Here is a 72,089-nt window from a genome sequence, read left to right on the forward strand (position 1 = left end):
AATGGAGAATTATTGCAAAAGGTTACCAGAAGAAAAAGAAATAGAAACACCAGAAAAACTAAACACTGTATAGGAAGAGAATTAAAATAATAATATTCTATTTGGTTCTGCCTTGAGCAACAATTACCTAGGTTACAATATTGTAAACACTGGTGAACACTTACGCATGGTTTAAGGGGAGTTCATCTGAAAAACATCAAGAATTTTTAAAATAAACTTTTATTCAGAATAGTTTTAGATTTATAAAAAAAATATTGTGTGGTAGAGAGAATTCCCATATGTTCCACGTTAGTTTCCTCTGTTATTACTATCTCTATTAGTATAGTACATTTGTCACAATTAATGAACCAATTTTGATGCATCATTATTGACTAAAGTCCATACTTTTTTCAGATTTCCTTAGTTTTTTGCCTAATGTTCTCTTTCTGTTCCAGGATCCGTCCAGGATACCACCTTACATCTAGTTGTCCTGTCTCCTTAGGCTCCTCTTGATTGTGATCATTTCTCAGACTTCCCTTGGTTTTGATGATCTTGATATTTTTGAGGAGTCAGTTGTTTTGTAGACTGTCCTTCAGTTGGGATTTGTCTCATGAGGTTGTGGGTTTGGAGGAAGATCAGAGGTAAAAGCCATTTTTATCACATTATATCAAGGGTACTTGCTATCAACTTGACTTATGACTGTTGATGTTGACCTTGACCACCTGCTGAAGTAGTGTTTGTCAGGCTTCTCCACTGTGAGTTTACCCCTACCCCCTTTCCATACTGTACTCTCTGGAAGCAAGTTATAGCTAGCAGTATACACCTAAGGAGCGGGGAGTCACACACCGTCTCCTTGAGGGCGCAGGACCTACACAGATAACTTGGAACTCTGCACAAGGGATTTGTCTGTTCTCCCCGATTTATTTATTTATCCAATCATTTATTTATATCAGTGTAGAGTCATGGATATTCATTTTATATTTTAGGTTCTAATCCAATACTATGTTACTTATTTTGTTACTCAGATTGTTCCAGCTTTCACCAGGGGGAACTCTTTCAGTTGGCTCCTATGACACTTTGACATACTCCCATCATTGTAGGATTTTTTCTTTTCTTTTCTTTTCTTTTTAGCATCTCCTTACTTTCTGGCACTGCAAGATGCTCCAGGTTCATCTTGTATATTTCCTGTCCCAGTGCTAGAATCAGCCACTTCTTCAAGGAGCCCTGGTTCCTTTTTTTTTTTTAATTAATTTATTTTATTTATTTATTTTTGGCTGTGTCACGTCTTCCTTGCTGCACACGGGCTTTATCTAGTTGTGGAGAGTGGGGCCTACTCTTCGCTGCGGTGCATGGGCTTCTCATTGTGGTGGCTTCTCTTGTTGCAGAGCATGGACTCAAGGCACACGGGCTTCAGTAGTTGTGGCTCACGGGCTCTAGAGCGCAGGCTCAATAGTTGTGGCGCACAGGCTTAACTGCTCCGCGGCATGTGGGATCTTCCTGGACCAGGGCTCGAACCCGTGTCCCCTGCATTGGCAGGTGGATCCTTAACCACTGAGCCACCAGGGAAGCCCCCTGGTTCCTTTTAACAAAGAATGGTTATTAGAAATCCAGAGCCAAGAGCTAGACCCTAGGTGGGCTTGTTGCTACCAGGCAGCAGGGGTCGCTGCTTCTAGGCCCTCTCAGCTGACAGATCAAGGAAATATATATGTGTCTACTAATCAGTGTATGCACACACACATATAAGTATTTCTATTTGTAGCCATCTGTATCTCTATTTAGTAAACATGAGTTCATACTGATGTGCCCACCTCTAATCTATTACCACATGGGTCATTCTAGCCTTCTAGCCTTGCTTGTCTGTAACCTTCTCCAACAGTGAGAAACCTGGTTCCCACATCTGCCATCTGTTTACTGAATTGTTCAATCCCAATATACATGTATAGTGACTTCAGAATTGTTAACCTGTATAACCTTGAGAAACAAATTTATCAACTAGACTATGGTGTTTATATACCATTTATTTTGCCTTTAGTCTTAAAGACGAAAGTTACTTAGGTCAGCACCTTTTACACTCACTGCCTTCAGTGAGGTTGTTCCATGCATATATAATATAGTCAGAATATTTTGTCACATTCTTCGTCCCATCCTGGGATCTCCCAACCTCCCAAATGATTTTTTTAAATTTGCACATGTTGAGCTTCACTTTTTGCGCTGCACAGTTCTATGAGTTTTTACAAATGCATAGTGTCGTGTATCCATCATTGCAGTATCATACAGAATAGTTTAACCACCCTAAAAAATCCTCTGTGCTTCACTTTTTCAACCCTCCCACCTCCTGAGCCCCTGGCAACCACTGATCTGTTTACCATCTATATAGTTTTGCCTTTTTCAGAATGTAATGTAAATGGAATCATATGTAGCCTTCTCAGACTGGCTTCCTTCACTTAGCAAAATGCATTTAAGACTCCTCCTTGTCATTGCAAGGTTTGACAGCTCATTCCTTTTTATTGATGAATAATATTCCATTATATGGCTATACTAATGTTTATCTATTCTATGGCTTATCCAACCTATTGAAGCACGGATTAGTTGCTTTCCATTAAGAATTAAAAAAAATAAATTGCAAACTTAAAATGACTCAGCAAAACTACATGACTTCCAAAAAAGTTACTCTACCACTGCGATGCATTGGGAGAGGTAGAGTGGCTACAGTGTTAGTCGCTGTAAAACACAGTGTAGTGGTGAAGGACACAGCCTCTGCATCCAGACTGCCACCTCCCAAGATACGTGAGCTGAGCTAGATTACCTGCCATTCCTGGGCCTCCTGTCCTTGTTTGTGAACAGGAATAGTAACTGTACCCACAGTGGCTTAAACAGTGGTTCAATAGACGTTAGTTATTGTTGTAACTTATAATATTTTCACGTATCATGTAGCAAGCACCTTATATACATTCTTTTATGCCTTCCAACAAAATTTCAAAGGAGCATAATTATCCCCATTTTATAGATGGAGAACCTGAAATACAGAGACTGTACCTCAACTTGAACTGAAATCTATCATATTACAAAGGCTCTAATCTTCTAGCTTTACTGCAATGATTCTCAAGAGCATAAGGAATGTCTCCTTTTACTCAGCTCTGGACATACCGTCTTCACTATGAGTTGCCACACATTAGGAAGGGCCAACTAGAATGTGAGAAAGAGATGATGATCAGGGTGATGAAAGACCTGGAAATCCTTTCAAATGAGGCACAGCTGAAGGAACTAGAGATGGTTGGTGTGGAAAATGGAAAGTTGGGAAGGAAATACAGCAAAATGTTAACAATGTGTGTCTCTTAATGGTAGGATAACAGATGATTTTATTCATATTTTCTAAATTTTTAAAGATGGAATGTTTATTTTGTTTTTTTAATTTATTTTTTATAATTACTCTTATAATAAGAAAAAACACTTTAACAAATCACAGTTAAAAGAAAAATTTGAGTGATAGATGTTAATGAAACCTTATGGTAATCATTTTGTAATTTATACATATACCAAATCACTATGTTCTACACTTTAAACTTATACAATAATATGTCAATTATATTTCAACAAAGCTGGAAAAAATAACACCTATATATACACATCCAGCACAATATTTAACCCCTTTTTGAAAAGGGAATTATTCACATTTTATTTTGAAATCTAGGACATATTTTGAAATGTGTATTTGAAAATATGACCTTTTTTTCCCTTGTGAATTCTATGAATATAGGTTACATTGAGCAGAAAGAAAAACTTGATAGTTTTTTCTGTAAAAGACAGGTTAAATGTTTTGCTTATGACCTCAGAAGACAGAGTTTGGTACCAATGTGTGACAATTATCTTGAAGCACATTTGGGCTCAATATGAATGGAATTGGTTGACATGTGAGGTGGCCAGCTTCCCTTTACCAGAAAGGGATTAATCACAGGCTGGGGCTGGGCTAGACCAGATGACCTCTGAGATCTCTTTTGACTCTTACTCTATAACTTGGGCTACTACTTATGACCACAACATGTTTCTGATGGTTTTAGCTCATGATGTACAAACTGATGCTGTTAATAGAAATGCATTTAGTTTATTAATATTCAGGCACCCAAGAAACACTTAGCAATTTGTTTTACATATAAGAAGAAATGTGCTTGTATTTCCTTAGAATCTAATTTAGAATGTCTATTCATTCAAACTAGACTTCTTTCTTCTTGTATTAGTTTCCTAGGGCTGCTGTAATAAATTGACACAAACCATTAAGCTAAAAACAACAGAAATGTATTCTCTCACAGTTTTGGAGGCCAGAAGTCCAAAATCATAAGCAGAGCTGTGCCCCTTTGAAGGCCCTAGGGAAGTATCTTTCCTTGACCACAGGCATTCCTTGGCTTGTGGCTGCATAACTTTCATCTCTGCCTCTGTCCTCACATGGCCTTCTTCTCTTCCCTGTGTCTCACCTCTGTGTGTCTCATATAAAGACTGTTATCATTGGGTTTAGGGCCCACTTGGATAAGCCAGGGTCATCTTTTTTTAAAAAAATTAATTAATTAATTTTATTTTTGGCTATGTTGGGTCTTAGTTGCAGGCATGTGTGATCTTTGTTGTGGCATGCGGGATCCTTCGCTGCGGCGGGTGGGCGGGCTCTTTGCCGTGGCACACTGGCTTCTCTCTATTTGTGGCGTATGGGTTTTCTCTCTAGTGTGGCGTGCTGGCTCCAGAGTGCGCAGGCTCTGTAGTTGTGGTGTGCAGGTTCCAGAGCGCATGGGCTCTGTAGTTTGTGGCATGTGGGCTCTCTAGTTGAGGCACGTGGGCTCCATAGTTGTGGCAGGTGGGCTTAGTTGCCCCACGGCACGTGGGATCTTAGTTCCCTGACCAGGGATCACACCCGCATCCCCTGCATTGGAAGGCAGATTCTTCACCACTGGACCACCAGGGAAGTCCCAGCCAGGGTCATCTTATCTTGAGATCCTTAACTTACTTAATTTTCCAGGTACCCTTTCTCCAAATAAGGTCACATTCACAGGTTCTGGGATGTGGACATATTTATTTATTTATTTATTTTTAACATCTTTATTGGAGTATAATTGCTTTACAATGGTGTGTTAGTTTCTGCTTTATACCAAAGTGAATCAGCTATACATATACATATATCCCCATATCCCCTCCCTCTTGAGTCTCCCTCCCACCCTCCCTATCCCACCCCTCTAGGTGGTCACAAAGCACCGAGCTGGATCTCCCTGTGCTATGCAGCTGTTTCCTACTAGCTATCTATTTTACATTTGGTAGAGTATACATGTCCATGCCACTCTCTCACTTCATTGGGTTGTGGACATATCTTTATGGAGGTCCACCATTTAATTCACTATGCGTTTGAATCAAGAAGTTGATGAGATATTTTAACCATTCTCTTTCTGACATTGATTCCTTACTCTAATTCTTCTTTTCTCCATCCCTGCCTATCTTCCTGCCCATCTCCAACACTTAGCCCAGCCAACTTTTACCTTCTTAGGAGTTTCTGATTTCACCTCTTCCAGGAAGCCTTCCCTGACCAGTGTTTTTTGTTTTTTTTTGTTTTTTTTTTTTGCGGTACGTGGGCCTCTCACTGTTGTGGCCTCTCCCGTTGCGGAGCAACAGGCTCCGGACGCGCAGGCTCAGCGGCCATGGCTCTCGGGCCCAGCCGCTCCGTGGCATGTGGGATCTTCCCAGACCGGGGCATGAACCCGCGTCCCCTGCATCGGCAGGCGGACTCTCAACCACTGTGCCACCAGGGAAGCCCCGACCAGTGTTGTTTTGTTGGCCTTCTACAGGCCCAGCATTTAGTGGGATCCCTGGCACATAAACAGAGCTTAATAAATATCTGTTAAAAGAATAAATGAATCTATCAAAGGAGGCCAATGATGATTCCTACCTTTCTTTGGCATTACTGAGAAGTGGTAAGTTTTCAATGATGCCTGGAGAATTTCAGGCAGGAGATAAGACTTAATTTTTTTAAAATTTTTTATAGATTTATTGATTTATTATTTTTGACTACGTTGGGTCTTCATTGTTGCGCATGGGCTTCCTCTAGTTGCGGTGAGTGAGGCTTACTCTTCGTTGCTGTGTGCGGGCTTCTCATTGCGGTGGCTTCTCTTGTTGCAGAGCACGGGCTCTAGGTGCAGGGGCTTCAGTAGTTGCAGCACGTGGGCTCAGTAGTTGTGGTGCACGGGCTCTAGAGCGCAGGCTCAGTAGTTGTAGTGCACGGGCTTAGTTGCTCCGCAGCAGGTGGGATCTTCCCGGACCAGGGATCGACCCCGTGTCCCCTGTATTGTCAGGCAGATTCTTAACCACTGAACCACCAGGGAAGTCCAGAGACTTTATTTTTAGAAGGTTTGTTAATTCCAGAAAACCTTTGCATTGAAACCGCACCATGAATATTTAAAAAGAATGAGATGTTTAACCTAAACTGTTTTTTATTCTCAAGGCACAAGAATGTAGGGAGTTAAAGACAAATTGCCACACTTTCCACAGGGCTAATGACTTTAATTAACGTTGAACGATTTTGGACAGTGGGAGTCTTTTGTTGTGTTGTGTTTTGGAATGAGGAGGATAAGGTTCTTCTGATGAAAGCTTCCCAGTGTAACTAGGACAGGAGGATGAAGAAGATAAGGGGCTTTGTTCGGCTTGTAAAACTTCTCTTGATGTAGAACAGCCCCAGCTGGATTGACCAGAGAGAACTCGGCTTATTAAAAGTAGTTAAAATGGCACATTTTGAGGCTTTGTAATTGAGTTAAAATTTGAAGTTGCTAACACAACATTGTAAATCAACTATAGTCTGATATAAAATAAAAATTAAATAAAAATTTTTTTAAAGAAACATATATATATATATATATAAATTGAAGTTGCTGCCCTAAAGCCCAGCAACTTAATGGGAACCCACCCCTTCCCCTCAGTAGCCTTTTGAGAGGTGATTTACGGTACAGAAACCATAAATGTGATCCTTGACATCAGAGCTTGCTCCTGAATTGTGTTATTTTTACCTGGGATTAGGGACTCTGAGGCCTGTGCTTTGAGATACAGTCTCAAGGCTTTCTGCTTTTTGAAGAAGGAGTTAATGCCGTGGGCCTGTTTTCCTTATCTCACTGCCTGACCACTGGGAGAGAAATGCCTGAGCCTGACTCTCCACCTCCAGCCCTGTGGGTTTGACCTGGAATGTGAGTCTTCAAGCTTACTTTGGGGACTGGCTGGGGGAAGGAGCTTCAGAACAGAGGAAGCTGGAATGAACCATTATTTCTCGAGTTACAAGGTACCAGGGTACCCACCACTGTGCTGCTGAATATTCCATTTTTGGTTGAGGATGTTATAAATATTTGGAGTTGCTTTTGAGACTCTTCAAGGAGAATATGGACAGAAATCATTGACAGTAAGGCTTTACCAGTTAGAAGCAAAATTGTAGACAACTGCAGTTTGTTTTCAGTGTCTGATGATTTCACCATGTCCGTCAACAACAACAAATCCAATAATTGTTATTGGTGCCCACTCCATTTCAGACAGTATTCTAACACTGGGGCTACGTCTGTGAGCAAAAGGGCCAAGAGACCCTGTCCTCATGGAGCTTACATTCTCGTGGAAGAGAAAACTGGCAAAACACACATCAAGTGAATTATATAGAGTGTTAGAAGATGACAAGTGCTGTGGGAACAAAGTAGAGCAGGGTAAAGGCGATGGAAGGTGGCGTGAGACTGCAATAGTAAACAGGGTGGCCAGGCTGGGGGTCCTGGAGAAAGTGACGTTTGTGCAGGAAGTGAGAGGTTAGCCATGTGACTAGCTGGCGGATAACGGATGAAGGCAGGGAGAATGGCCAGTGTGAGGGCCCTAAGACAGGAGTGTCCTGGTGTGCTTGTGGACCACAATGGCTAGAGCAGAATGAACAAAGGGAAGTGAAGACAAAAGCCAGAGGTGTAAGGCCAAGTCAGATGACGTTGGGCCTCAGAGCTAACAGTGTTTGGTTTTCACTCTGAGTGGGATGGCGAGCTGCTGCAGAGTTTTTTGGGTTTTTTTTTGGCGCGGCACGTGGGATCTTAGTTCCCGGACCAGGGATCAAACCCGCGCCCCCTGCAGTGGAAGCGTGGAGTCTTAACCACTGGACCGCCAGGGAAGTCCCAGCTGCAGAGCTTTGAGCAGAGGAAAAACATGACCTAACGAGTTTTAAAGAGGATCACTCTGACCGCCATGCTGAGAATGGTCTGCAGACATCGGGGGAGAAGCCAGGAGAACGGTGACAAGGCAATTTCAGAAAACACAGGTGAGAGATGATGGAGATGTGGACCTGCAATTAGAAGTGGAAAGGTGAGGAGTGGACAAGTTCTGGGCACGTTCTGGAGGCAGAACCACCTTGATTTCCTGATGGATTGGCTGCGGCGTATGAGAGACAAGGAACAGAGTTGAGGATGACCCCAAGTTTTTTGCCTGAACAACAGAAATGAAGAACTTGCCATCAACTGAGTCGAGGGAGGCTGCAGGTGGATTGGGTGGGATGGTGAGGGGTGTAGAACAGGAGCTCTGCTTTGCTTATGTCTTTTAGACACCCAGGTAGAGGTATCTAGGGGGAGCTGCAATACAAGTCTGAGTTCAGAGGACAGGTCTGGGCAGGAAATAAAAATCTGGGAGTCGGTTTACAGGTAGCATTTAAAGCCACTGGACTGCATGAGGTGATCAGAAGTGAGTGCCGGTAGAGATGAGGGCCTAGCAGTGGCCCGAAAACACTCTTGTGTGTAGAGGGCAGGAGGAAGCAGCCGGAGTGATGGAGAAGAGAGACCAGTGAGGAAGCAGAAGAATGAAGAGAGTCTGGCATCTTAGAAATCAAGGGAAGAAAGCGTGATCGAGGAGAAGGGGTGATGGACTGTGTCCAGGGCTGCTGAGAGATCAAACACAGTGAGCACTGACCATTACATTAGGCAGCACGGAGGTCTCCGGTGACCTTTACAAGCTGAGTTTCGGTGGGAAAGTAAGGGTGAAAAGTTAACTGAAATTGACACAAGGAAGGAATGGACTTGGTAACAAAATAGCCCGAACTCTTTGCTGCACACAGGAGCAAAGAAGGAAAGCAGTTGCTGGTGTCAAGAGAAGATTTTTTTTTTTTTTTTTTTTTTTTTTTTGCGGTACGCGGGCCTCTCACTGCTGTGGCCTCTCCCGTTGCGGAGCACAGGCTCCGGACGCGCAGGCTCAGCGGCCGTGGCTCATGGGCCCAGCTGCTCCGCGGCATGTGGGATCCTCCCGGACCGGGGAACGAACCCGTGTCCCCTGCATCGGCAGGCGGACTCTCAACCACTGCACCACCAGGGAAGCCCTCTTTGACTTTTTAATCATGCATTATATAGAAAAGTATATACATTGATAAAAATAAAAAATAATTTTAAAAAGACATGCAGTGTATGCAGCCACCTCTGTTGACTCAGGAGCAGCCTGATTAGTTTCTTGTTCTCACTCAAACGTCCACCAAAGGTTGTAGCTGCTTTTTGCTCAAATCTCTGAACTGTGTGTTTGACGGTGCTTGTGTTTTAGACAAGAGGCGCCCAACCCATTTTCTGTACATGAAGGCAACTCTTTCAGTAAAAAGAGAGGCAGGACAACCAGAGGCTAAGAGCACAGATGTTGGAGCCAGACCCTGGGTTCAGATCCCAGCTGTGCCACTGACCAGCTGTGTGGCCTGGGGCGAGCCTCTCCACTTCTCCGCCTCCAGCTTCATTATCTGTAGCATGGAGATAATTACAGTACTCACCTCTGGGAGGTTCCTTTGTTTTTTTAATTTATTTTATTTTATTTTTGTCGACGTTGGGTCTTTGTTGCTGTGCGCGGGCTTTCTCTGACTATGGCGAGTGGGGGCTACTCATCGTTGCGGTGTACGGCTTCTCATTGCGGTGGCTTTTCTTGTTGCGGAGCATGGGCTCTAGGCGCGGGGGCTTCAGTAGTTGTGGCACACAGGCTCAGCAGTTGTGGCTCACGGGCTCTAGGGCGCAGGCTCTGAAGCTGTGGCGCAGGGGTTTAGTTGTTCTGCAGCATGTGGGATCTTCCCAGACCAGGGCTTGAACACGTGTCCCCTGCATTGGCAGGCCGATTCTTAACCACTGCACCACCAGGGAAGCCCCATCTCTGGGAGTTTTATGAAAATTAAAGGAGTTCCTTTTTTAAACATACTTAGAACAGCACCTTGCAGGTTGCATACATAAATATTCATAAGAAGGTGGTACTTACCCTTTTTGATTCTATAGATTGAGAAAATCTTTTGCACTCAATGTTACCATGAATTCAGTTATCATAACAATACAAATATATAAAGTATTCATATTTAATTACAGTTGACCCTTGAACAACACAGATTTGAACTGCGGGGGCCCACTTATACGTGGAATTTTTTCAACAAATATAGAAACTGCATTTTCATTTTACAGATCTTTAAGTTAACTAAGTGTGGGGAAAAGCTTGTGTTTGATTACAGATCACAGTATATAGAATCAAAGAACTAGGGTTAGGGTTTGAGTCCTGATTCTGTCCAATCCTGTTTCAGCTCTCTGCCTTGGGTGAGTCATTTAACAATTTCTTTGTTTTTGAGGCAAAGGCGGCAGTACTCTGATTGGCACCCTTAACTCTCACATTCTCAAGGCTCAGCTGTATAATATATTATAAAATAACTCATATTTTGTTTATCACGCTTAGGTCTGCACAGTTTGCAAAAGACCGTATCAGTAGGAAGTGCCATTACTTATCAGTCTATAGAGACCGTTCAGTGTGCATGTGAATTTGCACAAATCTGAGGAGGTATGGAGTTCACAACACACATATACTGTCCACATATTGACCCTCATTATCTGTAAAGTAGGACTTATAATTGGTCATTTTTAACTAATTAGAACCCTCCCAGAACTTTTATGTGGAAGCTACACTAATATGACCTCCCTCCCCCCACCGGAATCGTGACCCAAGGTAAACCTGTAAGAGTTCAGTAAACAAAACCCACACAGGCTGCAGGAGTTTAGCCCATTGGAAACTTAACATAAGAAATTATTGACTAGAGCTACTGGGAGGCATGCTTAGAATGCAATTGTAATTAAGAAAGCTTAAATCTAATTTAGTCCATTGCCTGAGAATTGACTGTATTAAAAGAAGGGGTTAGCCCAGAGCAGAAGTGGAGGGTGGTTGGAAAATAAAAGGTGTCCATGAGTCTCTTGCACTGTCTAGGGAAGGAGGCATGCTGACCTATGAACACAGATATGCCAGTCTCTTTTTTTTTTTTTTTTTTTTTTTTTCTTTTTGCGGTATGCGGGCCTCTCACTGTTGTGGCCTCTCCCGTTGCGGAGCACAGGCTCCGGATGCGCAGGCCCAGCGGCCATGGCTCACGGGCCCAGCCGCTCCGCGGCATATGGGATCCTCCCAGACCGGGGCACGAACCCGTATCCCCTGCATCGGCAGGCGGACTCTCAACCACTGCGCCACCAGGGAGGCCCATGCCAGTCTCTTTAACGCACATATCCCTACGCTATGGAGGTGCAAATCCATATGATTGCATCAATTAAGTTTTTGTTTATGTTCATTTGTTCTGATCCAAGTTTATCAAGCGACATTCTGGTGATAATTTATGGCTTCCTGTGTGGGTTTGTCTATGAGTATAATTGTGCTCATCGTAAGAGAATAAAGTGGCATTCTGGATTATTATTATTATTCAGCAGTTACCATGAATAATTTATTTAGCATGAGTCCCAAGGAAATCTTCAGCTCTGGGTGTCCAGCAGGAATCAGGTTTGGCACCTCCAGAAGGACAGAGCAGAGGACAGGACTGTGGAACGAGGGGACCACAGGTACTCCTGCCTCGCACCCAGCTGTTGTCTGTAGGTGACAACTTTCCAGCTCACCTTCTGTGACGGCAGCTTGGGCCAGATACAGAGCTCCCACTGCCAGTGCTGTTTAACTTCGGGTTTTCCTAGTAAGGAAGGTCTCCTACTGCATTGTTCTCCCCCAGAATAGTGGGCTAAGGTACATTTTTGGTTGATTTGGAATGTGTGCTACATCAATTATTTAAACTATTTTCAACAACCATTTCCATACTATATTGATGGATTCAGTTCGCTAGTCATCTTGAGCAATGAACAAAACAGTTTGGAGATGTATGATTATAAAGATGGAGTACGAGATTGTGGAAGCAAGCCAAGTGTCCCTGACAGACGAATGGCTAAGCACGGAGGGAGGGAAGAATGGGAAATGGTTGATGAACGGATACAGAGTTTCAGTTTTGCAAGATGAAAAGAGCTATGGGGAAGGAGGTGGTGATGGTGGCGCACAGTCTGAAAGTACTTCATGCCTCTGAACTGTACACTTAAACACGGTTAACACGGTACATTTTATGCTAAGTGTATTTTACCACAATAAGAAAAAATTAAAGAAAATAAGATGGATTTCGGTTCCTGTCCCAAAGTGCTTACTGCCTCCCTGAGAGCCCAAGCAGGAGGGTAGGAGCAGTGTTATGGGAATGCGGACTAAAGAGGTTAATATGAGGAGACCCCGGCCCATTTTACGAAGAAACGACACAAGAGGCAGGCCATTATGTAATTCCCTCAAATGCTTAAAATCCGTTGAACAGAAGCTTCCCATTCCAGCTTGAATAACCTAAGGCATAGGAGACCCTGACCGCGATGGACCCCTGTTCTAGGTTTGGCTCTCGCTCCAAGGGTTAGACCCGAGAAGCCCTCGCTGCCCAGCAGATGGCGCTGCGGCCCGCAGGGCACCTCCAGGCGCGCAGGGGGCGCTCCCGCCCGCCTCTCGTCCCCCGCCTCGGTGACCCTTCCTTCCGCTTGCCGAGCCCGCCCCTCCACGCCTGCGCGTAGCTGCGCGGACGCTGGCCCGTAACGGGGGATGGCGGCGTCTTCCAGTGGCGAGAAGGAGAAGGAGCGGCCGGGCGGCGGCTCGGGAGCTGCAGGCGGTAACAGCACGCGTGAGAGGCTGCTGTCTGCGCTGGAAGATCTGGAGGTCTTGTCGAGGTGGGGCCGTCGGCCTGAGGGCCTGGCTGGGGCTGGGCAGGGAGGACTGACTCGGGACCACCGGCCTGTCTTGGGCTGGTTCCCGGGGCTTGGTGGGGAGGGCCGCGCTCGGGGCTGCGGCGCACGCTCCCAAGGACAGTGCACGAGGGTCGGGACGTGGGCCCTCAACCCTCGGGGGCTCAGAAGGCATATTCCCCCCTTAGAGGACATTTTAATACTGACAGTGACTCTGGAACCCCAGACTGTCAGAATCGTAGCGAACCTTCGAGGTCGCCGGGTGTGAGTCCCTTCGTCCACCGACACTCGACAGACATGTCAGGAACTCCCCTGGGTGCCGCGCGCTGGGAGACGGTCCTGCGGGGGAAGCTAGATGTCGACGAGAAGAAGCCCAGTGTCAAGGGGGAGAGACTTAACGTGTCAACAGTGACTGTGGCGCGGAGCTTGTTTTGATAGGTAGTTAGGGCAGGCTTCCTGGAGAAAGGACTGCATGGGACGAATGAGTCCCGCAGACCCACTAGGCGGCATGTGGCTGGAACAGCATGTGCGAAGGCCTGGAACAGGAGCACGCACAACTTGGTGCTGGAATTACCAGTTTGGGGTGGCTGGAGTGCAGCGTGTGTGGAGAGGTAGGAGATGAAATTGGATGTCCTCCTCTGTATTCTCCCATCTTTCATGGTAATCTGTCAGATTGAAGCGTTCCTTAGCTCCAATGCATTCACTTGGATGTTAAAATTGTTCTGGTTCTTCTTCCTAAAGTGTTCCCATCCCCACTGTTATAATTAATTCTTAATGCAGCTTCCCAACAGTTTCACTTGCCTTAATGCTTCTGCATTTTGTCCTTCTATATTACCCGAGAGCAGAGCTATCTTTTTTAAAAAGCCTCTGGTACTACTTTTCTGCTGTAGAATACTTGGTAGCTTCCCATTGCCCACTGAAGTAAAGTTCAAACTCTTTAGCTTAGCGTGCAGTAAAGCCATTCTCCACCCCTGTTAATCCATCTTGTCCTTATTTACTGCCGTATCCCTCTGCCCTCCCATACCCTTTATTCCAGCCTCGGTGAATGCTCCCCATTCTCAAGCTAGCTAGCTTCCTCATCTTCAGTACCGTTTTTACTCCACCTCCAACTTGATGAATCATTCGTTTATCCTCCAGAATCCGGTTCAAGTGTCACCTTTTCTGTAGTCAACATTCTTTGACGTTTTAGAATAAGTCTTATATATAGGCATACCTTGCTTTATTCCACTTTATTGCACTTTGCAGATAACTGCATTTTTTATAGATTGAAGCTTTGTGGCAACCCTGTGTCAAGCAAGTCTGTTGGTGCCATTTTTCCAACAGCATTATTTTTAAATGAATACTGTTTTTATTTAATTTATTTTTTAAACTTTCTTTTTTAAAATTTATTTTATTATGATTATTTTTTAATTTTTATTTTATATTGGAGTAAAGTTGGTTTACAATGTTGTGTTAGTTTCAGGTGTACAGCAAAGTGATGCAGTTATACATGTACATCTGTAACCAAGTCCAGGCTCCTACTGCTCGCCACATGACAGGCTAATAAATCAAGAGATGAGGTGTTGGGGCAGGGAGTAGAGACTTTATTCAGAAAGCCAGCAAACCGGGAGGGTGCTGGACCCAAAGAACCACCTTACCTGAGTTAGAATTCAGGCTTCTATAAGGAGAGGGGCTAAAGTCAGAAATTTAGGTCAGCCTCCAGAGGGGATGTGTTCATTTCTTCCTCCCTGCAGTCTTTCACAGGTGGGCCTGGTCAGGATGTTTCCCGGGAGCTCAACAAAGGTGTTTTAGCTCAACGCTCATGACCCGGGAGGCAGGGCTCCCAGAGATGGGCCATTATGTATAATTTAAGCTTATAGGCAACGTCTCTTTAGTAATTAACTTGTAATAGAATACAAAGGTTCTTCCCTATTACATATTTTTCTTTTTCAGATTCTTTTCCCATATAGGTTATTACATACAGAGTTCCCTGTGCTATACAGTAGGTCTTTGTTGATGATCTATTTTATATATAGTGGTGTGTATATGTTGATCCCAACATCCTAATTTATCCCTCCCCCCCACCTGTCCCCTTTGGTAACCCTAAGTTTGTTTTCTAAGTCTGTGAGTCTGTTTCTGTTTTGTAAGTAAGTTCATTTATATCATTCTTTTAGATTCCACGTATAAGTGGTATCATATGATATTTGTCTTTCTCTGTCTGCCTGACTTCACTTAGTATGATAATCTCTAGGTCCATCCATGTTGCCGCAAATGGCATCATTTCATTCTTTTTTATGGCTGAGTAATATTCTATTGTATATATGTACCACATCTTCTTTATCCGTTCGTCTTTCAGTGGACATTTAGGTTGCTTCCATGTCTTGGCTATTGTAAATAGTGCTGCGATGAACATTGGGGTGCATGTATCTTTTTGAATTATGGTTTCCTCTGGGTATGTGCCCAGGAGTGGAATTGCTGGACCATATGATAGGTCTATTTTTAGTTTTTTAAAAATTATTATTATTATTATTTTTTTGCGGTATGCAGGTCTCTCACTGTTGTGGCCTCTCCCGTTGCGGAGCACAGGCTCCGGACACGCAGGCCCAGCAACCGTGGCTCACGGGCCCAGCCGCTCCGCGGCATGTGGGATCCTCCCAGACAGGGGCACGAACCTGTGTCCCCTGCATCGGCAGGCGGACTCTCAACCACTGTGCCACCAGGGAAGCCCTATTTTTAGTTTTTTAAGAAACCTCCATACTGTTCTCCATAGTGGCTGTACCAATTTACATTCCCACCAGCAGTGTAGGAGGATTCCCTTTTCTTTATACCCTCTCCAGCATTTATTGTTTGTAGACTTTTTGATGATGGCCATTCTAACTGGTGTGAGGTGATACCTCATTGTAGTTTTGATTTGCATTTCTCTAATAATCAGCAATGTTGAGCATTTTTTCATATGACTGTTAGCCATCTGTATATGTTCTTGCAGAAATGTCTATTTAGATTTTCTGCTCATTTTTGGATTGGGTTGTTTTTTTGATATTGAGCTGCATGAGCTGTTTGTATATTTTGGAGATTAATCCCTTTTTGGTCACATTGTTTGCAAATATTTTCTCCCATTCTGTGGGTTCTTTTCGTTTTGTTTATGGTTTCCCTTGCTGTGCAAAAGCTTTTAAGTTTGATTAGGTCCCATTTGTTTATTTTAGTTTTTATTTTCATTACTCTAGGAGGTGGATCAAAAAAGATCTTGCTGCTATTTATGTTAGAAAGTCTTCTGCCTTTGTTTTCCTCTAAGAGTTTTATAGTATCTGGTCTTACATTTAGGTCTTTAATCCATTTTGAGGTTATTTTTGTGTGTGGTGTTAGAGAGTGTTCCAATCATTCATTTACATGTGGCTGTCCAGTTTTTCCAACACCACTTATTGAAGAGACTGTCTTTTCTCCATTGTATATTCTTGCCTCCTTTGTTGTAATAAACTGACCATAGGTGCATGGGGTTATTTCTGGGCTTTCTATCCTGTTCCATTGATCTGTAAATGTGTGTTTGTGCCAGTACCATACCTTTTTGATTACTGTAGCTTTATAGTATAGTCTGAAGTCAGGGAGTCTGATTGTTCTGGCTCTGTTTTTCTTTCACAACATTGCTTTGGCTATTTGGGGTCTTTTGTGTTTCCATACGAATTTTAAGATTTTTTCTTCTAAATATCTGAAAAAATGCCATTGGCAATTTGATAGGGATTGCACTGAATCTGTAGATTGCCTTGAGTAGTATAGTAATTTTGACAGTATTGATTCTTACAATCCAAGAACATGGTGTATCTTTCCACCTGTGTCATCTTCCCATTTCTTTCATCAGCGTCTTACAGTTTGCAGAGTACAGATCTTTTGTCTCCTTAGGTAGGTTTATTCCTAGGTATTTTATTCTTTTTGATGCAGTGCTAAATTAGATTGTTTCCTTAATTTCTCTTTCTGATCTTTGGTTGTTAGTGTATAGAAATGCAAGAGATTTCTGTGTATTAATTTTTGTACCCTGCAGCCTTATCGAATTCATTGATGAGCTCTAATAGTTTTCTGGTAGTGTCTTTAGGATTTTCTTTGAATAGTATGTCATCTGTGGTGACAGTTTTACTTACTTTATTTCTTTTTCTTCTCTGATTGTCATGGTTAGGGCTTCCAAAACTATGTTGTGGTGAGAGTGGACATACTTGTCTTGTTCTGGATCTTAGAGGAAATGCTTTCAGCTGTTCACCGTTGAGTATGATGTTAGCTGTGGGTTTGTCATATGTCTTTATTATGTTGAGGTAGGTTCCCTCTATGCCCACTTTCTGGAGAGTTTTCATCATAACTTGGTGCTGAATTTTGTCAAAGGCTTTTTCTGCATCTATTGAGATGATCATATGGTTTTAATTCTTGAGTTAATGTGTATCACACTGATTGATTTGTGGATATTGAAAAATCCTTGCATCCCTGGGATAAATCCCACTTGATCATGTTGTATGATCCTTTTAATGTATTGCTGGATTTGGTTTGCTAGTATTTTGATGAGGATTTTTGCATCTGTGTTCTTTAGTGATACTGGCCTATAACTTTCTTTTTTTGTGGTATTTTTGTCTGGTTTTGGTATCAGGGTGATGGTGGGTTCATTAAATGAGTTTGGGAGTGTTCCTTCCTCTGCAATTTTTTGAAATAGTTTCAGAAGGATAGGTGTTAACTCTTCTCTAAATGTTTGATAGAATTTGCCTGTGTAGCCATCTGGTCCTGGACTTCTGTTTGTTGGGAGTTTTTAAATCACAGTTTCAATTTCAGTACTTGTGATTGGTCTGCTCATATTTTCTACGTCTTCCTGGTGCAGTCTTGGGAGATTGTACCCTTCTAAGAATTTGTCCACTTCTTGTAGGTTGTTCATTTTATTGGCATATAGTTTAAGAACAACTAATGGTTAATTGGAAAATAGCTCCCTTGCTACTTTTTGAGCCAATTTTTTCCATTTGCTTGAATTCTGGGTCTTGTTCTGTTTGAAATATTCCCTTGAGCTCTTTCTTCTGTTGGGAGAATTCTCACCAGAAACCCAAATCTAATACTTGATTGACTTCTAGCATTTTTGCTGAGGAATCTTGATGACACTGATGAGTGTGAAATTAGTTGAGTTAAAATGATCCTTATTATTTGTTCATTTTGACCAACCACATGGTATGAATGGTGGTAATTAATGTTTCTGTAAATATGTTGACTTTGTGAAGAAGTAACACCCCCTTTGGGAAGCAGTGGATGCTGCCTTTTATTCTGAGTAGGTCTTAGTCTGAGAATTTCAAATCTTTGCCTTAGTATGACCAAAGAACTATTACATCTCACCCTTCTACTCTGGAGCCCAGTAAATTCGTTTCTTTTCTCAGCTTTACTCATTGTAACATAATTTGTCGGTTTTGCCGAGTAACCCTAGGATATGTTTCATGTCCACCAAGTTCAGGAACTGTGTTTCTGAGCCTACCCATTCAGTATAATGGTCTTTGAGAACATCTCCTGACATTGGACAGCCCAGTAGTCAATCTTGAGATCTTGCCTCTAGATTGATTGGCTCCTGGGCTGTCTATCTGTGGTGTGTTTACCTGACGCTGTCGGTATCTATAGGAGTGCATATACTTGGTATTCATGTACTCTTTGCTTGAGATAGCATAGCTAAGTAATTTATCAGTTATGTTAAATTTGAGACAAAATTGAAATTCTCTTGTATCTAGATTTGACCAATTTTTTCCTCTCTATATTTGATTCTTGATTGTCGAGTATAGCATTTTCCGTTTGATGAAGTGTATTTATCCACTGAAATTTTGAATCATTTAAATTTTCCTCAGGAACCTCGGTGTTTCTGAAACTTTCTCCTTCAGCTTTCCCGTTGTACATGATCACCTGAAGTGCTGAGTTCTCTTTTGCTTCCTCTTAAAGAAGCTGTAGTTCTTTTGCTTCCCATTCTCCAGGAATGCCAAAAAGACTTGGATTTCTCGTTAATTTGTAGTCCTCCTCACTGAATCTGTTGACAGATTGGTTAAAGGCTTCTTCTTTCTTGAGGCGCTCTGCTGCCTGTGGTAATAGCCATTGTCTTAGAAGTTCATTTTTCTTTTTCTCTGATTTTCTCATGCCGTATCTGCCACATTGTTTTATTTGTTCATCTCTAAAGAAAGACTGGGTGACAGTAGGCAAGTGAGAATTTCTCTCTTTTATAATCCTGGAAATGGTTGTTGGTGGTGATGGAAGAGATGTCACTTTGGTTTGCCACCTAAGACTCATTGGAACCCCTCCACAGAATGAGGCTGCTCCAGTGTGACTGGCTTTCCAAAAAGTCCCATTATGTGGCCAGTCACACATAGATATTTATACTGATTCTGTGATTGTGAAGTTTGTCATTATCCTATGAATGAACTTTTTCTCTTTGCATTTTTTAATGAAAAACGAAAAAAAGCCTCATTATTGTAACGTCTTGACTTTAGAAAGTGGTTGTGAAATTTGGCATATATTTTTTTACTCTTACCTGATTATATAGCCTTTTAGTATATTATTGGGGTGGCCAAAAAGTTCCTTAGGTTTTTAAGTAAAAATGAAAGACACATTTTTCATTTTCACCAAGAACTTCATTTACCCTTTTGTTCCACTACCTTCTGCCATTTTTCAGGCAACTTCATAATTCCATCTTCCCAAAACTTTTTATCTTTTTAAGCGAAGAGCTGTTCCAGGTGCCTTTTACAGTCTTCCAGGGAATTGAAATTTTTTTCATTAAGAGAATTTTGTAAAGATCGAAATAAATGGAAATCTGAAGGTGCAGTGTCTGGTGAATACCTCAGAGGAATCAGAACTTCCCAGCCAAGCTGTAACAGTTTCTGCCTGGTCATCAAAGAAACATGCGGTCTTGTGGTATCCTGATGGAAGATTATGCGTTTTCTGTTGACTAATTCTGGATGCTTTTCGTGCTTTCAGTTGATCTAACTGGGAGCAGTACTTGTTGGAACTAATCGTTTGGTTTTTCTGGAAGGAGCTCATAATAGAAGACTCCCTTCCAATCCCACCATATACACAATATCACCTTCTCTGGATGAAGACCGGCCTTTGGTGTGCTTGGTGGTGGTTCATTTCACTTGCCCCACGATCTCTCATTCCACATTATTGTACAGTATCCACTTTTCATCACCCGTCACAATTGTTTTAAAAACGGAACATATTCGTGACGTTTCATTAGAGAGTCACACGCGAAAATACGGTCAAGAAGGTTTTTTTTTGCTTAACTTATGTGGAACCGGAACATCAAAGCAATTCACGTAACCAAGCTGGTGCAAATGATTTTCAGCGCTAGGTTTCGATATTGTGTGTCTCCTATCTTCCACCTGGTCTAACGTTGGTCGTTCTCAATTAATGTCTCGATTTGATCGCTATCAACTTCACCTGGTCTGCCTGACTATGGAGCATCATCCAGCGAGAAATCTCCAGCACGAAACTTCGCAAACCACTTTGACACGTTCGCTCAGTCACAGCGCCTTCTCTGTACACTGCACAAATCTTTTTTTGCGTTTCAGTTGTGTTTTTTACCTTTCTTGAAATAATCAAGCATAATGTGCTGAAAGTGTTGCTTTTTTTCTTCCATTTTCAGTATCAAAGCGGCTACACAAAAATTCACCAGTTTTGATAAGTGCTTTTTTAAATGCACGCCTCCATGACAGCTGTCACAGCACAGTCCAACAAAGTTGTTTCGAATGAGGTTAAAGACCACTAAGCGCTGCTAGAGCCGCCTACGGAAAAAGCCGAACGAACCTTTTGGCCAACCCAGTACTTTGTAAGGTGTGATAGAATCAGTTAGTCTTTGGAGGAATTTAAAAAATAGAAACCCATAGGTGGATCGTACTCTAAAAAGTTTTTCTTAACCTGTTTGTAACTCAGAACTTACTGTGGAACAAAACCACATTGATAGGAGTCTTGAGGTTTCCCCACCAGGCTATTAATTGTTTACCTGGGGCTTCCCTGGTGGCGCAGTGGTTAAGAATCCGCCTGCCAATGCAGGGCATGGGTTCAAGCCCTAGTCCGGGAAGATCCCGCATGCCACGGAGCAACTAAGCCCGTGCGCCACAACTACTGAAGCCCGTGCGCCTAGAGTCCGAGCTCCACAACAAGAGAAGCCACCGCAGTGAGAAGCCCGCGCACTACAATGAAGAGTAGCCCCCACTCACTGCAACTAGAGAAAGCCCGCGCGCAGCAACGAAGACCCAGTGCAACCAAAAATAAATTTAAAAAATTAATTAATTTAAAAGAAAATTGTTTACCTGAAGTGTAGTATCACAAATAATATAGGACCTAACCCTGTATAAGTTATATTTGTGTGGAAATGTGGGAGGATTCTAATTTGGCATGCCAGGAGTACAGCTGCCTCCTTTGTAGCGCCATGGGCCTCCCACTCCCATAATGAGAGAGAGGACAGGGGGTCCTTCAGCCTCTCTTCACCCTTGGAGTGGACAGAGGTTTCCACTTTATCCTAGACAGTTAGTGAAGAGTACTGAATCTTACAGACCTCTCCCTCCCTGTACGCCTCTGCCTAAAGTGAGCCCTTGTAAGGTTTTCTGTTGATTTATACTCCCAGATTGGCAAGAAAGGGTCATTCTGCTTCTCCCACCATACCCCCAACCCCTTACCACCATCCCTTCCCCCACAGAAACCAGCTTTTATTTAGGCCAGGGGTTCTCAACTCTCTCCATCTCATTAATGGGGTGCAGAAAAGGGCTAATATAACATGTTTTCATAAAATGTCTGTTTAATCCATTAGCAAGTCTTGTCAGCTCTGCTTCCAAAATGTATCGTAAATCTGTCCATGTTTCCCCATTTCCATTACTAAATCCTAGTGGCTAGGACCTAGTCAAAGCCAGTGTCATCTTTTGCCTGGGACACTACAAAAACCACGTAACTTGATTCCATTTCTAGCTCTCTTACAGTCTCCAGATAGTTCAGCAGTTGTTTAAAAACATAAATCAGGTCATGTCCTTTGCCTGTTTAAAATAATTCAGTAGCTTCTCTTTGCACTTAAGAGTGAAATACTAATCCTGTACCCTGACCTACAAGGCCCTACACAATCCAGCCCTCCCCCTCCCTCTCTCTTTCACTCCCTCCCTCCCTCCATTGTCCTTATTTTGTATCCTGCTCCCTGGTGCCTGCTGTGCTCTGGCCACATTTCCTCAAACCCATCTTTGAGCCAGTGAGCTAGCTGGGTCTTTTACCAAGCATTCTTTCCTCCCACATCTCCTGGCTGGCTTCTCTTGTTTAATTCATGTTTTACTTCAAAGATATTCCCATAGAGAAACCTTCCCTGACCACCCAGTGTAAGTAGCCAGACTACCACACCGACACTCTCTGGTTTAACACTCTGCTTTATTTTCTTCCTAACCCCTGTCACTCTGATTTTACTTATATATTTTTTGTCTTCTCTATTAGAATTTAATTGCCATTGTTCACTTTACTAACCCAAGCATCTAGAAAGTGCCTGGCACATAATAGGCACTCAAGAAATATTTGAATGAGTGAATGAAGACTTTTTATTTCCTTATCTACATTTTTCATTAATTAGGTAATTAATGCATACATAATGGTGTATGGGAGGGAGGCTGAGTCCAACTGGCACCATCCACTAAAACAGCCTGAGGCTAGTGAGTGGAATGTGGAACTAGGAAGGTAAAAATAGCATGGCGGCCAGTGAGAAGGTACAAACCCGGGGCTGACTAGTAGTGTCAGGTGGTTAATTGTGAAGCTGTCCTCTCCTGGATAATATCTGAATTAAATCCCATCTATCAACAGTTTTGAAACTAATATATAGAATATCTACCTGCTACACATTTTTTCCCAATCATTCTACTGTTTTTCATGTAGGAAATTAGCATATTTAACAAATGAGCATTCTAGAAATATATGATTTATTATGTGTAAGTATCCCTCTTAGCTGATACCTGTTTGGTTAATTTAAAAATTTGCAGGTGAGAAGTTCTGTCTCACAACTACTCAGTTCTGCCATTGTAGTGGGAAAGCAGCCTCAGGTGATATGTAAATGAAGGGGCGTGGCTATCATCCAAGAAAAGTTATTTACAAAAACCACAGATGGTCTGCATTTGGCCTGTAGACCCCTTTTGTAGGAGTTTTTCTTGCCTAAACCACGCATAATGCATTGTCTGCATTTTCTACTTCGGTTTCTTTTAAAGTGAAATGAGCACTTGGACACTCATCAAGTAGTCTTAGGGCAGGTTCTTGCTGAGTTTTTATGACTTTACTTCTCCTGGTTCCATAGTTATTCTTTGCAAACCTCTGTTAAGTGTTTCCAAGCTTAGGTTTTTATAGAAACAGTTTTTCCTATTCACAGTCATACTTCATTTGTATTTATATACTCAATTTATACAATTATAGTAATAGTAAAGTTTGAATAAATGGGTCTGGTAATGAACACAGCTGAGTCTTGGTGAGAATGCACTGTGCCAGTGAGAGCTGAAGTCCACAGTCAAAGCGGCCTGTGGGGCAATAGCTCTGAGTACTCAGCTTGCTGTGGGTACCGTGAATCGAGCAAGTCAGTCAGGTGGAGATCAGGTAGAGCCTCTCTTGTATTTACTTTGCAAACTTTATTTTTGTTTTATAGAGAACTTATAGAAATGCTGGCGATTTCAAGAAACCAAAAGTTGTTACAGTCTGGAGAGGAAAACCAGGTAAGTGGTTTCTTTTTGAATTAAACACAAAAAACCTCCATCATTTCTACAATTTCCTATTTATATTTACTTTGTGTGAGAACAGGAAGATCAGATTCTATTAAATTATTAATTGCAGTTTTTAAATTGATTTTTTTGCATCATTTAGGTAAGATATAATTGAAATATAATTGACATGTAATATTTTATTAGTTTAAGATGTATATCATAACAATTTGATATAGGTACATAATGCAAAATGATTATTACCACAGTAAGTTTAGTTAACATCCATCACCTCACATGGTTAAGTTTTTTTTTCTTTTTTTTTTTTTTGGCCACACAACGCGGCATGTGGGATCTTAGTTCCCCAGGCAGGGATGGAACCCACGCCCCCTGCAGTGGAAGCGTGGAGTTTTAACCACTGGACCACCAGGGAAGTCCCCAGTTTTTTCTTTTTTTTTTTCCTTAAACAAATTTTATTTATTTATTTATCTATCTATCTATTTATTTATTTATTTTGGGCTGTGTTGGGTTTTTGTTGCTGCACACGGTCTTTCTCTAGTTGTAGCAAGCAGGGGTTACTCTTCGTTGCGGTGCACAGCTTTTTCATTGAGGTGGCCTCTCTTGTTGTGGAGCACAGGCTCTAGGGCACAAGGGCTTCAGTAGTTGTGGCACGCGGGCTCAGTAGTTGTGGCACATGGGCTTAGTTGTTCTGCAGCATATGGGATCTTCCTGGAGCAGGGCTCGAACCTGTGTCCCCTGCATTGGCAGGTGGATTCTTAACCACTGTACCACCAGGGAAGTCCTTTCTCTTCTATGATAAAAACTTCTAAGAAAATTGCAGGGAAAGTGGCACCTTTTCAAGTACCTGTTGACCATTTGTATGTCTGTGGAAAAATGTCTATTCAGTTCCTCTGCACATTTTTTTTTTTTTTTTTTTTTTTTTTTGCGGTACACGGGCCTCTCACTGTTGTGGCCTCTCCCTATGCGGAGCACAGGCTCCGGACATGCAGGCTCAGCGGCCACGGCTCACGGGCCCAGCCACTCCACGGCATGTGAGATCTTCCTGGACGGGGGCACGAACCTGTGTCCCCTGCATCGGCAGGTGGACTCCCAACCACTGTGCCACCAGGGAATCCCCTGCACATTTTTAAAGAACTTCTTTAAGTTGCTGAGATTTATTCTCTTGCTGTTTTCAAATTTACAGTACTGTATTCTTAATTATAGTCATCATGGTGTACGTTATATTTCCAGAACTTATTTATCTTATAGCCTGGAGTTTGTACCTTTTGACCACCTTTACCCATTTTGCCGCTTTCCCCCTGGCAACCACCAATCTGAGCTCTTTTTCTATGTGTTTGGCTCTTTACATTCCACATATAACTGAGATCATACGGTGGTTGTCTTTCTCTGTCTGACTTATTTCCTTTAATGCAATGTTCTTAAGGTCCGTCCATGTTATCCCAAATGCCAAGATTTCCCTCTTTTTTGTGGCTGAATGATATTCCTTTGTGTGTGTGTGCGTGTGTATAGATTTACATCACGTTTTCTTTATCCATTCATCCATTGATGGACACTTAGATTACTTCCTTGTCTTGGCTATTGTGAATAATCCTACAGTGAACATATGAGTGCAGATATCTTTTCGAAAATAGTGATTTCATTTCCTTTGGATAAATACTCAGAAGTATAATTGCTGGATCATGTGGTAGTTCTAATTTTAATTTTTTAAGTAACCTCCACACTTAATGGAATGTTTTCCGCAGTAGTTGCACCAATTCAGATTCTAAGGGTTCCCTTTGTCTCCACATTCTCGCCAACATTTGTTATCTTTTGTCTTTCTGATTATAGCCATTCTAGCTGGTGCAGGGTCATATCCAGTTGTGGTGTTGATTTGCACTTCCCTGATGGTTAGTGATGTTGAATACCTTCTCATGTATTTTTGGCCGTTTGTATATGTTCAGAGGAATGTCTGTTCAGTTCCTGGTGTCAGCTAATAAAATCATCTCAAATTTTACCTTCCCTGAGAAATGAATAAACCTGCTCATTTTGGCATATTGCTAGTTCTGAAAGGTTTGTTTTATTTTGTGTGAAAGAATAGCATATAATTAGAAAAAGCAGAAAACCTTGATACTAATCTCTTCTAAAATAATCATAGGTAGGCTATTTTTAACAACGATTAGTAAACAGTACTTTGAAGGTGTTAAAACTTTATGGACTAGCCAATTCACGTGTGGATTCTTTGTTTCATTGGAATGTAGTTCTTCAGTATTCTGTTGTCTGCTTTAATCACCTATTATCTGACAGGTCCTGGAGTTGTTAATTCATAGAGATGGGGAATTTCAAGAACTAATGAAATTGGCACTTAATCAGGGAAAAATCCATCATGAAATGCAAGTTTTAGAAAAAGAAGTAGAAAAAAGAGACAGTGATATTCAGCAACTACAAAAACAGCTAAAGGAAGCGGAACAGATACTGGTAAGTTGATAGAGGCTGTTTCTTAATGTAAAAAAGGATATTATTTACTCTATTTCTGAAAAATAAATCTATTACAGTTTTGAAGTGGTAGAAAACTTGAATTTCCAAGTCTAAAAGTGACCCCTTGTCACTTTGGTTAGATGAAAGACCATGTCATTCCCCCTTTAAAAAAAAAATATTTATTTATTTTATTCGTTTATTTTATTTATTTATTTGGCTGCGTCTGGTCTTAGTTGCAGCATGCAGGATCTTTTCGTTGTGGCGCGTGGGCTTCTCTCTAGTTGTGGCGTGTGGGCTCGAGAGCGAATGGGCTCTGTAGTTGCAGCACGAGGGCTCTCTCGTTGAGGCGCGCGAGCTCAGTAGTTGCGGCACGTGGGCTTAGTTGCCCCGTGGCATGTGGGATCTCAGTTCCCTGACCAAGAAGAAAGCAGATTCTCTACCACTGTACCACCGGGGAAGTCCCTCCCTTTTTAATTATTGTTTTCCAATAGTCTGCGTTACTTTTGAACCATATTTTCATTATTTGAAGATTTCACAAGTTTGAATTAATGGAAATGGGAAGTTTTATTTTTATCCTGTCCTAAGTTTTCATTTGTTAATAGTCTAAATCTCTACTTCAGTTTTAGAAATAATTTTTGAAATCAGTAAAAGTATATACCAATTTTATATATTGATTAAAATTTACATTTATTTAGTCTTCCATCCTAAACTAGATGGGATTTGGATATATGTTAAGGACTCTAGTTTTTCCTTTCTTGTTCCTGGCTACTATTTCAAAGAGACAATTTATTTGTTATTATTTGCTTAGTTATTTCACTAAATACTAACTAATGTAATTGTTACGTGGTGGTATTGCAGGAAGACCTGAGTTTGATTCTCATATGGACCAGACATTGCTGGCTCTTCTCTAGATTAGATTTCCAAAAGACAGTGAACACAAGGACTATAAAAAGACTAAATTTTATGATTTAGATAGTGGCAACTAACAGTTATTAAGTCCTAGTGCACCAGGCCCTGTACTTTGCACTTTATGTGTATTATCTCAATCTTCATAACAATTATATGAGGTCAGTACCGTTATTCTATTTTTACAGACAAAACCATGATTTTAAATGAATACCTACCTTGCCCAAGAGGTAAAAGTTGAGAGATGGAACATAAACCTAGATCTCTCTGACTCCATACTCTTAAATGCTGTGTTACGGTGGAGGATGCATATACTACGTTAGCTTCATTTTACCCTTTAGTTTGCCTTTGCCCAGGGGAGGGTGGGTGGAAGAGTTCATTATAATAGTCATTAATCATGGAGGTAATGGTAATGTATAAATGAATGAGACTATCAGTCCAAGAATTTATCTTGTAAACTAGAAAAAAAATTTTTTTGGTATTTTATCCTTGAACTAGATATAAGAATAGGATGCTTTGGGAGTAGTACGTGGTCTGTTTTCTGCATGTTTATGATAGATGACATAAAGAAAAAATGGTAGTGAACAATCCAATTTACATTTTGTTTCTAACAACTAGTGTGTATGGAGACTGACTCATGTATGTTTCTTTTTTCATTGACTGTAACTTATACAAATGATACCCAAGTGGTGGTTCAGAATATTACAAATAAATTGTGGGGATTTCCAAATTTTACATATTGTTTCTATGGGATAAATGATTTTGTGAATTTAGCCAAAAACTGGGCTTGGTCTAGTTTTGAATAATCCATATTTCTTTTTTTAATGTTGTTTAAATTAGGCAACAGCTGTTTACCAAGCAAAAGAAAAACTCAAGTCAATAGAGAAAGCAAGAAAAGGTTAGTACTGTGGGAGCACTGAATGACTTTCTGAAAAATCCAAATTTTGGTTTCAAGAAACTGATGAGAGAGGATTATTGGTAATCATTTGCTGCTGTTGAAGAGTTTCCAATAAATTTTCATTGTAAAGTGTCTGCTATGTTATAGCACTGTGCTGGGCATCGCTAGGGAGGTGTCACATCCTTTTTCAGGTTATAAGAAGCAATAATAGAAGTTACGGCTATTACCCAAATGTGCAGTAAAGACAGTGGGTTTTTAAAATTGTTGGGAGAGTAGAATATGGGCTGGCAGCAAATGGGATTTGAGGTGGATCTTGAAAGACACCGTGACGAAGGCTTTGGGATGTGTGCACATGTAGTGGTGCTTCTGGAGGCTCAGCGTGACTTCTTGTCCTGTCCTGCTTCCCTCTGTAAGAGGCGTCCATTCTGGACCTTTCAGGTCGCTTACTAAACGTCAGAAGTGTAATGAAGCCTTTGGTTACTTTTAATGATCTGTAGGTATGATTGACATCTAACTTGCCTCTTGTCCTATTTTAGATTAACTACTGTTAATGTTTGGTGTGTGTTCTTCCAGATTTTTCTTACATCTGTAATACATACGTAACAAGAGCAATACAAATACATATATGACATATATTCTACAATGAAAACCAGGTTGTGCTATACCTATTATTTACTAGTGTACTTTTCTAACCTACTGAATATATTTTCAGTATGAAGTGTGTGTGTGCTGTGGGCACTGACAGACGTGTCTGTTTACTAGACTGAAATGTTAACGCTCTCCTCCTGACTCTCTCAGGTGCTATCTCCTCTGAAGACATAATTAAGTACGCACATAGGATTAGTGCAAGTAACGCTGTGTGCGCCCCACTCACCTGGGTCCCAGGTAAAAGTGATTCTCTTTGTACGAGATATATGTGGTTTTGAAAAGCCTTAGGTGACTGTACACAAAAGTAGGAAGAAAAGATTTAAGTATGGAATGTATTTATCCTTAGAAACATGTTTCATATTTTCACATCTTTAGTGTCTTGTAAGTGATAATATAGGCCGTGGGTTTTATCAGTTTGGTTTTCTACAAAGCTGTTGCCACTGGAAACTGTGTTTCTTTCCTTTTTTAAAAAAAAATCAGTAATAAATTAATAAATTTTAGAAGTATAATATGTGATGATTCTAAAGCTATAGATTTATATACCTGTACAACCCAGGCTGGCCAGAAGCTAACTTTTTTGAGCCATTAGGATTTCCACAAGGGTTCCAGCCTGAGAAAGAGACGTCCCAGCTCTTAGGGGATAAAGATGAAGCACTGGACACCCAGCAGCAGACACACAGGACTGCAGAGAGCTGGAGTAATTAGAAATAGCAGAGAAACAAACTGCTATATCTATATATCTATATATATATTTAAATATTTATTTATTTGGTTGCATCAGGTCTTAGTTGTGGCACGTGGGCTCCCTAGTGACTGCAGGCGGTCTCCTTAGTTGTGGCATGTGGGCTCCTTAGCTGTGGCATGCCAACTCTTAGTTGCCCTGTGGCATGTGGGATCTAGTTCCCTGACCAGGGATCGAACCCCGGCCCCCTGCATGGGGAGCGCAGAGTCTTATCCACTGCGCCACCAGGGAAGTCCCTTGTTACATATACTGACAGCAGAGACCTCAGGTAGAGCAGCAGCCTTTTGGGAGGAATGGGAGGTAGTTATCTCAGCTCTAGTCACTCCTGACGGTGGTATTTTGCCATACCTGAAACACTGAGGGTAGCTACGGTTTTGGAGGATAAATAATCTGGAGTTGGTGAGAAAATATTACCAAAAAATTGGTCCAAATCTGGCCAAGTTTTCATCAACACAGAACTAAAAAGTGTGCTTTCATGATTGGAAATGAATGTTATTGGCTCCTGATACTCCACTGGAGTGTTACAGGAATTAGCATTCCTTCCTCCCTCCCTTCCTGAAGCATGCGGCATGTGGGACCTTAGTTCCTGGACCAGGGATGGAACCCGCGCCCCCTGCAGTGGAAGCGTGGAGTCTTAACCACTGGACCGCCAGGGAAGTCCCCAGGAATTAGTCTTTAAATTACGTGATCAAAGAGGGTTGGTTAGGAAAAGGTTTTAATTTAGAAGACTCAAGATTATACTTTTCTTCCTTTGTCATTTGGAATGTTTGCTTAAATGAGAGACTTGTCTTCTTTTCATATAGAGAATAGTGTATTATTGTGAAGATCTAGAGAGAAATAAGAATACATGTATTTAAAATTTTAATATATTATGTCTTAAATAACAATTGATAAGATGACCTTCATATTCCAAAATTGAAAATGTGGCTTGAGTTTTTCAAAGTCAACCAAGGAAAATCAATATTTCAGAGAAGGTATCAGCTTATTTTCATGTGACTGAATTAAAAGCAGTCTTATTTTTTAGGGGACCCACGGAGACCATACCCAACTGATTTGGAGATGAGAAGTGGATTATTGGGCCAGATGAACAACCCTTCTACTAATGGAGTGAACGGTCATCTACCAGGGGACGCACTTGCAGCAGGAAGATTGCCAGGTAACGTTAATCAGAATAATGCTTTCAAACAAAGGTTTTTTTCAGAAATGATGAGGAAGACAGAGATCTGAACAAGTTTGAGGGTCTGGACCCAACTCCTTTTAGTTGCTAGGTTCTCTACCAGTTTATCCTCCTCTGCTTCCTCTAGTTTAAAGACTGTTCTAGATGGAGGCTACGAAATTAGAATAAACTGATTTTATGTGCCATTTTCCTCAGGAATTAGGCCTCATTAACTAAGCTCCAAACATAACTTTTTAAAATGAAATATATTTTATAAACAGAATAAGATGTATGTATGTTCAGTTTAAAGAATACCAAGTGAGCACACTTGTGAAAAAAACCCAAATTAACAAAGTGACTAACAAAGCTTTTTATGGGCGTTCTAATACCTAAATAGAATATCATTTTTTGTGAGACTCAGCTCATTCTGAACTTCAGCCTTCCTCAGGTTTTGCGTATAGGTTTGTACTGTTCTTATATTTATTTTATGTTCCCCTTTTACCTTTTGTAGGTGACTTGTTCTGTTTTGATCTGGTAGAACATTTTAAAAGTTTTTTAAAAGGCATAAAAAAGGGAAAAATTAGTCTTTTTTGAGCAGTTTCAATATTTTACATATTTCATGTTTTTTCATGTATTTTTTATATCGCTAAAAACATACTGTAGATAATGTTTTTTTTATGCTTAACATTTCATTGTAAGGCTGTCCCTGTGTTATTAAAAATGCTTTTTATAAACATCACTGTTGTTAACTAAAGTACAAATGGGGAAGTCACTGTGCATTAATTTCCCTTGGTATCTCCTCATTTTTCTCATTTTGATTGTACTGTATCATAATATGCCAGTCAGGTCCAGGCAGGAGGCAGAAACCACACCAGCAATATGAAGGAAAATTTAAAGAACTACTGAGTAGTAACCAGATACTAACTACTAGACAGTAAAGAGAACTATATTTTTTAAATTCAGTAATAACAGATGCAGGGAGCAGCTACTGCGTGTAGGGATGAGGCAGATACCCAAGGAAGGGACCGACTGAGAAGAGGCTCCTCCCCCCCACACCCCCAATCCCAAGGCTGATATTCAGCCCGGAGTGGAAAAGGTGTAGCTCTGGCCTGTTGGATGGCAGAGAAGTTAGATGAGGTGTCACAGGCCAGAGCTAGCAAGTAGGAAATTATCCACTAGGGTCCCTGGGAGACTTGCTGGGAAGTCATCCAACTGGCATGCCACTGATGCCCTACACACCCACCAGGCACCGAAACGCAGGATCCTGGAAGGGAAGCCTGTTCCTCCTGTAGAGTCCTTGCGGTGCCCTCTACTGACAGAGCTTAACATTGTGGCTGCTGGCAAAGGAGAAGTGTTTTCAGGGTCCAGGGAGAAGAGTGGAATTGAAGCTTAAGAGGCAGTTTAAACTGGAATACACAGTATAGTTTACATTAGCTATTTATAATATATAGAGAGAGAATATATAGAAAGTACTATATATGACCTATTATATATGTGCGTAAAATATGTATAGATATGAGACATTTGATTTGAAATTGTGAACATCTTGAATAGTGACTACAGGAAAGTATGATTTAAAAAAAATAAACCATAGAGTCTAAACATCACATGTTACTAGAACATCACACTTCTCCATGATAAATTTGATTATCAATTTGGCCAAATGTATATTTTGATTTCTAGCCTTTAAGAAATTTTATTTCAGATTATTTGCATGAAGGAAAGTATAACTAAGTAAATTAATTTTTAGTAGAAACATTCTCATGTGTGCTTCTTTCTTTTCTCCAGATGTCCTTGCTCCACAGTATCCATGGCAGTCAAATGATATAGCAATGAATATGTTACCACCAAATCACAGTAGTGACTTTTTGCTGGAACCTCCAGGACATAACAAAGAAAATGAAGATGATGTAGAGGTTATGTCAACAGACTCCTCAAGCAGTAGTAGTGACTCTGATTAAAAAAGCATAAGACAAAAACATACAGAATTGAATACTATAGAATTCTGTTTCTTAAATAATTGCAAACCTGTAAAAATAGCCAGGTGATAATCGGCTATAGTAGAGTTGTGCTGCCTATTAAAAATCACAGTGGACTTTCTTTTTAAAGCCAAAAGTCATGGTTTCAGTTCTAAACCACTAGGTGAATACTTAGAGAAAATCAAAATTTACTGTTGGAGAAAAAGATTATTCAGTTCAGTGCTGTCTTGTTCTATTCCAGTTGTGTGACCCATGTACGTGTCACTAATAGGCCTGGAATTATTTAGAAAAGCATAAACAAAGGCAGCGGATCACTGAATGCATCATAACTCAGAATAACAGAAACCCTCATTTGAAAGTAAAGGCCGTTAGCTTCTGTCACAGGAACAGGAGAAATCGTCTCAATTTGTACTATTTGTAATTATTGTATATTTTGTAAATAAACTCACTTTTGTTTGTACTTTCTATGCTTTTTTTTTTTTTTAAATTTCAGCGTAGGTAGGATATTCCTGTAAATCCAGTTGCATTTTGTACATACTTTAGAATTTGGAGGATGAATGAACATGAGGTAATGCATACATCTGAACTAGTTAATACCAGCTTTGGTAGGTTTCTTAAAGGCACACACTGCCATTCTTAGAAGAAATAAAATGAAGTCGTTTTTAAAACTAATTGAATGAATTAATTCAATTAGTTTAAATCATAATATAACAAGCATAACAAATTCTATGAAAAGTTTTAGAATGGAAAACACTCTGGCCTTCACCTTCCCTCTTACGGCAGTTCCCAGAGGAATCACTTTTAACTTCTGGTGGTTAACATCCATGTTTAAATAATATGCTTATACAGCTATATTTTGACTTACCAGTTTTAGACAGTGTTGCACCCTTTACTCTTTTTCCTGATCTTTTGTGGAAAATTTAGCAAATATGGTTCAGCATAAAGGAGACAATGAAATTAGCATTCTACCCAGAGATCATATCAATTAACATTTTGGTGTAGACTTTTATCTTAAAAAAAACACATTATATACATTTTGTTTGAAAAGAGAATATTGAAAAAAGAAAAAGCATACCCCATATGAAGGATGTCAGACTTGTGCAAAGCACAATGGCCATGTTGGTTACATTTTAACTGTCTTTTTTTTTTTAATTTTTTGCCTTATAACAAATTTAATCAGTTATACATATACATATGTTTCCATATCCCCTCCCTTTTGCGTCTCCCTCCCACCCTCCCTATCCCACCCCTCCAGGCGGTCACAAGGCACCGAGCTGATCTCCCCGTGCTATGCGGCTGCTTCCCACTAGCTATCTACCTTACGTTTGGTAGTGTATATATGTCCATGCCGCTCTTTCACTTTGTCACAGCTTACCCTTCCCCCTCCCCATATCCTCAAGTCCATTCTCTAGTAGGTCTGTGTCTTTATTCCTGTTTTATCCCTAGGTTCTTCATGACTTTTTTTTTTCTTAAATTCCATATATATGTGTTAGCATATGGTATTTGTCTTTCTCTTTCTGACTGACTTCGCTCTTTGTGACAGACTCTAGGTCTATCCTCCAAGGCTACTCTGTTTCTATTTCAGACTCTAGCTCCTCTCTCCCTACACCTATAGAAACAGCTCTCCTTTATGTCCCTCCAAATGCCTGGAACACAATTTGCATTCCCTTCTGAGTATGCTCAGCACTACTTGTCTTGTTCCAGCCCAGGACAAGGACTAGTAAGAACTACTAGAAGGTCAAATTTTCACTCAACCAGCACACACTGGGCATTTAGTACTCCCAGTCACCACTGGCTGCTGTGTGTATAATACAGTCTCCAGCCTGAAGTTTACTTTCCCTGGGGAGGCAAGCAATCAACAGAACACAGCATGGCATGTGCTGCAGTTCACAGGCACTGAACCAAGCCCAAGACTAAATAGTCAACGGTGGTGTTCAGCCACAGTAAATACCCCGAGAGTCACACCTGATCCCTGAAATGTGGACATGTTTCCTCTTCATTCATACAAACAGTGCTTATGCAAACTATGCACTATAAAGGAGCACCTATTTTCAGCCATTTTTAAGGAGAAGGCTGATTTGGGAGCATTTTCAGAATCTATTCACAAATGCTTTGGGAGTGAATTCAACCCATTAGAAATTAAACCAAGTTATACAAGAAGGCAAAAGTAGATGACTTTAGAAGAACACAAGTGTCACATATCACTTAAGCCTACAGCCTCACTAATTCAAAAGCCACCACTGAAAAACTGCAGTAGAAATAGTGTAAGGCGTGGTATGTGAAAGTCAGCCTGGTTGAGTCTAGAAAGCTTCACAGAGGAAGGGACCCTTGAAGTGCAGTATGAAAAATTGGTAAGGTTTTGTTGAGGCAGACTTGAGGGTGGGAGTGACATTCAGTTCACAGGAGCTGCAGACACACTGGCGAAGTACCCTTGAGGAAGCACAAAGAAATACACCTGGAATGTAGTAGAGTGAAAAAGTGATGTGGATATGGTGGGAAAGTTACTACAGAGAAATTAGGAAAGACCTTGCATGTCAAATTAAGGATTTTTCATACAAGCAATGGGGAACTTCTCAAGAAGTTTGGGAAGACAAGAGACATGACCAAATTTACGATTCTGAGAAGTCATTCTAGGAGTACTGTCAAAGCTAAGTCAGAGGGTTAAGATGGTAAATTTTATGTTGTGTATTTTACCTCAATCAATCAATCAGTCTGAGGGTACAGCTACAGGAACAGGAGAGATGATGATGAAGGACCTGGACCAGGGGAGAGGCAACCAGGACAATGTGATGAGGATGGATCCAAGAGACATGAAAGAAACAGGATGGACAAGACAGAGACTGCTTTATGTGGGGAAAAGGAAACTAATCTGAGCAAGTAAGCAGATGGTAAAGGCATTCCCTTCGAGAAATACAAGAGGAAATTCAGTTTGTAATGTATCAGGTGAGAAGGACAGAGAAAATCTCACCTAGAGATGACTGGTGTGTGACTGGTGTGTGATCTGGAGTTTAGGAAAAAGGTTTGAGCTAAAGATAATGTTGTTTGGGGAGCCATCAGACGATAGGTGGAAAGTGAATCTGTAAAGAAAAACAGAAGAATAGAGGACAGGATACCAAGTCAGACTGAACCTGGTGATAACCTTGGCTAGCTGGCTACTTTGTTCTGTTTGCCCATAAACTGTTCTGGTAAATAAAATGAGGAGTGATGTAACTTAGTGCATACAAAGCTATTAAGCGACACTATGCAGAAAGCCAAATACTTAAACATTTTAAACATAAAAATGGGGGGAAATCTAGAATGGGAATTTGGCATTAAGGAAGTGTGATAGATTCAATTTACAGTGTAAATATTAAGCATCTACCACAATATTTGGCACATAGTAGATGCAAATTAAATGTTTATGGAGGGCCTAACTTATGTGTTCAATTTCTTGAGGTACATAAAATGGAAAGCTTGGTACACACCTCTCAGTCAATGCCTCCTGTTATTTTTAATTTGCATTTTTCACAAGCACTACTCAAGTGCAACACTGATTTCTAAGTACAACATAAATAATTTAAAAATAACAGAGAAGCAGCATCAATATATGATTGAGTTTATGTTGGAAGACTTTGTTTCCTCCCTTACAGATGACTCCCTGAGCTCTCCTTCTCCACGATCCCTAAATGATCCCTGATGCCCCCAAGAAGAGAATATTTCATCTGAAGGAATATTTGCCTTATTTGGAAAGCTGGCAGTCCAGATAACAAAGAACTGCCTCTTCCAAGTGGATCTCAGGGAGGCTGAATTCACACCATGCTCCGCTGGGCAGACCTCTGCTCAGATGTTGTGAGGGTCGGTGTAGGAGCCCTTGCCTATCTTGGGATAGAGGACACGTTGGGGCTTGATTTAGCAAATACATGAAGAGCTGCTTCAGACTTGGCAGTATCCTGGCAGAGTGAGGTATAGACATTTCATGAGAATACTGCTAGGAGTCAGTGTTAGTTCTTTCAATTAAAGGCAATTCTCAAAACATTTAAGAATTAACTGCTTACTTAAAGAGCTCTAAATCCTGCTCTGGTCATTCACTCTTTTAGAGAAATATTTACAGAGTGATTATTGGATGCCACTGAGCATGCTGGGTGCTGAGTAAGTGTAATCCCGCTCTAACATGAAACTTAGCATTTTACTTTTTACTATAAATAAGGGCCCAGGTTGGTTTTTTTCTTTTCATTGAAATAGACCTTCATGTCTAATTTGGTGAATTTAAAACAAACAAATGGAAAACCTCACAAGCTCCTAATGTGTTTGTCTACTAAAAATTGAAAAGTAGCAGATACAGAAAAAACTCCTCAGGTTTGTGATAAGTTTCTGAAACTATAAAACACCTGCTTGGATAAGTACTGGCATAAAGACATACCTCAATGAATTCCCAATCAACTATACTTGGGATAAAGCCATGGAGGAGTATCATCTACAAGGCTGCCTGGGTTCTTCTTATCAAGCCTCCCATGTCTATCATTTAGGGAGAAGCCAGGGACAAACAGGGATTAAGTCAGTTGAGGAAGGGAGTAAAACTAATGAGCAAGCAACAGAAGGATATGGAGTAATCAAACAGGAGTAAGAAAAACTGTGAAATTCATTAGTTCAAGGAATATACACTAATTTCACTTGAGCTCCTCTCATACTCTTAAAAAAAAGTCTGTTAAAATAAAATAGAAAATGAGATTTGTAAATGGTAAACTATACAACGTGCACATATAACTTTGAAAAAGTAAGCAATTAAGAAAACAACTTTAGGGACTTGCCTGGTGGTCCAGTGGTTAAGAATCTGCCTTCCAATGCAGGAGACGCGGGTTCAATCCCTGGTTGGGGAACTAAGATCCCACATGCCGCAGGGCAACTAAGCCTGCGCACCGCAGCAAAAGATCCTGCATGCCACAATGAAGATCCTGTGTGCCGCTACTAAGACCTGACACAGCCAAATAAATAAATATTAAAAAAAAAGAAAACAACTTTAAAAATGATCTTCATTCACTGAAGAAAGATTCTTTTGTAACACGTATTACAACAGTATTTGAGTCTGTTGAAAGGGCAAAATTCAAATGTAACCAGCTTTAGGAGAAGCAAGGGATTTTACAGAAACGGGCTCATAAAGAAAAGGATGTGAGTTCATGGTCTAATCCAGCAGTTCTCAAACTTTTGGGTTTTGGATCCTGTTACACTCTTAAAAATTACTAAGGACCTAAAGACTTAACACAAAAACTATTAGAACAGATAAATGAATTCAGCAAGGTAGCAGGATACAAGATTAATATACATAAATCTGTTGCATTTCTTTACACTAACAATGAAATATCAGAAAGTGAAAAAACAATCCCTTTTAAAATTGTGCAAAAAAACCCACCTAGGAATAACCCTGACTAAGGAGGTGAGAGACTTATATGCTAAGGACTATAAAACATTGATAAATGAAACTGAAGACGATTCCAAAAAAAATGGAAAGATACCCCATGCTCTTGGATTGGAAGAATATTAAAGTGGCCATACTACCCAAAGAAATCTACAGATTTAATGCAATCTGTATCAAATAACTCAAGCATTTTTCACAGAACCTGAACAAATAATCCTAAAATTTATATGGAACCACAAAAGACCCAGAATTGCCAAAGCAATCCTGAGGAAAAAGAACAAGCTGGACGCATAACCTTCCCAGACTTCAGACAATACTAGAGTATCAAAACAGCGTGGTACTGGCACAGAAACAGACATATGGATCAATGGAGCAGAACAGAGAGTGCAGAAATGAACCCGCACACCTATGGTCAGTTAATTTTCCACAAAGGAGGCAAGAATATACAACGGAGAAAAGAGTCTCCCTTCAGCAAGTGGTGTTGGAAAAGTTGGAAAGCAGCATGTAAATCAATGAAGTTAGAACACTCCCTCTCACCATACACAAAAATAAACTCAAAATGGCTTAAAGACTTAAATAAGACACGACACCATAAAACTCCTTGAAGAGGACGTAGGCAAAACTCTCTGACATAAACTGTACCAATGTTTTCTTAGATTGGCTTCCCAAGGCAAAAGAAATAAAAGCAAAAATAAGCAAATGGGACCTAATCAAACTTATAAGCTTTTGCACAGCAAAGGAAACCATAAACAAAAGGACAACCTACAGAATGGGAGAAAATATTTGCAAATGATGTGACCAACAAGGGCTTGATTTCCAAAATATACAAACAGCTCATATAGCTCAATATCAAAAAAACAACCCAATCAAAAAATGGGCAGAAGACCTAAACACACATTTCTCCAAAGAAAACATACAGATGGCCAAGAGGCATATGAAAAGATGTTCAACATCACTAATTATTAGAGAAATGCAAATCAAAACTACAATGAGGTATCACCTCACACCAGTCAGAATGGCCATCATCAAAAAGTCTACAAATAATAAATACTGAGGAGGGTGTGGAGAAAAGGGAACCATCCTACACTGTCGGTGGGAATGTACATTGGTGCAGAAACTATGGAGAACAATATGGAGGTTCCTTAAAAAACTGAAAATAGAACTACCATATGACCTAGCAATCCCACTTCTGGGCAGATATCCAGAAAAGATGAAAATGAATTTAAAAAGATACACACACCCCAATGTTCATAGCAGCACTATTTACAATAGCCAAGACATGAAAGCAACCTAAGTGTCCATCGACAGATGAATGGATAAAGAAGATGTGGCACATATGTACAATGGAATATTACTCAACCATAAAAAGGAATGAAATAATGCCATTTGCAGCAACACGGACGGACCTAGAGATTATCATACCAAGTGAAGTAAGTCATATGATATCACTAATATGTAGAATCTAAAAAAATGATACAAATGAACTTATTTACAAAACAGAAACAGAGACTCACAAACATAGAAAAAAAAACATACGATTACCGAGGGGGAGAGGGAGGGGAGGGATAAATTAGAAGTTTGGGATTAACAAATACACACTATTAGATATAAAATAAACAACAAGGACCTACTGTATAGCACAGGGAACTATATTCAGTATCTTGTAATAACCTATAACAGAAAAGAATCTGAAAAGGAATGTGTGTGCGTGTGTGTGTGTGTGTATTAATATACATCTGAATCACTTTGCTGTATACCTGAAACACAACATTGTAAACAACTATACTTCATTTAAAAAAAAAATTACTAAGGACCCCAAAGAGTTCTTGTTTTTGTAGGATTTTACCTAGTGATAGGACCATATTAGGAACTAAAACCAAGAAATTTTAAGAATTCTTTTATTAATTTATTTACAAATAACAAAAACCCATAACTCAAAACAGTTATATGTTAACATAATTTTTATAAAAAATATAGCTATTTTTCTTAAAAAAAAAAAAAAAGCAAAAGAACCAGTGAGAAGAGTGGCACTGTTTTACATTTTTGTCGATTTCTTTCACATCTAGCTTAACAGAAGAGAGCTAGACTCTCGTATCTGCTTTGCATTCAGTCTGCTACAGTATCACACAACATGCAAACTCCTCCGTACACTCAGGAAAGAATGAGAATGAAAAAAAGCAAATGAAGTTTTCGTATGACAAGAACAGCTTTAACCCTGAGGACCCTTGAAAGGGTCTTGAGGACTTCCCCGGGCCACACTTTGAGATCCACTGCCCTAGTCTAATCGCATTTTACACATAAGGAAGCTGAATCTCAGAGAGATCAACTGAGATCCCAAATGACAGGGCCTGTTAATGATGGGATACAGATGCTGGATGATTTGTCTCACTTCCCTGGCTTTAGGTTCTCAATCGGAAACCTAGGAAATACACCCTAAAGACCTGTCATGTTTGCTCTAGTTGCAGGGACTGACACAATATATTACCAAAATTTTTTTTGATTTAAATAAAACAAAAGAGGAAAATCAACAAATATGATAAATTCTGCAACGGGCATAGTGTGTTAGCACCTGAATTAGGTTCTCTATTAGAACTGAAACACTAAGACAAATTCTGCACTCTCCTCCACGCACACTGGTAATGACAAACAGCACAGTCAAACCACAGAGTAATACAGAAAGCAGAATTACCACAACATCACCATTTATCACACTTTCTGAGTCTGAAATACAATTCATGACACAATCCCTGAAAATTTTTCACGAGTACAGGCTGAAAGGGTATTGGGTATACTAAGAGACTACAAATAAATTACTGGCAATCATGTGGGACTTTTCAGCTAAAATGGAGTTGTTCTGAAATGTAGATATTTTTCATTCTTTTACAGGACCTATTTTGCCTTTTATGTATGGGTCAGCCAAAAAGTTCCTTTGGTTTTTTGGGTAAAAATAAAAGACACATTTTTCATTTTCACCAAGAACTTCATTGAACAACGTATTCACCCTTTTGTTCCACTACCTTCTGCCATTTTTCAGGCAACTTCATAATTCCATCTTCCCAAAACTTTTTATCTTTTTGAGCAAAGAACTGCTCCAGGTGCCTTTTACAGTCTTCCAGGGAATTGAAATTTCTTCCATTAAGAGAATTTTGTAAAGACCGAAATAAATGGAAATCCGAAGGTGCAATGTCTGGTGAATACGGTGGAGGAATCAGAACTTCCCAGCCAAGCTGTGACAGTTTCTGCCTGGTCATCAAAGAAACATGTGGTCTTGTGGTATCCTGATGGAAGATTATATGTTTTCTGTTGACTAATTCTGGACGCTTTTCGTCGAGTGCTGCTTTCAGTTGATCTAACTGGGAGCAGTACTTATTGGAATTAATCGTTTGGTTTTCCGGAAGGAGCTCATAATAGAGGACTCCCTTCCAATCCCACCATATACACAACATCACTTTCTTTGGATGAAGATTGGCCTTTGGTGTGCTTGGTGGTGGTTCATTTCGCTTCCCCCATGATCTCTTCCGTTCCACGTTATTGTACAGTATCCATTTTTCATTGCCCATCACAATTTGTTTTAAAAATGGAACGTTTTCATTACGTTTCAGTAGAGAATCGCATGCGGAAATACGGTCAAGAAGGTTTTTTTCGCTTAACTTATGTGGAACCCAAACGTCAAAGCGATTCATGTAACCAAGCTGGTGCAAATGATTTTCAACACTTGATTTGGATATTTTGAGTATGTCCGCTATCTCCCGAGTGGTATACCGTCGATTGCTCTCAATTAATGTCTCGATTTGATCGCTATCAACTTCAACTGGTCTACCTGACCGTGGAGCATCGTCCAGCGAGAAATCTCCAGCACGAAACTTCGCAAACCACTTTTGACAGGTTCGCTCAGTCACAGCACCTTCTCCATACACTGCACAAATCTGTTTTTGCGTTTCAGTTGCATTTTTACCTCTCTTGAAATAATCAAGCATAATATGCCGAAAATGTTGCTTTTTTTCTTCCATCTTCTATACTAAAATGGCTACACAAAAGTTCACCAATTTTGATAAGTGTTTGTTTAAACGCACGCTGACGTGACAGCCGTCACAATACAATCCAACAAAACTGTGTCGAATGAAGTTAAACACAACTAAGCACTGCTGGAGTCATCTTACGGGAAAACCGGACGAACTTTCTTTTTTTGGCTAACCCATTAAAAAAAAATCAGGGAGTCTCCTTGTTCACCTCTAGGTGATTTCCTGTGTATCCTACCAGATGATCCAAATCTTCTTTAAATGGATCGTAGCCTTGTTCCTTTAAACAACGTAGTGCCCAGAAAAGCTGATCCAGGGGAGGAAATTCTTCCCAAGAAACCCACTCCCAACCTAGAAAAGAAAGATATCAAAGCAATTTCTTTAAGTGAAAGGAAACAAAGGATATTTATTTTGGCAAGTTAACCTATACTAAGAAAAATTAATTAAATTTAAGAATGATTTGCTACTAATGAAGTGCAATAGTGATGCTATGCATTAGCTTGGCTATACAAACATAATTTGCATTTAGAATGAAGATCTTAAGAAGGGAATGATGATCATTTAAAACATGCTGTTATTTGAATATGAAGCCAAGTTTACAAAGGCCACATTGTGGTAAAACCCAGATTTAATACCATTCAATTTTCATTTAAATATCTGGTTAAACAAGACTCACAGAATTTTATATATTGCAATGATACTACAGGTTAAACTACATTAAAATAAGCCAGTTTCCTCACCTACAAAATAAGGTAGATTACAAAATTTCTAAGCTATCCTCCATTTCTTAAAAAAGTAATGGAAGCTGTACAGAGAATAAAAAGTATTCTCTGTGCTGTGGTATATTTTAGATAGAAAGACAAGAATGGAAGGAGCTGTCTTCTTAAAAATCCACTGAAATGTGAAAGATTTAACAGTGTCTATTAATTGTAAAGTACATGAAATCCTAGAAAAATATTCTAGGGGATGGTGTTTTCTTTGATGATTTAAATGTAAATAACATGAAAGCACAGATGCCCGTGACAGGTGAATGTTTAAATATTATGATAATAATACAGAAATATAATAATTATTAGAACTCCATGTTCTAAATTAGTTTATGATTACATGCATATATCGATGTTTAAGTACTGTTTATTCCCTTCAGCATTTGTCTGCCTATAAAATACAGGTATGTAATTTCACTCCGGCAAGGCAGGGGACAAAGAATCCATGAAATTGGAATAAGCTGCGGAAGGGCTGATCAGCACCTGTGGTGAGAGAGAGAGAGACAGAGAGACAGAGAGAGAAGGGGAGAGAGAGAGAGAGGGAGAGGAGGAGGGGGAGGGAGACACAATGTGTTGCAAGATGCTCAGTTAACTGAGTCTCAAGAGAGCTGAAGTAAAGTTTATCCTAGGGGCCCCCTAGAAAACGAAGCATCTGGATAATGCTTCTAAGTATAAACAGGTGGCTGGAGGAAACTGAAGCAGGCAACCCAGATCCAGGACCTGATGAACATGGGGCAAAGACTGCATGCTTATATTATAAAAAACGAAGACCCCCAAGTGCCTGCACCTTGGCCAGGTTATCAGCTCCCCCAGTGAACCTGGTACAATCCTGCCTCCCACTTCTTAAGGCATGAATAATTTTTGTTGTACCCTAGGCCAGCTGAAGGCCTTTGTGTACTTTCTGTGTGTTTCTTTGTGTGACATCGTGATATAAGAAATAGGTATTTGGTCTTTATCCCTGTTTCCTGGCAGGGTTCCTAAAATCTGTGTAATTTCCCGAGTGATAGGGATCAGAGGAGCATCTTTTGTTTCCATAATAAGCTCCTTTCAACCAATGCTGAGTTTATGCTAATGAGATGGCTGGTGGCTGGGGACCCCTAGAGAGTTTCAGGATGGGGGCTGGTGACCAGAAGACCCAGGCATGATCACAGGGTTGGAACTTTCGGCCTACCTCTCACCCCACACTCCACCTTAGGGGTGGAGAGAGGGGCTGGAGACTGAGTTAACAGCCAATGCACATTGATTTAACCAATCACAGTAATAATAATCCCATTACATAGGAACCTCCATAAAAACTCTACACAGCTGGGTTCAGAGAGCTTCCGAGTTAAACACATCGAGGTGCTGGGAGGGTGGCACATCCAGAGAGGGCATGAAAGTCCCGTGCCCCCTCCCCAGACCTGGCCCTACCTCTCTCATTTGGCTGTTCCTGAGCTGTACCCTTTAAAACAAACCGGTAATGTGAGGAGAGTGTTTTCCTTCATTCTGTGGAACATTCTAGCAAATTATTGAAGAGGGGGGTTGTGGGAGCCTCGATTTATAGCCAGGCCGTCAAAAGTACAGGAGGCCTGGACGTGAGATTGGCATTGGAAATGGGGGCAATCTCATGGGACTGAGCTCTTTAACTTTTCGGATCCAAGTAGACAGTGTAAGAATTGAACTGAATTATAGGACACTCAACTGATGTCTGGAGAGTTGGAGAATTAGTGTGAGGAAAAAAGTCCACACATTTGGTATCAGAAGTGTTGTGAGTAAAAACAGTTCAGACTTTGCTAGCTTATTTTAAAGGATTCCAAGTAGTTACCTATTTTATAAAAAATCTTATATGACTCAACGGGCCTTCGGGTAGAACATGCCCTTCTGTTCATTCAATCAAGTCAGTCTGTAAAACACTTCAGACATGACTTATTCATTCTAGTAATGTCACTTCCTTCAGGCTCTGCACAGAAGCCCTCCCTGACCACCCTACCTGACACAACACCCATGCATCACTGTCTTTACACAGCTTTATTTTTATTCTTACTCCTATCATTACTCTCATAAAATATCTGCTAATTTGTTGCCTTTCCCCCCAGATAAAATGTAAAGTCCAGGAGGGCAGGGACGTTGTTTTAAACACCACTTTTTCTTTAGTGCTTAGAACAACGTCTGGCACACAGTACTCAGCAAGTATTTGTGAATGAAAAGATTTTCGCTATTAGAGGAGAAATTAAACGTTTAGAGGAGTGATCCTACATGAGACCACTTGGATAAGGTTTCTTATGGCAAATAATATATTGAATAAGTTTGATATTTTACTCTTTAGTTCCTTTTATCATGCAGGTTTTTTTTTTTTTTTTTTTTTTGCGGTACGCGGGCCTCTCACTGTTGAGGCCTCTCCCGTTGTGGAGCACAGGCTCCGATGCGCAGCCTCAGCGGCCATGGCTCACAGGCCCGGCCGCTCCGTGGCATGTGGGATCCTCCCGGACCAGGGCACGAACCCGTGTCCCCTGCATCGGCAGGTGGACTCTCAACCACTGCGCCACCAGGGAGCCCCTATCATGCAGTTTTATGAAATTTGAAGAGAGACGATACATGCAAAGCCCTAAGAACAATGCTTAGTACACAGTAAATAATAGAATATCAGTTATTGTCATTAAAGCTTTCAGAGCACTCAATTCAACACAGAAGGTAACAGCTAAGTGTTTTGTCAGGTTAAGCATTCTCTATAAAAGAAAGTTTTACCTCTCTTGCACAGGTGAGAAAAGTGAGGAAGGCACGTTAAATGTTTTGCTTAAAAATCACAGTGTGAAACAAAATTAAACACAACAATAAAACTAACATTTACTGAGTACTTACTGTGTTCACTAGGCCAGGCCCGTTGTATGTATTAACTCATTTTATCCTTACAACAAAGCATCTGAAGTAGGTATTATTGTCACAAGTGAGAAAAGACGCCCAGAGACCTAACTTGTCCAAGGTTACAAACCTCTAAGTAGAAGAACCAGGATGCGAACAAAGTAGTCTGACTCTAGGCCCAGTTCTCTTTCCTGTCCTGTCCTTATGTATCCAGGATTTAAGTAGATTTACATTCTAACTGAAGTATAATTATATTCTAATCTAATTCTCTTCCTATGGCAACATAATGTAATCTTCCTTCAGACCATATACTCTCATAGAAAATGCATTATTTATAGTTCTCTTACTTTCATTTTTCTCAGGCTCTACATTCTTTGGTTCTGAATCATGAGTCACGTCCACCTCTCCTTTCATTAAAATAGTGACATAATGGTAATTCTCTTCCTCAACGAAAGAATTCACAACCGAGGCAAAGCGAACATTTTTCAGGTGAAGAGCTGCTTCTTCCCAGGTTTCCCTTTGAGCACATTCTTCCCAGCTTTCACTGAAAAACAGAAACACACCACCGTATTCAATTCTATTTATTCATTTTTTTTTTTGCCATGAAATTCCTGGCTAGAAATTCCTAGTGTAAAGCAAAAAGAGCTGTAATTGGTTCACGCTTTACAACAATAAATCAACAACCCTCCTTTGACACTCTGTTTATCCTATATCAAGTATCTGAAGACCAAAAGGACTTCATATTGAACAAAAAAATGAACATTTAGCCAATTCAGCACTAGTTCATGTGCCTGGGAGCAGCATGCAACCAGGAGGTGGTTTAATACGTCAGTTAAGAGCACAGCTTTGGAGTCAACTAGACCTGGGTTTGAGTTCAAAGTCCATTATTTTCCACCTTAGACAAGTAAGAAGATAATGCTACTTTCTCATGGGGTTGTGTTAAGTGTATCAAGAAGTGGACACTGTCTTTTCTGAAGGCTCAGAAGACTCAAAATTGAGGGTAATAGGCAACAGGCATTCATGAACTATTAAAATACACTGATGTGAGTAGTTCACCTTCAACGTATGATCCATAATAACTAGATATTGACAAAAACGCTGCTGATATTCCAAAAGTTACAAAAACCTGTATATAAATTAAAACATTTCACTGCAGTTTTCATACATGAGACAAGATTAAAAATATATAATATCTCCCTTTAGAAATTGTTCCAAATGAAATTTTATACAATCAGATAAAATATGAGTATTGAATGAAAACAAATATTATTAAAAGAAATCATTAGTGTGATTCAGTTTTTCTAAAAGTCATTTCATATGCACTTTAAACTTCCAAATATTTATGAAGCACTTTAGTGTGATATTCAGCAAAAAAGAATACTGTTTCTCTATCTTTTCTACCTTGAATATTTTTGTATCTCTAATTATCTAAACTACCGTCACTACCCAGTCTACGTAAGAAGACAGATCTTTGGGAGGGAGGAGAGCTGTGCGTTTTCAGCCTGCAGGAACGTTCCTCTTCCTCCTGATGAGGGGCCACCTCTGCCTCGAAACCAAGTGAGAGGTCCTCCAAGAGAATTAGTCACAGAGACTGGGTGAGACTCTCAAGAAGGAGGTACTGGCATGTTACTCCCCAGTTAAAGACTGAGCTGGGGAACCTCATGGGTCTACCCCAGTGCATCAGAGCAGAGGTGTAGGAAGGAAAGAGCTCTTGGGTTAATCTGAAATGTATCCCGTGGTGTTTAGGGATGCACGTGAATACACAAGGTGATGCTCATTCCCACTTTAGGAATTTGGAAGGCAGGAGAGTGGCTAAAACAGCCCACGATGGCTGAGCAGAGAAAATGGGCAGCAGTGAAAGCATCCTTCCCAACGTGTGTTTCCTTTGGGCCAAGCAGATGCTACAAGAGACTGCCGGGGGCCCCATCAGAAAGAAAATGTAGCGTGGTGTGCTAACAGCAGGAGTTGGTGGCCAGCGTCACAAAAAGTCAGTCACCTATGTCAGGGAACTGTGCAGTGTAGAAATCCTTGTAGGACTTCCAACCAACCAATAAACACACCCTAAGAAAGAGAGCACGCAGACTTCCCTGGTGGTGCAGTGGTTAAGAATCCGCCTGCCAATGCAGGAGACACGGGTTGGATCCCTGGTCCGGGAAGATCCCACATGCCTCAGAGCAACTAAGCCTGTGCGCCACAACTACTGAACCTGTGCTCTAGAGCCCGCGAGCCACAACTACTGAAGCCCGCGCACCACAACGAAGAGTAGCCCCCGCTTGCCGCAACTAGAGAAAACCCTCATGCAGCAACAAAGACCCAACGCAGCCAAAAATAAATAAATTAAAAAAAAGAAGAGAGAGCACGCCTGTGAATACTGCACCCAGAGGGCACATAACAGATCACAGCAGCACCACTCAGGTAAAAGCTTTGCTCCCTCCCATTCTGCCTCAACACACCAGAAAAAGAAACCAGAAACAGTGAGAAGAGGAGGAGGTAGAGAAAGCAAAACAAAACCTCCTTACCCCACTACAAAGGAAAGCTAAATGCCTGGAAGAGGATCATAATAACCAAAATATGATTTACTTTTATAATCAAGTGAAAGTGAGACAGGCTGGGACTGGGACCCTTTACTGCAGTGCCTTGCACCTGGACTAAACATCTCCTCTCCTTGAACAACAGAATACAAAGAAACTCTAAGGGACGACGAAAACTAACTGCACCCATGTACAGCTGGGGCAAACTGTGAACAAAGATACAAAAAGGCCAAAACCCAACTGCCACTTCTGAGGCACCAGGAGCAAAACCAGGGTACCACACACGACACAGGCACCCGGCACCACCAAGGGGGTGGAGAGATCACCTAAGCCACCCCTCCAGCCCAAAGCACCTATCCACTCCCACCCTCACCCGTTTAAGGGACCAGCTCGCCTGCCTCAGACAGTGAGCAAGGGCACCTGTTACTTGTTCCCTCTCATGGTGTAGCATGAGTCCCAATAAATGCTTGCCTGAATTCCTGTCTGACGTCTTATCAATTTCTATTGATTAAAGAGTTCAAGAACCCAGGTTGGTAACAAGAGCAAAACAATTGAATTTGCAGAAAACGTCATGGAGAAGCAGAGAAGGGAAAGACAAATCATATTTGAAGACAATGAAAAGAGAAAATAAAGCCACTTCCTTCCTGTTGGTTTCCCATCGATTTAGCTCACTCAGTTTACCAGTTATACAAAGATAAGTGAAAGCACACCTGTGAAGAGCTTAGCATAACACCTAGCACTTAGTAAAAAGGTCATTAAAGTTCAATTTTGGCCATTATCATTCAGTATGAGTCAAGACTCCAATACTGTCTTGTGTTACTGTTAGGATAGCTATCTCGAACCACTACCCTAGAAATTACACATTCTAAATAGTGCTTAATTTGTGATCGAACTTTGGCTAATGCTCCCCCGCCCCCCAAACTGACAAAGTACAATATGGTGTGCTTGTCTGGGCAATTTGATTCTTAATCTAGGCATTTTATTATTTATTAAGTGATAGCTTATCTTACTTATCTAAAAACGAGGAACTTATTGATGCTTTTAAAAATTCTGAAGACCATTTAAACAATTCCCTGTGCTAGAAGATAAGAATTTCATATTCTATAAAGATCTAAGTCTGATTAAAAGGCACTAGAATCAAGTCTCTACTTCTAACAACCACTTTATAAGAAATACGTGAATTAGAAGAATATAGTCATAATGTGAGAAATTCAAATGACCCATATTCAACATGGCATAGGTAAAAGGGGAGGGCGGGTACTGCTTGATTAAGAGACTTAAAAAATGTATCAATCACATGCAACATGTGCCCTTCCTTTAATCTGAATTGGTACAAAACAGTAAAAAGACATTTTCAAGACGACTGCAGAAAATGGTACAGACTGGGTGACAGATGCTATAAAATATTTTAAGGTTTGAAAATGGTATGGTGGTTACTTCTTTTTAAAAGCCTATTACAGATAGATACTGAATTACTTAGGGGTGGTGTAATAAGATGCCTGCTTTCCCTTAAAATAGTTTAGAAAACAAGGGTGTGTGTGTGTCTGTTTGCCGGGAGGGAGGAGCAGTAAAGACGAAACAAGAACAAACTGAGTAATGGGTACATGAGGATTCACTGACTATTCTATTTTTATGTATGTTTGAAACTTTCTATACAAAAGGAAAAACAAGCTCTGTGTCTTGAACGCTTTATTCTCACTTCGAGATAGTTCATTTACCAGAGCGCTTGCACCTGGACAAAAGGTAGAGGCTAAACTATAACTGCACGCATGCGCAGTTGGGGCAATAATAAACAAGCTATAAAAAGGCCACAAACCAACTGCCATTTCAGAGCTGCTGAGAGCGAAGTGGGGTACCACGCGTGATTCCCACACACACCAAGGGGTTAGGCGGGCCGCCTAAGCTGCGCCTCCTGCACAGCCCGCAGATCCATCCCTATTCTCACCCCATTTAAGGAACCAGCCCACCACCACGTCCCCTCCAGGGGAGCCGAGCAAGGGCATCTGTGTCTTGTTCTCGCTCCCTCTTGCTATAGCACAAGCCCCAATAAAGCTTCGCCTAAATTCCTCATCTGGCATCTTATCAATTTCTATTGATTAAAGAGGCCAAGAGTCTGAGTGAATCCACCTTCTAGCACAATCTCAGCCTTTTTTCACCCTTGTGTAGAACTAACTTTCTTTGTCGGTCTGACACATCATCAAACCACAATATGCCAACGCAGAGAGGGGGGACCTTGAGGAGTACATCATCTAACTTCCCCATTTTAAAAAGAGAGAAACTGAGGCCCAGAGTTTCAGTCGCCCATTCGCTTGGTTAGAGCGCAACTAAACTTACTGGAGCTGGAAACACGGAATATATCCATGTGCGTTTAAATCACCAGCAAAACGTGCAAAAGCCTTAACTGACAGAACTACATTGACCGCGGCCTATAAACACCAACTTCCGGTCTCTCAAGTGCGAGCAGTAAGAAAAACAAAACTCACCAGCCAACTCCCAGCCGCGCCAGGTCTCTCGAGGAGCTGATGGCGCAGGCGCAGCTCACACGGGAACGAGGAAATCTCTCCTTCAGCCATACCCAGAGCAGTGCCCCCTCCCGGCCCGAGGAGAAAAGAGGAACGCGCGAGAAAGGACGCAGCGTCGGCGCGTACGCACGGACGCACGCAGAGAGCGAGGTCGTCCTTCCCGTGCGCGTCCTGCTTTCCCCGTCCGCCAGGCGGCTGCTTACCCGAACTCCAAGTGGCCCCCGGGAAGTTGGAATTTGCCGGCTCCAAATGACCCTTTCCTCCTCCCCAGGAGGACGCAGCGAGGATGCCTGCAGCTGGTCACCACTACTCCTACCCCGACTCCTGGGCGCCGCCCCCGCGCCTCCGCACTGGCCGTCATAGCGCGAGAGGATCTCGCAGGCCGCGGCCGGAAGTGACGTTCGCTTTGCCCCGCCCCCGGGGCCGCCGCTAATCTCCCAGAGCAGGTGAGGGGCTGTAAATCGCTGTGGGATCCCCCGGGCTTCCGCCGCTTTTCCTTTGTGCTTGCTGTCTCTCCCTCATCTACGGGTCCAAACTTGTGAAGGTTGTTTCCTCCCGAAAGACTATGTGGCCAGAGTTTGGCTTTAACTAATGCTGTTTACTGTTGCGCTTTCAACATTCATTATTTATCTACTCTCAGATTCCTCCATGCACTTAACCAGCCACCTACTTTGATAAACCTCTGTGTCTTTGCACATCTTTTTTTTTTTTTTTTTTAATAAATAAGCTTCACCACAGTAAACCCATTCCACTATAGCTCAAATCAGTGTGGTACCGAAGCAAAGACAAATACTATAGAAATATCCTGGTATGAATAACTGAGTATTAACAAATCATGGGAAGAAAAGCACTAATCAGTTATGCTGGGACGAATTAGTTACCTATTTAGGAGGAAAAATAGACGCTGTTCCAGCTGTTTGCATGCCATGCACCAACAAAAAAATCCCAACTGAATCAGAGTTGTAATGAAAACAAAGTAAAAACAAATGACTGGTTTCTGGTTGGAGACTTTTTAAAAAAATTAATGTAAATTAAGTTTTACTTCTAAAATAATGTGCACATAATTTTTAAAAGTCAAATGGTACAAAAACTGTAAGAAGAACAACCTTACACTCTAGTCATGTTTCTATTCACTTTTTTTATTTTTTTTTTTGCGGTACTCGGGCCTCTCACTGTTGTGGCCTCTCCCGTTGCGGAGCACAGGCTCCAGACGCGCAGGCTCAGCGGCTATGGCTCACGGGCCCAGCCGCTCTGCAGCATGTGGGATCTTCCCGGACCGGGGCACGAACCCGTGTCCCCTGCATTGGCAGGCGGACTCTCAACCACTGCGCCACCAGGGAAGCTCTCCATTCACTTTTAACTTTTTGTTTGGGGGTGTTTTTGGTCCCGGCATGCCGGGTCTTAGTTCCTGGACCAGGGATCAAACCTGTGCCCCTGCATTGGGGGTGCAGAGTCTTAACCACTGGACCTCCAGGGAAGTCCCTACTTTTAACTCTTTGAACTGTTATTTCTGATATTTGCTTATATATTTTTAAGTAATATGCTTATTCTGCATGTTACGGTAAATGAAGACTGATGAAACATTTTTATAGCATTTCTCCTTCCACCCAGAAACTCAACAGTCTTCAGTGTGGTGTGCACCACAAAAATACTCCATGATATTTTCCCAAATAAAAATTGGCAACATATGAAAAGGCTAATACATCACAACTGAATGGGTTATTCCCAGAAATACAAGTCTGGCTTGAAATTTGAAAACTCAATCTATGTAATTCATCATACTAAAAGAGGGAGAAAGGAAACACATATTATCATTTTAATAGATGTAGAAAATAATTTGATAAAATTTAGTACTCATTCAAGATTTAAAAAAAAGCAAACTAGAAATAAAAGGGAATTTTAACAACCTTAGGTAAGGTATCTACAAAGACCTACAGTTAACATCTTATTTAATGATTGTTAGGGCTGAATCATGTCCCCCCAAAATTCACATTTTGAAATCCTAACCCTCGATACCTCAGAATATAACTATTTGTAGACAGGATCTTTAAAGAGGTAATTAAGTTAAAATGAGGTCATTAGGATTAACCCTAATCCAATATGACTGGTAGCCTTAAAGAACAGGAGATTAAGACACAGACATAGTTACAGAGAGAAGACCATGTGAAAACAGGAAGAAGACAGCCATCTGCAAGACAATGAGTGAGGCCTCAGAAAAAGCCAACCCCACTGACACCGATCTTAGAATTCTAGACTCTAGAGTTTGAGAAAATACATTTCTGTTGTTTAGGCCACCTAGTCTGTGGTACTCTGTTATGGCAGCCCCAGCAAACTAATACAATAGTGAATGAATAAGATTTGAGAGAAGCAAGGATAGCCACTCTCAGCACTTTTAGTCATCATATTGCTGGAGGTTCTAGTTAAAACTAAAAAATCAAGAAAAATCAGTAGGGCTTCCCTGGTGGCGCAGTGGTTGGGAGTCTGCCTGCCGATGCTGGGGACACGGGTTCGTGCCCCGGTCCAGGAGGATCCCACATGCCACGGAGCGTCTGGGCCCGTGAGCCATGGCCGCTGAGCCTGTGCGTCCAGAGCCTGTGCTCCGCAACGGGAGAGGCCGCAGTGGTGAGAGGCCCGCATACCAAAAAAAAAAAAAAAAAAAAAAAAAAAAAATCACTAAAGGATAGTTAAACTGGAAAAGAAGTAGCTGACCTTATTCATAGACAATCCTAAGGAATCCACAAAAAAAGCTACCAGAATAAGTGAGTCTAGCAAGTTCATAGGATTCAAGGTCAATATACAAAATCAATTATATTTCTATACACTAGCAATGAATAATCAGAAAATTCTAAAATTACCATGAAAAATGGAAAAATATAAAATACTAGGGGCTTCATGGTGGCCCAGTGGTTAAGACTCTGCAGTTCCAATGCAGGAGGCACGGGTTCGATCCCTGGTCAGGGAACTAAGATCCCACATGCCAAGAAGTAAATAAAATAAATGGACATGCTACTAAACAACATGTACTAGACAACAATGTGGTGTGCTCCAAGGACAAAGAACAAGATAAACTCAAAGGGCCAATATTGCCAGAACAAAGAGTTACAGGACTCCTATCACTGTCAATGTGACCATTGCAATGTTCCAGAGCCCTCCCAGGCAGCATGCCCTGTCCCTTTCCCATCCCATATAAGGAAAAATATTTGCCCCGTTCTTCTCCTGCTCCCCACACTGAAAGTACGTATACTCTGCCCAGTCAGCAGGTGACTTACAGGTTCCCTGGCTATAAAAACAGACCAGAAACCCATGCTCATGGTCGACTTTCCCTGGCTACCAGGAAGTCGGCCCACTGTTCTTGCAGCAACTCTTCTCTTGAATAAACTATATCTTCCTTACATTCTGCCCGTGTCTGGAAATTCTTTTCCAACCTGTGATCGGACCACGACAAACAATAAATGTTTAAAAAAAATTTTAAGTAAAATACTAAAGGGTAAATTTAGCAAAAGAGGTTCAAGACCTGTACACTAAAAACTATTAAAACTTACTGAGGGAAATTAAAGAAGATTTAAAGAAATGAGGAGAAATACTGTGATCATGAATCAGAAGACTCCATATTGTTAAGCTATCAATTTTCTTCAAATTGATTTGCATAAACTCCGTGAAATCCTAACCATAATGCCAGAAGGCCTTTTTTTTTTCCAATAGAAACTGACAGGCTGATTCTAAAATTTGTATGGACATACAAAGGGCTAGAAAAATCAAAACAATTAAAAATTTTTGGAGGATTCATACCACCTGATTTCAGATTTAGGATAAGGCCACACTAATCAGGAGAGCATAGTACGGGTAAAAGCATAGACACATAAGTCAATGGAAAAGAAGAGAGAAACAAAAATAGATCTATGGATTTGGGTAATTGACTTTTGAAAAATTTTCAAAGGAAATTCAAGAGAAAAGATAGTCTTTTTAACAAATGGCGCTAGAACAATGTGACATACGAATGTTAAAAAAAAAAAAAGCCTTGATCTATACCTGGCACCATGTATAACAAAATGGATTGTAGACCTACATAAAAACAGCTGAAAATATAAGTTTTCTAGAAGAAAATATAAGAGAAAAGCTTTGTGATTTTGGGTTAGGCATAAACTTCTTAGATATGACACCAAAGGCATGATCCATAAAAGAAAAATTGTTAAGTTGGACTTCCTCAAAATTTAAAATTTACTCTCTCTGAGAGACACTGCTATGGACTGAACTGTATCTCCCCACAGACTTATACGTTGAAGGCCTACCCCCCAATATATCTTCTCATGGAGCCTTTAGGAGGTAATTAGATTTAGATGAGATCATGAAGGTGGGATCCTCATGATGGGATTAGTGACTTTATGAGAAGAGACCAGAGAGCTTGATCTCTTCCCACCATGTGCGGAAACAGCCAGAAGGTGGCAGTCTGCAAGCCAGAAAGAGAGCTCTCACCAGGTACTGAATCTGCTGGCATCTTGATCTTGGACATCTCAGCCTCCAGAGCTGTGAGAAATAACTGTCTGTTGTTTAAACCACCCAGTCTACAACATTTTATTATAGCTGCTGAGTTGCTAAGACAAAATATTTAAGAAAATGAAAAGACAAACTACAGACGTGGGAGAAAATATTTGCAAAGCATATTTCTGCTAAAGGACTTGTATATAGAATATGTAAGGAATCCTCAAAACCCAACAATAAAGCAAACAAGTTAATAAGTAAATAGGGAAAAGAATTGAAAATATATTTCACCAAAAAGAAATATGGGTGGCAAATAAGCACGTGAAAAGACTCGAGTCATTAAAAACTTAAAGTACACTGCGGTACTGGTACACATCCATTACAATGAATAAGATTAAAAAAAAACAGAAAAACTGGTATTACTAAGTACTACTGTGGATACAGACTAGTTAGAACTCTCATACATTGTCGGTAAGAATGCAAAATGGTACAAACACTTTGGCAAACAATTTACTATTTCATATAATGTTAAGCATATGCTTATCACACAACTCAGCGGTTCCATTCTTAGATATTTACCCAAGAGAAATGAAAACTTATCTTCATTCAAACACCTGTATGCAAATGTTACAGAGGCTTTATTTATAATCATCAAAAACTGGAAATAACTCAGATGTTCTTCAACTGGTGAATGGATAAATCTACTATAGTACGTTCATACAATGGAAAATGACTCAGCAATACAAGGAGTGAACTTCGGATACACTTAACAACATGGATGAATCTCAGTTGCATTATGCTAAGTGAAAGAAATCAGATATAAAAAGCTACCAGTTGTTTGGATCCATTTGTATGACATTCTGAAGGAGGTAAAACTATGGACACAGAAAACAGGTCACTATCTGCCTGGGGCTGAGGGTATAAGGAGGTTGACCACAAAAGGACACGAGGGATTTTTTTGGGTGAAGCAACTGTTCCATGTCCCTTTTGTGATGGTGGTAACATGGCTATGTGTTTGTCAAAACTCAGAACTGTACGTTAAATGGGTGAATTTTACTATATGTAATTAAATCTCAACAAATCTGAGTTAAAAAAAAATAATGCACTGTGGACTTGAGAAAGGAAAAGTCAAGATGCCATTCAGCAGTGGTGAGATTCAAGACATTGCAGAGCTAAACTGCTCTTTTAACAATATCAGAAGTTGTCATCCTTGTGGGTGGAGTTGTGTAGATGATGATGTCTCCCAGAAAGCTAGCCTTAGGCTGGAGCTGAGGGGAGACAGGTTCCTCCTCTCACTGGGCCTTAGAGGATTCAAGGAGCCTGAGCTCTGGGACGGTCACAGGCATCTCCTGTGTTAAGGAGAGTAGGCTACTCCTAAAACATAGTAGGAAGTCCGGGGCTAAAAGGAGTGAGTAGGTAAGGACATTGACATTCAGAAGTCACATTTAGTAGACAGTTTAAAGTTTTCCTTTACTACATTGTAATTCCATTTTGCTATCCTGAAACCTTCAATAAAGTCTAGTTATATGTTATAGCCTGGTCTTAACTTGCTTTGAAGGGCTGGGATGGGCCTGGGTTTACCCTCCCATGAAGGAGTGAAAAAAGAAAGGCATAAGGCCAGAGAGCTTTGAGATCAAGGAGAATGTCTTTGATCTCACTGCTCCGTGTACTCAGAACAGTGATTAACACATGAGTGCCCTATAAATGAATACTTGAACGAAAGCTTCTCTCCTCATTATCATTTAAGCAAACTAGAAAACAACTTCTGTCAAAATCTTTATGCTGATTTATGTGAAATACAAATGGTTATGAAAGGAAAAAGGCACCAAGCTGATGATGTTTAGGACTCCTACAAGAGAAACATAAATCAACCCACATAGATGTTACTTATTCTAATTAGAGAATCCACGTACCAAAATTCCTTTCTGCAGGACCCCCAACCAGTTGAACAGGGTAGTTATTGCAACATTAGAATCTGACAGAGCTTTTTTTTTTTTTTTTTTTTGCGGTATGCGGGCCTCTCGCTGTTGTGGCCTCTCCCGTTGCGGAGCACAGGCTCCGGACGCGCAGGCTCAGCGGCCATGGCTCACGGGCCCAGCCGCTCCGCGGCATGTGGGATCTTCCCAGACCGGGGCATGAACCCATGTCCCCTGCATCCGCAGGCGGACTCTCAACCACTGTGCCACCAGGGAAGCCCTAGAATCTGACAGAGCTTTTTATCACCACATCTCCTAGTTTATCCAGATTGCCAGCTGGAGGGTAGGGCACTCAGGTCCAGGGGCCCCTCCCCTGCCCAATTCCAGGACTTTACTAGGAGAGCACCCTTCTCCTCCTGCCCATCCATATGGAAATATTGCATACTCAGCCTGGAGGGTTCCCAAACTGACTATTTTGTCAAGCTTCAGTACATCATTTTTTTTTTTCCCTCCACACTGTGCGGCATGTGGGATCTTAATTCCCTGATGAGGGATCAAACCCACGCCCCCTGCAGTGGAAGCACAGAGTCTTAACCACTGGACTGCCAGGGAAGTCCCAGTACATCCTTATTTTAATGAAAGCCTGTTTAATTTATTTTCCATACCTCTTCTATTTATTTATTATAATTAGCTTTTTACCAGAAGGTTATTTGATCTTACTTCACAATTTGTACTTAGGCTGAGAATATTCCTAGCAATGAATTATGAAGTAGACCCTCTATTTTCTGAAAAAAAAAAATCTAACATACAGTTAGGGCATAAGATGGAATGATACAATTAAAGTAATGCTTTTCCCTCTTTCTTTCACCCGTAACTCCTACTCAGGAGCTTGATTTGGAAGAGAGAACCCACTGTAGCTGGATCAAGTCCTTCACCCCGCTCTGCCTTAGACAGCCCTGTGCTGATTGGATGTCCTTAGTCCTTATCCCACACCCTTATGTAGTATGGTATGGTATGTATTGCAGAAGAATCACAAATATAACTCATACTGCAACTCAGATGTGCAAAAATAATGACTTTCTTTCCCTCCCTCCCTCCCTCTTTCTTTCTTCCTTCTTCCCTCCCTCCCTCCCTTTCCCCCTCTCTCTCTTCCATTTTTCTCCCCAAACCTTGCTACTAGTTAGGGTATGAGTCTGTGCAGAGTTCATTAAATGTTCAATTTAATTCAAAACAGTTCAGTCTAATAAATTTAATCAGTCTCTTTAAATCATGTTCAGGCTGTCTTAGTTTTTTTTTTTTGGCTGCGCCCCACAGCATGTGTGGGATCTTAGTTCCCTGACCAGGGATCAAACCTGGGCCCCCTGAAGTGGAAACACAGAGCCCTAACCACTGGACTGCCAGGGAAGGCCCCAGGCTGTCTTAGCTTAAACAACTGACCTCTCAATCAGCTTTCTCTTCTTTATTACCATGGAAGATGTCCAGATGTATGAGGTTGATGTGTGTGGTTTGTGCCATATTGTAACATTTTTGGAAGACAGTTTTCTTGAATCCATGTGGAGTCAATGTGGTGCCCAGGGATCAGGCAGGCAAGAAATCTCAAGTGTCCACACAGAGGAACCAAGGGTGACTAAGCCCCCTTCTCCCTACCATACAATTACCAAATATGCTTTGGTTCAGGGGACTCTTCAAGGCAATCTTCTCTCAAAGCCTTAAAGGGGAAGTGTGACAAGACTGGGGCAGGACAAAAGAATCCTCCTCCACCTTCACTCACTTCTTTCCTCTCTATTTACAACTATCCTCAAGGCACAAAAAGAGGAGGTTGCTACCTTCCATTCTTTACAATTTATGGACTAGCCCTGGTCTTTCAGATTCTTAAGGAAGAGGTAAACGTCTGATTTACAATATGATGTAAAGCATAGCGACATACTTCATGATTCTGTTTTGAATGTTAGAAACTGAATATTCCATTGGTCTATCTCTTTGCATTTCTTCTATAACACACACTAATTTTGTCCCCACAAAATGAATGTATCAGGTGGATATTAGCCAGTGATAGATTAAAGATAGTATTAGCTAAATTCTTTGCTCTTCCTTCCATTGGGATGTGGAGTTTAATTTCCCTTCCTTTTTAGCTGGGCTAGCCTTAGCGACTTTCTTGACCAATAGAATGTAATAGAAATGATGTTCTGTGATTTCCCACGTGAGGTCGTAAGGATCCTTGAATTTTTTTTCCCCAGGCTCTTAGACTGCTCACTGTAGAGAATGCTGGGCATCATGTGAAAAGTCTGATTACCCTGCAACAAAAAGAGGCCACTTAGAGAGAGGGAGAGAGATGCTTGGCCATCCCTAGCTTTCCCAGTCATCCCAACACAGGCAACCAACTATGTGAGTGAAGAAGCCATCTCTGACATTTTAGCCCAAGCAGACATGACATAGAGAACTGAAGAACCCAGCTGACAACCAGAACTGTGGGACTGACTACATATTTTGAGGGACCCAGTGCTAAATGAAACTGTGGAGCCCTTTTTCAAAAATTGTTCTGAAGTTCAAGATGGTGACAGCCCAAGAATTAAACCAAGCATGATTTAATGAGTACGGGACCCTTTTATTTTTGAGTCAGCATAGGTCACACACCTGTGAAGCCAGACCTTCTCCACATATATAAGCTACATAATGGTTTCTTCTGTTTGAAGCCATTCTAGCAAATCTCTAGCCTTTTGAGCCATCCTAGTTGTTATAAATCAAGAAAAATTCCCTGCTGTGCCCTGTGCAAATTCCTTACCCACAAAACCATGTACATAGTAAAATGGCTGTGGTTTTATGCCACTAAGATTTAAGGTGGTTTTTTACATAGCATTACATTAGATACAGTTCCATTACAGAATGATATCTGTCTGTCCCAAATATTAACCTTTATGTGTCTTTAACAAAATACAAAATATTATGAAACCAGTTTGTAGCAATCATTAAAATGTTAGGCTGTGTTACAACACTGGATAACCCTTGAAAGCATGCTAAGTGCAAGAAGCTAGACACAAAAAGCCTCTTGTTGTATGACCCCATTTATATGGAATATCCATAAAAGAGAGATTCATAGAGACAGAAGATAGGCTACTGGTTACCTAGGGTTGGGGAAGGTTGAAGGGAAATGGGTAGTGATTGCTAAGGGGTAGTGACTGCTTTTGTGGGCCATGAAAGTGTTCTGAAATTGATTGTTGCACAGCACAACTCTGAATATACTAAAAACTATTGAGTTGTACTGTTTAAATGGATAAAATGTATAATATGTGAATTATATACCAATAAAGCTGTTATAAAAATGTTTGGCTGATGGGAATTCCCTGGTGGTCCAGTGGTTAGGACTCTGCACTTTCACTGCCGAGGGCCCGGGTTCAGTCCCTGGTTGGGGAATAAGATCCCACAAGCCACACGGCATGGCCAAAAAAAAAAAAAAAAAAAAGGAAAAAAAAATGTTTGGCTGAGATATGTGAAGCCTGGGATAATAGATGAGAAATGAACATTAATATGTTTGCCCAAGACCTCTACTACTTTGTATTCAGAGCACACGCTCTTCCAGCTTCTTTGAGTGTCACTCAAGAATCAGCTCTGATGCATATACCCTGCTTCTGCCACTTCTACTCAACATAGTACTGGAAGACCTAGCCAGAGCATTTAGGCAAGAAAGAAGAAACATGGCATTCCAATTAGAAGGAAGAACTAAAATTATCTCTGTTCACAGATGACAGGATCTTATATGTAGAAAACCCTAAATATTCTATAAAAAAATGATTAGAACCAATAAATAAATTCAGAAAAGTTGTGGATACAAAATCAACGTGCAAAAATCACTTGTATATGAATACAATAAAAATGAACAATTTGAAAAGGAAATTAAGAAAATTACAATAGCATCAAAAATACTTAGCAATAAAAGTTACAAAATGTTGTTGAAGGAAATTAAAGAAGACAAATAAATGGAAAGAAATCCCATGTTCATAGGCTGGAAGACTTAATGTGGTTAAAATGTCAATATTATCCAAAGCAATCTATGGATCCAACACAATCCTTATCAAAATGCCAATGTTGTTTTTTTGCAGAAATAGCAAAATCCTTTAAGGAATCTTAAAGGATCACAAATAGCCAAAACAACTTGTAAAAGAAGAACAAAAGTTGGAGATATTACATTTTCTGATTGCAAAACATATAAAACTATAGTTATCAAAACAGTATTGTACTGGCATAAAGACAGACATATAGACCAATGGAATAGAATAGAGAACCAAGAAATAAACCCTTGTGTGGTTAGCCAGCATTGTCCAGCCGTTAGCTTCTTCAGGATCTCCCCGCTTCAGTGTTTGGCTGAGGTCACATTCTTCTCATGGTGTTCCTCAGCCAGTGACTGAGGTCACAGTTAGAGTCAGAGGTACAAGGCATTTTTACCTCATGTAGAATTTATCTAACAGGCCATTTTTGCTCCAGAGTTCCCTATTGGGTTAGCAGTCTTGTGGTCAGGTTATTGCTTGATGGTCCTCCTGCCCAACATTTCTCCCTCACTTTTTCTTAAGAAGCGTCACTCTCCAATAAAGCTTCTGCACTCCTAACTCAATCTCTATATTTGCTTCCAGGGGAACCTAACAAGCACAACCTCCTTAGAGGGGCCTTCCCTGCTCGCTGGCAACTCTACATAAACTATAGCCCTTGCCCTAACCCTGTCTTTTTCTCCCATCCTACAAATTTCTACTGTTGATACCTAATTATGTTGGTGTTCTTTATATCTCTTATCACAATTAAAAATAATAAATTCTAGGGGCTTCCCTGGTGGCTCAGTGGTTGAGAGTCTGCCTGCCGATGCAGGGGACGCGGGTTCGTGCCCCGGTCCGGGAAGATCCCACATGCCACGGAGCGGCTAGGCCCGTGAGCCATGGCCGCTGAGCCTGCGCATCCGGAGCCTGTGCTCCGCAACAGGAGAGGCCACAACAGTGAGAGGCCCGTGTACCACAAAAAATAAAATAAATAAATAAATAAATAATAATAATAATAATAAATTCTTTGTGTATTATTTGTTGTTGCTTTCCCTCTAGCCGTGATACTGTAAGCTCTTAATGACAGAGGCTTTTTACTTCTTGTTCAATACAGTGAAGGTAAACAGTCAAGTGCCTGACATAAGCTAGGCTGGTCACTCAGCAATATTTGTTACAAGCATGTTGCATGAATGAATGGCATGCATGACTTTTCAAGGTTCCTCTTCCACCCTAGAGAAGAAGTATAGCTTAGTAGAAAGAACAGGGGCTTTGGAGACAGACAGACTTGTACCCAAGCTCCTTTCCTGTCCTTTCTTTCTGAGTTTTAGTTAGCTTTTGCTTCATAACAAACCACCCCAAAACTTGGTGACTTGAAACAACTGTTTATTTAGCTAATGATTCTTAGGATCACTGGATGGCCATCTCAGCTGGTCTCTACTGGGCTGTCTCGTGCACCTGTTGTCAGGTGGTGGTTTGTCTAGTGGCTAGATGATTTAGGAGGGCCTCACTCACTTGTCTGGTCATTAGATTAGCAGGCTGTTAGTTGGGACAAGAGGAGCAATGAACCACGTTGCTCATCTGGAAAGGTAGCCTGGACTTGTTCTCATGGCACATGATTCAAGAGCAGCAAAAGAACAAGCCCCAGTGTGCAAGCACTTTTCAAGCTTGTCACATGTATTAATGTCTCATTGGCCAAAGCAAGCCACATGGCCAGCCAATCTGATTTAAGAGTGGAGAAATAGTCTCCATTCCTTAATGGGAAGATCTGCCAAGTGACATTGCAAGGTGTTGATGCAAGGAGAAGATTGTGGCCATTTTTACAATCTACCAGAGAGACCTTGGAAGAGTTAGCCAACTCCAGTTTTCTCTTAAATAAAATGAGAAAAATGAGTACCTATAATTCCTGAAAGTGTTACTGAAAGGCTTAAACGGGACACAGTAAGTAGAGGATCTAGTGTAGTATATGCCGCACAGCAGGCACTCTATGTAGCTATGCACTGAGCTCCTAAGAATACAAATGATGTTTTTCATCTTCTCTGCATTCTTCCAGTTCTCACCATCATAGTAATTGCTCAGTAAGTGAATACATTTTGTGAGAGATTGTATTATTATTCCCAAATATCCACTGATCCCTTCCTTGTAAAATGCTTGTACACTTCTGCCTACTGCCATATACTGCATCCCTTGGAAGGAGTATAAGTCACTGCCTTATCACTAGGCTTAGCCATGTCTCTTTAACAAAAACAACAACAAAACAACAAAACAACAAGACCCCACAAAACCCAAAAACAAACAAAAGGGGGATTACAATATGGCAGTTCTTAGCAGAAGTGTTAAGAGCCATTGTTGTTTCCCACTAACTCACGTAATATTTTCCTCTGCCATGAGAATGTCAGCTCCAGATAAAGACCATTCCTTCAGCCCGGGTCTTAAAATGAGAAGAAAAATGGAGCAGAGCCACAGCTGACCTGCAGCCCCTCACATGTAACATGAATGAGAAATAAACTTGTTGGAAGCCATGGAGATTTGGGGGGCTGTTCGTTACTGCAGCATGATCTAGCTAAATCAAATACATATTTCTAGTTCTTAGTTGTGTTGGAATAATGGATGTATCCTTATAGGTACTTCAAGTAAGGAAAAATTCTGTTTAATTTAAAAATTTCTCATCTAGTTTCAAACTAGTATCAGTCTGAGACTATTTATAGCAATAGTTATTTAGTTATTTTCCCTTGGGTAGCTTGTCACGCAGATTTCCTAAAACGTGTGTCTTTCTCCTATTAAAAGTAGCAAGGTTTCTTGTAGCCTTGAATCTTCCTTCTTGTATGCTGTAGATCAATATCAATATTAAGTCACACAGCTGGTGTTTTGCATGTTGTTTGCTTTCCTAACAACTTTCATTTTATTAAATTTACTATGTATTGATTCTTCACAATTACTGCACCACTGCTGAAATTACTAGAAATAATTTCTTTTGAAGCCTTGTAATCCCTTCAGTTTGCAACCAATTTTGCCCTAAAAAAAGATATTCTGGGCTTGTGAGAAATTTAGAAGGGGCATAATATATTTCTACAGTTTTTTCTAAGAAAATCGAAGTCAGATATATACAATATAGAATACGCAGACATGAAGAAATGTACAAAGAGGAAAAACAAGTCTACCAGCCAGAGATAACTACTGTTAACATTTATGCTGTGTCTCTCTCCAGTCCCTCTCCTAAGATACTACTGGAAAATTAATACGCATCTTATGTATCTACTGCTCCTTCTAACTTCATATAAAACATAGGATAAAATCAATACGGGCTTGAATTTCCATCTTTGAATTTAGATGAGTACTAGTTACACCCTCTTCTAATAGAGACAACTCTCTTTTTCTCTCTCCCTCTCTCTCCCCCATTTTAGTTACTGCTCAGCCTCTACTGTAGTCCTTGAGAACTCATCTTGGGAGGAGGCATCCTGGGTACAGTCCATTTCTGGAACAATGACTTTAGAAGTCAGGGGACAAAGGCACTTTGCAAAGCTTCTCTTGAGGGCATTGGCTTTCAGTCTCCTTTGTGCTCTATATCCACACCTTATTTCTACCTATGGAGTTTAAAGTATCACTGTTTTGCTCACCCATTTCCCTTCCAGACTACAACTCTAGTAATAGGAAGTTCATTCCTACTTTTAACTAATGTATTTCAGGAACTTGCTCTCTGCCAGAGGTAGTGCTGGGCCCTGGGGCGACAATGGTTAACAAGCTGCAGCTTGTCCATCCAGCTTTCAATCTAGAGATAAAACCTTAGTTTTCTCTTAAATGACTGAATGACTATTTATTCTACTGCACCCTTGGCTAATGCATCATCAGCCTTTCTCTGCCATCCCTTCCATCTCCTTGCCTTAACTGAAATCTGACTCTTCCTTAGGTCAGCACTTTCTCAGCCAAGGTCACAGCCAGTCTGGAGGGTGCATTTGGCAAATCTGAAAGACATGCCTTTGGGCTGATACAGTCCACTGGGGCACAGCTTAGGGAATGATTCTTCTAATGTGTCCCTTTCACTAGATTAAATGTTGACTGTTTATGCCCTTATACCCACTGTCCTCAGGAACCAGCATTAGATTTTGTGTCTGCCTTCTTTCCACTGCTTCTTCCAGACCATTACTCCCTCACTCTCCTGCAAAAAAATCTCCTTTTCTATGGGTCATGTGTTGTCCCATCTGTCTCCAGGTCCCTGTCATATGCCCACCTTGGGGTTACACTCTATCATTCAGTGAAGACTTTTATGCTTAACTCAGCCTTCTCTACCAAGTGTACCATCACCCTGCGTGGATGACCCTCCAAGACGGTGACTTCCTCATTTCCAATGGCCTTTCTCCACTTCTGCCACCCACTCCCACAGCCATACCCCGAATTTTGTAACCATTTGAAACTGTCCAGAATAACGAATTTAAGCACTGATAAATGTGTAATGACCTGTAATTGTGTCCTTCCCTCCTCACCAGCCTAGTCAGGCTCCAACACTGGGGAGACGAAACCTGGGAGTGGGTAGGGTGTGGGCTGAGGTCTGGGGCTTATGCTAATTGTTGACAGTGGAGCAAAAGTGATGCTAAAAAAGCACCACTCTTTTATCACTTTATTGATGGGTCTTGGCTGTCACTGCCTTGCTTTCATGCTGCTTCCTCTAATATTTTTTCATCATGTCTTAATATCTAATATTGTTGAAGAGGTTCTCTGTTTGGAGGATGTGTTCAGGGATAGCCCCCACCCCCATCCTGCCGTCTTCCAGCCGTGCTCTTGTCTTTCCTTCCAGCCTACTGTTCAACCACCCTCACTATAGTTCTTCCATCTCCTTGGCAGCTCCAGTCCACTGACACCCCTCCCCTTTTTCCAATGAATCAGGCTTCTCCTCTTGGATTCTGGGGTCCTTTATTTCCATCACATTCTTACCAATTATCCTAAACTCCCTTGACCCACTGGCACTTCCTCATCTCAATGTGGCAAATCCCCAACCCTGAATGAAACCAACTGTATGCTTTCTCTGTGGTTTCTGGGGAAAATTACACAATAGGCAGACTGTTGTTACTATATAGTCACCATCACCTACCTCAGATGGGTTCTTCTTGACACACCCCAACCATCCTGCTGCATTTCTCAGTTGACTTGCTTTCCTGCAGTCCATGGTGAAAGCTTCAAACCCTCTCCAGACTCTTTCAGATGTCTGACTTTCTCCCCTTCTGCCTTATTTCGAATAGACCACTTTGACTCCTCTCCCTCAGAGAAAATCCAAGCTTTTGGACAGAACCTCATTCAATTTTCTGGTACAAAACCTGCCACCCCCCTACTTCTGTATCCACTCTCTCAATGTTCTCTCTTGTGGCTTCAGAGGAGGCCAGTCCCTCCACGAGGGGTGTAAGATCCTCCTTATCCTCTCCAGAAGCGTGCTCTGTTATTTAATCCTTTTCTCTCCTGTATATTATTTAACCTCTTTCAGTCACCTGAATTGTTCCCATCCAGTCTAAATATACTCAGATCTATTCCATCTAAAACCAAACAAACAAATACAAACAGAAAATAAAAGAGATAAATAGTCTAGATCATGGTCATTTTAAAAAAATTAATTTATTTATTTTTGGCTGCGTTGGGTCTTCGTTGCTGTGTGTGGGCTCTTTCTAGTTGCGGCGAGCGGGGGCTACTCTTCGTTGCGGCGCGTGGGCTTCTCATTGCGGTGGCTTCTCTTGTTGTGAAGCACGGACTCCAGGCGCGCGGGCTTCAGTAGTTGTGGCGCATGAGCTTAGTTGCTCGCAGCATGTGGGATCTTACCGGGCCAGGGCTCGAACCCGTGTCCCCAGCATTGGCGGGCAGATTCTTAACCACTGCGCCACCAGGGAAGTCCCAATCGTGGTCCTTTTTAACTGCTCTCATTAAACGGTGCTCCTCATTTCAAAGCACACATTTTAAATTTCTTTATTTTTTATTTTTTGGCCGTGTGGTGCAGCATGAGGGATCTTACTTCCCTGACCAGGGATCAAACCCGCGACCCCTGCATTGGAAGCATGGAGTCTTAACCATTGGACCGTCAGGGAAGTCCTAAAACATACATTTTAGTTTCAGTTATTTATTCGTTACTATGGGTATTTAGCTCATGCCTGCTCCTCCACGTGAGAGGTAACGCTGTGTTGATTTTTTGCTTGCCACTGTTTCCCCAGGTGCCCAGATCCACAGCTTCTAGAACAGACATTCAATCAATAGATATTTTGTGTTGAACTCCTTCATTCATTCAACACTTAATTTTTGACCAGCCGCCAGGCACTGAATTAAGCACCAAAGATAAAAGTATAGACCTTGCCTCAGAGAGCTCAAGTCCAGTGAGAAAAAAAGATCAAACCCCTCAGTGATTTCAATATAATGCTATATGTGCTATGAAAAGACCTACACAGCACAGGAGCTTCAGCCTCAGCCTGGGTGGGAGTGGGGAGTGAGAAAGGGCAGGTAGAGGCAGTTGGGAAAGTGTTCCAAGAAGAGTTGCCCATTGTATTAAGTCCTAAAAGCCAACTAGGAGGCAGCTGCCCAGTGAGAGATGAGTAAGACAAGGAGCAGCATGTACACTGGCCCAGTGCCACGACCTTTAATTGCAATACACTTTTAACTGCAAGCAGTTCAGCAAGTCTTCAGAGTATGTAAGAACGTGGAGGGAGACGGGAGACGAAGAGGTTTTGAATGCCAAGGAACCACTGATGGTCTTTATACTTGGAAACACAACTGCACCTCTGAAGCTTCTGTAATGCTGCATTTGCATTAATAAATCTAGTCACACTATGGAGGATAGATCGCAGGGTGGCTAGGAGAATCTGGGGACACCCTTTGGGTTCCTGTTTCGCTTGTTCCTTTGCATCTTTGGGGTAATACCAAAGAGGTGAAGGAGGAGGGGTCAGGGCAGGGGCCCATCTAGGATGATGTACTTCCTGTTACTGCCCTGCACACTCTTATAAAGACTAACAGTCTTTGTGGAATTTTTGTCCCTGCTTAATTTGTCTAAGACATGATGCTCCTGTTCCTCTGTTCTATAGAGCAGACTGAAACAGTGTTCTAAGGAAAAGCTAGGTATCTTCAAAACCAGAGTGAGATGGCCTATTGAGACGCAGGGTCTACTTAAGGTCTACAAGCCTAGTTGATCTTTTTTTTGGCTTATTTTTAATTGATCTTGCCCTTTAAGGGCTTGGTTTTTTGTTGTTATTGTTGTTTTTGTTTTGTTTGTTTGCTTTTTGGTTTTTTGGTCACTGGGCTTGAGGGATCTTAGTTCCCCGACCAGGGACTGAACCCGCACCCTCGGCAGTGAAAGTGGTGTGGAGTCCTAACCACTGGGACCGCCAGGGAATTCCCAAGTCTAGTTAATCTTTAACTGCTAACATTAGAATAGCTTCTCTCCAGGCCAGACAGTTAAATCTTCAGCTTGTATTTTTCAACATTTATTAAAACCTCAAATGAGAGATAAATGATGTTCTAGGTCAAGAGATTAAAAGACCTACATTCAGTTCACCTCCTAATCCAGACTCCAAAATACATCCCTGCACTGGACTGGGTATTTGGATTATTGTTGTATTATTCTCCCCACCTCCCCAACCTCTGTTTATTTTTGTTCTGTTTTTTGTTTGTTTGTTTTAATATTTATTTATTATTTGGTTGCACTGGATCTTAGTTGCAGCAGGAGGGCTCCTTAGTTGTGGCTTGCCAGCTCCTTAGTTGTGGCATGCATGTGGGATCTAGTTCGCTGACCAGGGATCGAACCTGGGCCCCCTGCACTGGGAGTGTGGGGTCCTATCTGCTGTGCCACCAGGGAAGTCCCTACTTTTGTTCTGTTTTGTTTTTGTTTTTTAAGTTGAATTGACCTTTGAATTGAGGACTATAAGAAACAGCTCTGTGGGAGTATTAATGCTATACTTACTCTAAGGATATTGTCAAAAATGATTTTCAGGGCTTCCCTGGTGGCGCAGTGGTTGAGAATCTGCCTGCTAATGCAGGGGACACGGGTTCGAGCCCTGGTCTGGGAGGATCCCACATGCCGCGGAGCAACTAGGCCCGTGAGCCACGACTACTGAGCCTGCGCGTCTGGAGCCTGTGCTCCGCAACAAGAGGCCGCGATAGTGAGAGGCCCGCGCACCGCGATGAAGAGTGGCCCCCGCTTGCCACAACTAGAGAAAGCCCTCACACAGAAATGAAGACGCAACACAGCAAAAATAAATAAATAAATTAATAAAAACTCCTACCCCCAACATCTTCTTTGAAAAAAAAAATGATTTTCAAAAATAAGTAATAACCAAAAACCCTCCACCAAATTCATAGAAAAAGAGATCAGATCTGTGATTATCAGAGGTGAGGAGTGGGGTGGGATAGGGGTAGGGGGAATTGGAGGAAGGTAGTTGAACAAACTTCCAGTTAAATAAATACTAAGGATGTAATATACAATATGACGACTATAGTTAACACTGCTGTATGATGTATAGGAAAGACATTAAGAGAGTAGATCTTGAGAGTTCTCATCACAAGGAGAATTTTTTTCTTTTTATTGTATCTATATGAGATGATGGATGTTAGCTAGACCTATTGTGGTATCATTTCACAATATATATAAATCAAACCATCATGCTGTACACTTAAACTTATACAGTTCCTTCTAGGCAGAAGGAAGGACAATTGTCAAAAGCTCAAGGCAGAAACATGCCTGTTGTATTCCAAGAAGAGCACAGAGGCCAGTGTGCTTGGGGTGGAAAAAACAAGAGAGAGTAACAGGAGATACAGTCTTATTGGTTATCAGGTCTAGACCCATGGCTTTGCAGGACATTTTGAAGAACTTTGGCTTTTACCCTAAGATTCAGAGAAGTGGCACGATCTAACTTATGGGTTTTGTTGTTTTTTTTTTTTGCGGTATGCAGGCCGCATACCTCAAAAACCTCACTGTTGTGGCCTCTCCCATTGTGGAGCACAGGCTCAGGACGCGCAGGCTCAGCGGCCACGGCTCACGGGCCCAGCCTCTCCGCGGCATGTGGGATCTTCCCGGACCAGGACACGAACCCGTGTCCCCTGCATCGGCAGGCGGACTCTCAACCACTGCGCCACTAGGGAAGCCCCCCTAGCTTATGTTTTAAAGGACCATTTTGGCTGCAGGGAGCAAGGCTGTAGCTGGGATGCCAGTTAGGAAGCTGTTGCAATAATGCAAGTGAGAGTTAATAGTGGCTTGGACAGCAGTGGTATTAATGGAAGGATTGAGAAGTGGTTGGATTCTAGATATCTTTCGAAGGTGGAGTCAACAGAATTTGCTGATGGTTTGGATATGCAAGAAAGTGTGGGATGTGAGCAACTGGAAAAGTATACTTGATATTAAGTTTCAAGAGGAGCAGGCTTGGGAAGGAAACTCAGGAGTTAAGTTTTAGACATGGTAGGTGTGAAATGTCTATTGTACCCAGAAGTGGAGATGCTGAATGGGTGCTGAATAGGTGCTGAATATATGAGTTTAGATTCTGGGGCAAGAAAGAGCTGGCTTGGAGAGGGAGATGTGGGCATCATGATCATATTGATTATATTTAAAACTAAGAGGCTGAATGAGATCACCAAGGGCATGAGTGCATTTGGAAAAAGGGAATGGTACAAAACCTGAGTTTTGGTTGGAGAGATGGGGAGAAACCAACAAAGGAAACTAAGGAGATGCCAGAGAAATGGGAGGGAAACCAGTGGAACATAGTATTCCAGAGACCTAGGGTACAGAGTGTTTCAAAGAGATTGATTGAATACTGCTGATAACCTGGTAAAGAGTTCTGAGAAGTGACCCTTTGATTTAGCGATGTGGAGGTCAGAGGTGATCGTGATAAACGCAGTTTCAATGAAATGTAGAGGTGTGGGGAGGATCACCTTTGTGGGTACTAAAATCATGAAGAATTATCATTGGATGAGAGTGGGGAGGGGAACAGTGAACCAGGAACTAAAATCTTGAAGAAATAAGAGTGCATTAATCAGGGTAAAACACGGCTATTATAACGGTGAAGGGGCTTAAACAATAAAAAAGTTTTTTTTTCTCATTTAATAGTCCCGATGCGAAACATCTAGGCTGGTGGGGTACCTCTGATGTCCAGGGTCATCTAGGGATACAGGTTGCTTACAAGCAGTTACTCTGTCAGGTTCTAGAGCATCGTCATGGTCAAAGAGAAGAGCATTGAGTGGTCAGCTGAGATGTCTTCTGTTTACCATTTACCATCTTCATGGTGACAATTTCTGCGATGTATCAATATTTTATTCCCTTTGGAGAAAATCTCCCAAACTTCAAGCCCACTCATGGGCCAGTTTCTGGAGTTCCCTATCCTGTCTAATATGTGAAGATTCCTGTTAAATTCAGCACGAGGCGTGGATTGGGGATGTCGATCAACAGAGGACAGGCTACAGACATATTAAGGAGGAAAAAGAGAAGCAGATCTTTGTTCCAGGGTAGAGCAGAGAGGAAATGTGGTATTGTGGGAAAAATTCTGCACTTGGAGTCAGAAAGTCTAGATCTGAGTGCTAACTCCATCACTTACTAGCTAAGATGACAAGTTGTCATTTCTGTTAACCCAAAGGATGTTTCCCTATGTGTGTGAAAAACAATACCAGCTTCACCTAACACCTCAGGAGGGCCTTGTGATGGTCAAATGAGGTAAGGCATGAGAAATTATGTTGTAAGTTCCTACATAAACACAAATTCTTATTTTGTCATTATCATTTATGGCTTGACTAGTTTATTTCCTTCTGCAGCTGTTAAGTCTAGCAGATCCATGAGGCCAAAACTATTTTCATAACAATACAAAGATTTGTTTGGTTTGTTTTTACCTTGTGCTGATATCTGCAGTGTTGATCAAAAGCTATGGTGGTTAAAACTTTTAGAACTTAGTAAGAATCAAGGTTGTGGCACAAAACCATAACGATAGTCATTAGTCATTTAATTCTTCACCATGACACACATGTTATTATTAAAAAAAGAAAGCACAAGCCTTGAGAACATCCTTGATGAAGCAGTAAAAACTATTAATTTCATTAAAACTCAACCCACGAGTACATGTCTTTTTAATATTCTGTGTGATGAAATGGGATGTGTTCATGAAGTGCCTTT

General features: G+C 41.1%; 2 protein-coding genes across 3 annotated transcripts; one reads left to right on the forward strand and one right to left on the reverse strand.

Moving 5' to 3' along the window:
* Window positions 1-12,857: 12,857 nt before the first annotated feature.
* Window positions 12,858-32,953, forward strand: MED4 (mediator complex subunit 4). Its single transcript, XM_082602159.1, has 7 exons — window positions 12,858-13,001; window positions 23,638-23,704; window positions 25,994-26,164; window positions 27,911-27,968; window positions 28,767-28,853; window positions 30,383-30,514; window positions 32,303-32,953. Exons 1-7 carry the CDS (start codon window positions 12,877-12,879, stop codon window positions 32,473-32,475), a joined length of 813 nt encoding a protein of 270 aa, XP_082458285.1. The 5' UTR covers window positions 12,858-12,876; the 3' UTR covers window positions 32,476-32,953.
* Window positions 32,954-37,235: 4,282 nt separating this feature from the next.
* On the reverse strand, window positions 37,236-51,459 carry NUDT15 (nudix hydrolase 15). 2 transcript variants are annotated; one of them, XM_082602013.1, is made up of 3 exons: window positions 50,766-51,459; window positions 45,857-46,053; window positions 37,236-37,444 (listed from the first exon to the last, which is right to left on the reverse strand). In XM_082602013.1, the coding sequence occupies exons 1-3, from the start codon at window positions 50,921-50,923 to the stop codon at window positions 37,350-37,352; spliced, it is 450 nt and encodes a 149-aa protein (XP_082458139.1). In that variant the 5' UTR covers window positions 50,924-51,459; the 3' UTR covers window positions 37,236-37,349. The 2 variants fall into 2 exon arrangements, with proteins under 2 accessions (XP_082458139.1, XP_082458138.1); XM_082602012.1 differs by lacking the exon at window positions 37,236-37,444 and adding an exon at window positions 39,768-42,255.
* Window positions 51,460-72,089: the final 20,630 nt, after the last annotated feature.

The sequence above is a fragment of the Mesoplodon mirus genome (genome assembly GCF_964341445.2).
Source record: "Mesoplodon mirus genome assembly, chromosome: 17".
NCBI lineage: Eukaryota > Metazoa > Chordata > Mammalia > Artiodactyla > Ziphiidae > Mesoplodon > Mesoplodon mirus.

What these genes read in the sequence shown, in the direction of transcription:
- MED4 (XM_082602159.1), top strand. Translation starts at nt 12,877, where the DNA reads ATGGCGGCGTCTTCCAGTGGCGAGAAGGAGAAGGAGCGGCCGGGCGGC. An exon ending in AGTCTGGAGAGGAAAACCAG is followed by an intron (nt 23,705 to 25,993) that starts GTAAGTGGTTTC and finishes ATTATCTGACAG; the next exon opens with GTCCTGGAGTTGTTAATTCA. An exon ending in AATAGAGAAAGCAAGAAAAG is followed by an intron (nt 27,969 to 28,766) that starts GTTAGTACTGTG and finishes TGACTCTCTCAG; the next exon opens with GTGCTATCTCCTCTGAAGAC.
- NUDT15 (XM_082602012.1), bottom strand. Translation starts at nt 50,923, where the DNA reads ATGACGGCCAGTGCGGAGGCGCGGGGGCGGCGCCCAGGAGTCGGGGTA. An exon ending in GGGGGCCACTTGGAGTTCGG is followed by an intron (nt 46,054 to 50,765) that starts GTAAGCAGCCGC and finishes TCTGTTTTTCAG; the next exon opens with TGAAAGCTGGGAAGAATGTG. An exon ending in AGAGCCTGAGAAAAATGAAA is followed by an intron (nt 42,256 to 45,856) that starts GTAAGAGAACTA and finishes TTTCTTTTCTAG; the next exon opens with GTTGGGAGTGGGTTTCTTGG.